At 41.0% G+C, this 72,089-nt stretch overlaps 1 protein-coding gene across 4 annotated transcripts; it reads right to left on the bottom strand.

Annotated features, from left to right (window-relative positions):
- Positions 1–16,897: 16,897 nt before the first annotated feature.
- On the bottom strand, positions 16,898–64,952 carry WDR11 (WD repeat domain 11). Of its 4 annotated transcripts, none has more exons than XM_010997766.3 (29): positions 64,802–64,952; positions 63,713–63,824; positions 58,718–58,871; positions 57,558–57,731; positions 55,314–55,500; positions 52,987–53,152; positions 52,452–52,566; positions 51,440–51,647; positions 51,051–51,154; positions 47,675–47,851; positions 44,987–45,071; positions 39,361–39,467; positions 37,335–37,410; positions 36,508–36,616; positions 34,380–34,504; positions 33,554–33,701; positions 29,463–29,569; positions 28,940–29,054; positions 28,391–28,562; positions 25,846–25,954; positions 24,719–24,781; positions 23,520–23,585; positions 22,589–22,769; positions 21,867–21,962; positions 21,220–21,385; positions 20,620–20,717; positions 20,025–20,170; positions 19,187–19,266; positions 16,898–17,838 (listed from the first exon to the last, which is right to left on the bottom strand). In XM_010997766.3, exons 1-29 carry the CDS (start codon positions 64,885–64,887, stop codon positions 17,681–17,683), a joined length of 3,690 nt encoding a protein of 1,229 aa, XP_010996068.2. In that variant the 5' UTR covers positions 64,888–64,952; the 3' UTR covers positions 16,898–17,680. The 4 variants fall into 4 exon arrangements, with proteins under 4 accessions (XP_010996068.2, XP_064344561.1, XP_010996084.2 ...); XM_064488491.1 differs by having other exon boundaries at positions 51,051–51,151; XM_010997782.3 differs by having other exon boundaries at positions 51,440–51,635.
- Between the last annotated feature and the right edge of the window lie 7,137 nt (positions 64,953–72,089).

Raw genomic sequence — 72,089 nt, 5'->3', positions numbered from 1 at the left:
TTCAGGAGTAGAAGTGGGTGGCTAACTACAGAATGGGGCAAAAATACCCATATTTATCATATTCTCAGTTCCTGTGAACTTATAGGTACACACACACACACACACGTGTGTGTGTGTGTGTACGTAGTGATGGTTACATATCCATCTCAGGGTAAAATGTCAGGCATCCACCCAACTCATCAGACTTTTAGACTCTCTACACACTGATCATGATTCTGAACCCACAAATATATCCCATAATAAACAGTCATGTCAAATATCAAATATTTATTGTGCTTCTTTTGTGTCCAAAGGAAACATCCTTTACTGGCCATTGGTCCCGTTTTTCTTTTCCCTAAATCAAAAATTAGGTGGCACGTCTTCCCACCAACAGAGGAGATTCTCACACCTGGGCCCCCCAGGTGGAGTCCTCCTTAGACAAAACCACTCAGCTAGCCTCTTGTGAGAACATGGCCAGCTCACGAGCCTGTTGTTTTGCTGTAGACCATTGTGTTAGTCAGGTTAGGCTAGGCTCTACTACAATAACTAATTAACTCTAAAACTTCAGTGCCTTAACATAACAAAGGTTTATTCCATGCCCAGTGTGGGTTGGCCGGGGGCTGAGGCATATTCAATGAGTTAGTACCCTACATCGTCACTTAAAGACCCCCATTGTCACTTAATGTAGCTTGTGGCTGTATTCTTTGGAACATACAACCGCCATGGTTACCATGGAAGGGGAAGAGAATATCCCCTTGGATCTCCCAGCCCCACTGTTTTATGCTTTAACCCGGAAGTAACAGGTCACTTCCTCCTCTTATCATCCATTGGCTAGAATGAGTCACATGGGCCACCTATCTGCAAGGGGACTAGGAAACATGGCAGGGACATGGGATATATGGTGAGCAGGAAATGTCTCTGCCGTCCCATTTAAGCATCCATTTGTCTACAATCAGGTAGATTCCGCTACCTATTGAAAAACATTCTGCGTTCTTTCCTTAATCTTCGGTGGGGACAGGTGGGAAATTCTAAGCGCCAATGAATGAGATACGTAAGGACTTCCATGGGCACCTCTGACCTAGCGACGGGACAAATACTACATATTTGATGGCTAAGAAGCAATTAATTAAGTGGTGGCCTGAAGAGAAATGAGCCAATTGTTCTATATGGGTCTGTCTCCAGGCCATGAAGAAACCTGGGGCAGGACCTGTGGTGCCATCCCCCCCTCCACCCACCATGATCCCCTCCAAAAAAAATGCAAGGAAATAGACACACAGATTTTCGGTCTTTGGAAAGAGATGAAATCAAGAGTATGTATCAAGAGAAATGTACATTTTAATTTATACTCCTAGTCTTCCGGTCTAAACACATTTGATTTTACTTAAGAGGTGTTGAAGAGAAAAAGCCAGTTTCTCTTTTTTATGGTTGGCCAATTCCAATTAGTGTCTAAGGACCTCGTGGAAGCAGGGGCGGGCTTATTTTTGCTCTGGAAGGTAAATCAATCACTCGGACATTCACTTTGTCCCTATTACGTGCCTGCTACAATGCTGAACACTTAGATGAAAAGAAAAATGCGTTGAGCTGCATGCCAATGAGACAGGTGTGGTAGTAAAACATGCCACTTTGTAATGTTTAGAAGAACTCGCCTTCAATGTCATCCCTTCAGAAGGTTGCACACTTATTTCTGAGATGTAGCTGAGAAGGGCTGTGGCATCCTCTTTTGGAAATGTCTTCAGGCTCCAGGTAAGGACTCAGATGAAAACATGGTCCTTCTCCTTTTCTGCCATTATTGTTATCCAGCAGAGTTATCTGTCTTTTTACTGGAGTTGGCTTTCAATACTTTTTGTGTATCCTCAGAAATCAAACATATGCTCAACAGAAGAAGAGTCGCAACATGCAGCAAATACCTAGAAAAATGTGCTGTAGCCTCTGAAGACGAACCCCAAAGTAGACTGTAAACCTCTATGATAAATTAGGGTTTCCAAAAACAATCTCTCTAATGATAGTTCTCATCCCATATGCTTTTCAAGAAACTTGACACCCCCCCCCCAGGGGTGGAGTCCCATTCCTCTCCCCAACTCACTTGTAGCCAATAGAATGCATGGAAATGAGGCCGTCTGACTTCAGTGCGAGGAGCCCGAAGCCAGGAAGAACTGGGAGTTGTGAAGCTTGCCTGTGCTTGCCTTTGGCCAAGATGGAGAGTAAAGCCCTCTGCTTCACGGTGGACAAACAGAGAAGCGAAATCTCTAACCAACCCTAGAGGACCCCTAATTTGACAGCATGATACTGAAAAGCATAGCGGAGTAAGCTCTTTGCCTTCTAGGGGGCAGATGTGCAGGCAGTGGTGGGCAAGTTAAGCCACAGCTCTTTGGGGTTTTGAAGACCTGCCTCCCTAACTAGGCTGACAAAGCCTGCCCTGAGGGATCTGAGAGGAAATGCAGAATAAACTTATATACACGGAACTCTGGGAGCACTGGGTCAGCTCTGGGAGGACATAGTCACATTTCCAGGGAGAGAATGTGCTCCCACCCCGACCCCCGCCCCACCTGGGGGAAGACCCGTCCCCACCAGTCACTCCCCGAGTCTGCAGGAGGGGGTCAGACAGAGGAGGTCATGCTGTTTTCAACAGGTTGTTTTCTACCATAAATTAAAATATTTTATCGTGAGGGAAAAGCCAGACACATAAAAAGGAGAAAATACAAATCACACCCATCCCTGCTCTCCCGACTGAAAACTTTTGGTTTTGCTTTTGGTCTTTTAAAATGTACCATATGTACAGCTTTTCCATCCAAAGTCGTCCCCTTCACATTACGTGGTAGCCATTTCCCAACAGACTTAAATCTTAAAAAAGAGGGACAATAATTGTAACATAATACTCCATCATTTGGATGATAACCACTCTGATTACTGGATCTAGAGGCTATCTCTCCAAATTTTTGAGCTACTCCAAACATGGAAAACCTCGTGAGTAAGTCTCTGTGTTCTTATCTGACTGCAGAGCATTTGTAGAAACAGGGAACCAAAACAAAGGGCTATGGCCATTTATAAGGCTCTTGATTAACACTATTATTTGAAGAAAAGTTTCTGTCAGTGAGAACGCCGACCAGCAATGTGCCAGAGTGCCTGTCCCATGGCAACTTAATGGGAAAAATGAATTTTCATTATTGGTTCGATTTACATTTTTTAAATCAATAAATTAGAGTTTTCTACGTGCTTGATGAACATTTGGATTTTTGTTACTTACTCGTGTTCTTGGTCCACATTCATATAGTTATGTTAGCACTTTTCTCCTTGTTTGTTTGGCAATCACCTTTCACATAAAACTAAGATTCTTTGTGATGCTGATCGCTTCAAAGTGTTACTGATGTCTAGAAGTTTTGATGTTTCTGTGGTCCAACCCAATAATCTTTTACTTTTTAACCTACGTGTAAGCTTTTATAAAGTTCTCTCAAGATCTGAAATTCCCGTGTCTTCTGTTTTTATGTTATTCTTGCATATAACTGTTAAGTGCATGTGGAATTTATTTGGGTCTGTGGGGGGAGCTAGGGATTATCTTTAATATCTTCCACATGGTTGGTCCTCACATCATTTATGGACTAACCTCCCTTTCCTTGTGGACCTTTACCACGTACTAATTTTTTATCTCTGTTATCTCTGTGAGGGCCTGTGTTTGAGACGTTCTGTTATACCCGTCCATCTGTTGATGGTTTGATTTGACTACTGAAGTTTTATAGTATCTTTGTCTCTCTTCTTTGCTCTCAAATGGTGTAACATTTTTAATATACTTATTTCTCCAGACTTTCTGGACCGGATCAAGCTACCAACATTTCCGGAGAAGGAGCATTCCAGGCTGCTGCAGGAACACAACTCTTGTTGACTTGAGTGCTCACCACTGTCTTCTCAAGCAAATAGTCTGGTTTACAACTTTCACCCAGGAATCTGCTCTTTTGATGGTTCCCTCCTCATCCTGCCCTTCGCTTTGGAATGGAGAAGCAAACAGAGGCAGGATGAAGACAGAGCTTGGGCCTTGCCGGACCACCTTGGCAGGAGACTAATTCGTGTGGCCACCTTCTACTTGTTAAGCGTGTCATTTATCTATTGTTGCCAGAAAGCAACACCTTGCGTTTAGCTGTGAACCTTGGCAGAGACACCTGCAAATGGAACTAGTAGATGCTCATGAAAGAACACTCAGCAAAGGGCAGGGGCTCTGTTTGTAACTTTATCCCTAAATTACCTTGGGCATGCTGCTGTCACTCTCTGGAACTCGGCCACACCATCTATAAAATTCCGGACCGGACACCCTCCCAGCTCTAAAACAGTGCAACTGGTCTGAGGCAACCCCTTCCAAATCTTGCGATGAAATCCTCCAGGTGCCTTTGTCTTCCTGAAACCAGCATTTGCCAGAACTTTCCAGTAGCTCTAAGACATCTTCAGACATCTTCGTGTTTTTCCTGAGCCTTCTTGCTTTGTGAATGAATGGTCCTTGCTTTGTGAAAGGAATGGTCCTTTCCTTCCTGGAAAGATCCCAGGAAGAAAAGCCTCCCCAAAGTGTGAAGCAGATAAAAAGCAGTAGCTGTACAAGAGAAGAAGAAAGCTGTGGGGGTTTTTTTTTCCCCTTCCTCTCATTAGTTTAACTTCTGACCGATTTAAACATTTGTTACACTTTTCCTGGAAACTTTAAAGTTTAATTTGGAATCCCGTCACGGAGAAAAAATTCTGCTGAGTATATAATGCAAAAATATGGTTGCTAATGAGTGGCACTGATTTAACAGGAAATAAGGAAGAAAAATACAAATTTTGGAAGAAAATAAGCAATTTCACAATATTTCCATTTGCTCCACATCCAACCTCATTGCTTCAGGGGGCAGCTTGGAAATTTTTCTCATGAAGGCACAGTAAATATTCCTGTAGACTGTCCATTTTCTGGCCTGGAAGAAACGGGTAGAGATGACAAATTTCCTAGAACAACTTCTGGGAAACTTGTGTTGATGCTACCTCTGATTTTAAACTCTTCATTCTTTCCTCCAGCAAAAACACACCAAATTGTGCAGTAATGCAGAACAGAGCAAATTCCTGCTTCTTTAATTAAAAAAAAATTTTTTTAAGTGTTTGTGGTTGTTTTGTTTGTATGTGAATGTGGGGGTGGGGGTGGGGGGGAGTGTTTTAGATACCTTTCGAGATAGTTTAGGGGAGATATCACAAATCACCTTCCTCCCCATTAGAAATTCTGATTTTACACCATTAATTGGCATTTTCAAAACAACAAGTGCCCAACTTGAAGCCTACAAATAAAATACTAGCCCAGATGCTCCTTTCACACTCGCATGCATTTAACACTTCATAAGCAGTTCATTAAACTGATAACACTTTAAACAGTAACACTGCCTCTTTCAGACTCCCTCAGCCTGTCATTTCCCAAGGCACCAAATGAACCCTTCCTAAGCTGGGAACCACAGGAATTTACACCCTTGACGTGTGTCTCTTAATTATGGACACCCTGGTCCCTGGCTGACTCAGAGAGGGCCAGGCTCAGGCCTGCACGGCCCGGTGACCACGCACACAGGGACAGGCTGCAGGGACTGTGCTCCAGGACACGGTGCAGGGAAACAGGCCTCAGTCTCCATCCAGCGCAGCCGCAGGAGCAAGGCTGTCTCACCACTTTCCTGCGACACCTCGGTTGGGTTTCAGCGGAGCCTCTTGGCTCTCCCACACACCTTCCTTCTGACCAGAAACCAGTTTTCCAGGAGTGGATCTTCCCATTTAAAAGGATTTTGGTATGAATGTTCACCCGGTTCCTTCTAAGAGTCATAACCCCCACCGCCCAGGTTCTCTCTAGAAGATGGGAGGCCCTGGCACAGTGTGGGCCCCACCTCCCTGGCGCAAACCTCTAGGACCGGGGGTGACTGTGTGATCAGAGAGGCAGCAGGGTGTCTTGGGTCTGGCTACCCGCACACAAGAACCATGGGAAGGTTAGTAGTCCTTGGCTGTTCCCCTTCTGCCAGGCCAGGTGCAGTCGTTCATTCAATTCCACAACAAGCTAGAGCAGATACTGTATGTCTTCTACAGATGAGGACCCAGGGCTTCCCTACCTGAGTCAAAAGATGACGATCATCAGCTGACTCTAGTTACTCCAGTGCAGGGAGCTGTGCTAAGCAGGCCTTTTCCCAGCATCCTCTCCTTCAATACTATCAACTGCCCAGGACTATTATTATCCCCAGTTTGCAAAAGAGAAAAGAGAGGCAGAAAGGCAGGGTGGGTAACTGGAACTCAAGACTTTTGGGATCTCATGGCAGGGCGCTCATAGCACTATGTCATGGCCCCTCTGCGGACACGGGGTGTGCACAGTTAGAGGCTCTCAAAGCCTGGCTCCTGGGGTTTCACCCCGAGGGCCGCAAGAACCCTTTTGCTGTCGCCCCTCCTGCCGGGCCCGAGCCCTACTCGCCCTGGAGAAGATTTCCAGTCCCGCAGAATGATGGGTGACTGATGGGTAACTGATCGGCTGCTGATTAACCTCGTCGGGACTGCAGCGATGCTGGAGGCGACCCGCGAGCGCCCTTCCCAGGCCGGGAGCTCCAGCGGCTGCTGGGAGCCAGGAACCGAACCTCTATTTCCGAGCCTGAAGTCTGGGGCCAGGAGTCTGGAGAAAGCGCACGCGGAGGCTGGACGCACGGAGGCTCCGCGGCCGGGCCCACAGCGCCATCGCGTGGCCAGAATGGACAGGGCCTCTGGGGCCGCCGCTCCGACCCTCTCCAGGACCACAGTTGGGCGGTCATGGTGGATGGGGAAGGACCACCGCATGCTTTTGGAACTTCCTCTGGTCTCCAGCTCTGGGCCTGTGTGGCTGCAACGGCAAAGGTAATGGCCCGGTGTGGGAGTGGGGGAGGGCAGTGATTCCCGTTTGGCGAAGACTCTTTGGTCAGCCCTGAACTCTCAGCGCAGGGAGCAAGGCTTCTCTGCGTGGGGCAGCGGGTTTGTCAAAGAGAAAGGAAAGGAGTACAGGTGGCAAAGGCTCCCAGGAACCTTCTGCTCCTTCGGAGGATACACGGGTCCCTGAACCCGGGCAAGGTCATATTAAGGCTCCTGTGCGTGTTCATTCATTTGTTTTATGGTTCATTCAGGAAGTCAGTTTGCAATAATAAAATGAGCACCTGCTAAGTGCTAGGACACGAGGTGGGTCCTGATGATACAGAAAAGAATAAAAGTGATGGCTTGGAGCACCTTTGCTGGTCAGGTGATGCCACTGGGCTCCTTTTAATTGTGAAATAGTTTCTTCGTTAAGACGTGATGTAACAAGAGCTACAAACCAGTATGTTAACGATCTCTTTTTCAAAATAGTGATGAGGACAAATATTTCAAAACAACTGTTCTGATTGCAGTGTGATACGAAAATAGCTGTGATTTCTGTTGGGAACAGACTCACAGCCACTGCTGATACACTGTGACTTGTTGCCTGTATTCATAATTGAAAAAAAAGTTACATTTCAGTTCGAGGTTAGTGAGATTAATGATGTAAATGCTTCCCTGGGCAAGTTCAGGGGCTGCCTGGATTTTATTCCCAGAATCCTTGGTTAAGAAGCCTGGTAGGTGAGCAGACAGTAAATAAGTAAATAAACAGGGTGAGTCTAGATGGCGCTGAATGCTTGGAAGGAAATCAGCAGGGTAATTCTGACACTAAAATCAGAAGGGAAGGCCTGTGTCAGGTGGGATTAAGGTCTGTGGGTGATGAAACTTTGATGTTATGAAGCCCCATACAGCCACAGGAAATGGCCACCAGGGGCCCCAATTTAGCTTAAAACCTGCAGAGTCTGAAAATCGGACTCAGGTGCAGAACCTGTGTTTACCCTTTGCCCACGGTGCTCCCCCAGTTCCCAAAGCCCAGTCAGGCTCATTGACATCCTGCCTAGGCCCTGAAGGCATTTGATTATGCAACTTTGCTGTTTGGGGCAACCCTGGCAAACAGCAAGGATCTGCTTGGCAGAACTGAACCCCTCAAAGTTTAATCTAAAGAAAAAACTTAGCATCCCTGAGTCCTATTTGGGAACCAGCCTCTTTAAGGTTTGGAGAGCCCTGAACCTTCCAGGTCTCTACTGTCTTTCATTCAAGCTGTGATGCCCCAGGGCCCCCTAAGCGAGTGGGTGTGGGACACCTCTGTTCTCATCCGCGGGTTCCCAGCTCAGAAGCAGACATGGGGGCAGGGTTTCGGGGGGTCGCTGGTGAGCCTAGGGCCGGGTCAGAGGCGGCCTTTGTGGTTGGGAATGAGACCGAGTGGCAAGCTTGCGGGGTGATGTCAGGGCTGGCACCGGCGAGGAACAACTTTGTTGACAAGAAGATTAATTAGACAAATGTCGTGACCATCAGTTATCACCGCCACCCCCCCCCCCCCCAGGTCAGCTCTACTCAAGCCTTTGCTTGAGACTTTTTTTTTTCATCTTTTTAGAAGAAAGCTTAATCTCCTAAGAAGGCAGTCCCAAAACAATTCATGGCGTGCCAGAAAGGGCAAGTACCTACAGGCAGGTTCTGAAGGGAGGGTTCCTGCAAACCGCCAGGCCTCGGGCTGGCCCCGCTGGGGAGCAGCGGGCCTCTGCCTCCTACCTGTACAGACCCGGCCCCAGGAAGCGTGCTGAGCCCTGAATCCGTCCTCAGCACGGAGGACGCCCCGGTCCTGAGCTCTCTTGATCGCTCTTCCTCTCGGCCTTTCATGGGAGAGCGTCCCTGGAGAGGGGCTGGCAGCCAGCCACGCGGGGTCTTCAGAGCCCGGGGCCTTCCGCCACCTACACCTTCCCTCATTTTAAACGGCTTCTTTCTCCCGCCGGCGCCTGCCCCATTGTCCCATTATTGGAAGAGACAATGAATCAGTAAGTCGTTGTGACCTCATTCATCGTTCAGTAACTAGTCATTGAGTCTATTGTATGCCAGCAACACTGGGGATAAAGGGTTGATCTTGATACATCAGGCCCTTGCCTTGTGTGGGGTGGGGTGGGGAGGGGCTTATATTCTAGAAGGAGAGACACAGCAGTGAGTGAAATAAATGCAAAATGTGCCTGTAGTAAAGGCCCAGAAGGAGCCAAGTCAGGGGATGTGGTGGAGAGGGCCTGGAGGCCACAGCCATGTTGGAAAGGGCGCCCCCAGGCGGTGAAATTGCAGCTGGGGCCTGAGGACAGAGGGAAGCTGGGAGGCAGAACTGGCTTTCTCTCCACAGCAGGGGAGACAGGAGGTGCCAAGGAAGGGATGCTTTGTAAATATCTGTTGACTGGATGAATTAAAAAGTTGTGCCGTTCACACTTTAGTGTGAATTAGAATCTTCTGGGGGCCCTGAGCCCCATCTCCAAGCAGCCTGCTCAGTCCTCTCAGGTCTCCCTGTGGTTCTGCAAAGGCCTCGCAGCCAGGCTGTGGGCACGCAAGGCCAGTGTAGCGTCGGCAGGTGGTCCTGGGAGCTTGTCACAGCCCAGGCCCAGCCCAGGGGAGGCCCAGGTCCCAGGCTGGGTGTGGCCAGGGCACCTGACCACACGGAGGCTCCTCGGCCCAGAAGGTGCAGCGGCAGGTGGAGCTGGCCCTCTCATTACAGGGCCTCTGAAAGCCTCCAGGGTTGGGGCAGGGGTGACAGCACTCGATTGCTTTGTCAGCCATCATCCTCTGAAACTCCCTGAGGTCCCACAGGTCCGCAGCAGCCTCCTGGACCCCCATCTATTGCCTCTTGGACAGAACTGCGATCCCGCCTGCAGGGATCAGCTGAAGGGCCACATTCTACTTTGGTAGCAGACGGGAGCTGGGGGTCTGATGGGACGCCCGCCCTGAGCGGCCCCAGGAGCGCAGTGGGATGGCCGGCCCTCTGAGGAGCGGAGCACAGCAGTCAGCACAGAGCACTGGGCCTTCTAGGGCAGGAGGAGCTGGCTTGGCCACCCCGAGGCTGTCCGGGGCCCAGGCAGGAAGGGCCTGCTCTGCCTCCGGAGGCCATGCCCTGTCTTTGGGCGGAGCGCCTGGGGCCTGGTTGTGCCTACCTGGGCCTTACATCCTGTCCTTGCAGAGTTCACCTTCAGTCCACGGAGGCCTGAGTCAGCTCCAGGTCTGCGTGGGCCACTCTCCCGTCGGTCCCTTTTCCTGTGGGTGACAGCGCAGCTGGATGTGTGCGTGGTGGGGACGGGGCATTGACAGAACTTGGCGGGAGGGGACACACCTGTGCCTTCACACACGTGCAACAAGGTCCCTGGTGGCCCCACAAGAGCTGGGGGTGGACCTCAGAGGAGTGGGTCACAGCCCGGCTCCCAGCCCTGCTGTGTTCTGTCAGGCCACGCCAGCGATTTCTAAATTCAAGCCTGGCTTTCCAGGTGGCAGGGAAGTTGTGTTTATCAAGGTAGAAAAATAACACATTTTATCTAACAGCTTGTTGTTTTGATTAGTAACTTTTTAGTAATAGACACATAGTATGAGGCCACTACTTTTGCTCCTGTCCTGGCCTGAAACGTTGGGAAGCTAGGGGACAGTTGGAAAAATTTACCAGAACCAAGGAATCTTCCCTGGTGGTGGGGGGGGGAGGGGTGGAGGGTGATTCAGAGCCCAGAGACTGAGAATTTCCAGGGCTGGCCCTGCCCCCTTTCTGTGTCCTCCCTGACTGGACCTCTACACGGTGGTCCTCCAGCTACAGATGGGGAAGACCAGCCTGAGTTTCACATGCAGATCCCAGGGACTCCCCCAGACCTGACGAGTGGGGTCCAGGGGGAGGGTCTTGGGAACTGTCTTTTGTCTCCACCCCCCCATCGGGTGACTGAAAGGCACTGGGAAATGGGAGCCCTTCGTGGCACCGGATCCGCACTTGGGAAAGGGGATGGAGGTCTCTGTTTCAAGTTCAGCTGGAGAGGTGCAAGCTGGGAATTATCTGCCGTCTCTGAATAGATGTTTGGAGGCCCTGAGGTCAAATACTTGTAGGGAACTCCCCTTTCCAGCTGCACATGGAGGGGCCTCTAAACTCCTGGGGCCCTGCGCGGAAATCACTCGTCGGTCCCATACCCCATTCAGGGACCCCAGAGCTCCGCCTGGCCCGATTCTCTTCCAGGAGGGAGCGAAAGGCCTGTGTCATATACTGACCTGCCACCACCTTGCGACCGTGGGCCTTTTCTTCCCTCTCCAGGCCTCAGTTTCTCCGTGTGCAAAAGGGCTGTAGGTGCGATTTAGAAAGAACTTCCATGTAAGTCATCAAGTCATCCCTCCTAGTCTCAAGAGGGCGCAGATGGACTAGGACGCTTGTTGTTCCTTTGGCTAATGGTTTCTGAAGCACTAGTGACCAGACTGACGTTCAAACAGAAGACAGTTGCGCGCACGCGGTGTTCAGCTGGACGGTTAAGGTGCTGACTCACTCGGTTTCCTGATCTCTGCTGCCCTCTGCTGCCCGGCGTGGGCTAGGACACGCCGATGCCATCAGCAGGCGTGGCATCACAGAACCCCTTTCTTTCTAAGGGGATTTCTTTTTACCTGAAGGGACCTGAGGCTCAGAGTGGGCAGCTCTTTCCTCTGGGCCACACAGCAGGTCTGCAGGGCTGAGTCACAGATGCTCCTGGTGCCCGGACCGGCCGCAGCAGCAGCACCTGGGAACTGGCTAGAAAGGTGGCTTCTGGGGCCTCATCCTAGACCTTCTAAATCAGAAACGGTGGTTGGGGCTCAGTGCTCAGCATTTTAATAAACCCTCCAGGTGACTGTGATGCACACTCTGGGAGAGAACCTTTGCTGTCATTTTGGACATAGAAGTCCAGAGGAAAAGTAGACTTTTTAAAAATCATATTGTGCACCTTTAAAATTAAAATAAGACATGAAAATGCAGAAGTTCGACTACTTGGTTTTTATTTCGTATTTGGGAAGTTCAGCACTGTGAGACGCTGGATTCCCGCAGTACACAAGTGGGCCCAGTTTGAGCTTTTGCAGAGGACAAGACTCCTCCAGGACAGACAAAAAGTCTTCTCTGATCTGGGTGATGGGTGTGCCCCGCCAGTGAGTGACAGAGAGCCTCCGCTGCTGAGCAGGATTTCTGCATTTTGGCGGCAGGGATTTGGACGTTCTGAGACAGTCCTGATTTGAACTCATCCATTCATGCATTTACTCAGTTCACTTATTTAGCAACAGTTTATCCAGCACCAGCTGTGGAGTCTGCAGACCGTGCTGGCTGCTGGGCATTTGCTCCCTCGCCGACGGATGCAATCCAGAGGCAAAGACAGAGAGGAGACCAGAAATTGCACATAAAATGACTTAGCTGAAATTAATGAGCCACAATTGCAATAAGCTCAAGGGTGAGGACATTCTGGGTGCTCTGACGGGCAGGAGGGCACAGCCTAGGGAGAGGGATCATCAAACAGGGTGACAATCATGAAGGAGGTGGTCCCGAGTGCTGTGGAAGAGGGAGGGACTCTTCAAAATGCCCCTTCCCAGGAGGGCTGCAGGGGGAACCCAGAGAAAAGACGTCACAGAGGTCGCAGATTGGTGGGCTGTCTTTTTACCATTAGAATTTAAACATGATTTTATTATGGGACAACTTTTCATTGTGGAAAAAATTTGAAATGTAGATAATATATAGTGAACATCTTATAATTCCGCCATGTAGACATAACCCTTGACAAGTTTGCTGTAGAGCCTCCTGAATTTTGTGTGTCAATGTATGTGACGTTTTACGATACTGGACAGCATATGCTGTATTGTTTGGTGATTCACTTTTTAAACGAACGCCGTACATGGCATCCTTTCTCTCTGCCCTCTCCTCTGTTCATTTGCGGACGTCACCCTGCTAGTACCTGGCTGAGCCAGATGCGTCCAGTGCTTATTTTATTCTGATACCCCTCAGGTTGTCCCCCGCCCCCAAGTCCACCCTGAACCTGTCAGATCACCGGGAGGAGCTTTCTTATTAAAAATACGGTAACGCATGCACCCCAATGTTCGCAGCAGCACTATTTACAACAGCCAAGACACGGAAACAGCCTAAATGTCCATCGACTGCTGAGCAGTTTGCAGAGGCAAAAAGCAAGACCCAAGCTTGGCTGAGTTACTGTGTTGGCCAGAGTGCGGCTCCAGCAGGCCCTCTGAAATGAGCGATGGCACTTCCAAGAGCACAGACTTAGTTCAGATTCTTAACATCACTGAACTCATGTTGGAGTCTTGCTAGAATACTAGCCTCTAGGACAGCTTTCTAGCTGCTTAACGGGACAATGTCTTCTTCTCCTTGGCCTATTCTTGGCAAATATTAGTAACTTTAAGACAAGCAAGGGCTTGTCGTTTAATTAAATTCCCGATAGATGTGCCCTCCAGGCCACAGGGAAGTAAACTTAATCCACAGAACTAAATGTTGCTGTTAGACAGGTGGTTCATAAGAGAACGATCTGTGTCATTTCCCCCCAAATCTGCCTTAAGAAATCTTGTTTCTTGGGCCTTCCTGCTTCCCTCACTCCCTGCCAATTTCCTCAACTGAGCTTTCCCTCTTGATCGCATTGCAGACTTAGTCATCCTTCACTTCTGATTCCTGTTCTACTTCCTGGTTCACCCACATGGGACCATAGGAAGCCTGAGTCATCAGCTGCTGTGATTCCCCGGACCCAGGATCCCCCCTCCACGTGGGATGTGCATGAACGTCTGTCCCCTCTGAGCTCACATCCCCAACAGTAATGCCTACCACGGGCTTAGGACAGAATGGTTCTTCATCTTCCACGTTGCTGAAGCATTAAGGCTCTACATGGTAGAATGCCAAAATACCGGAATAAAGTCAGGGTCTTATTACACCAGGGTGCATTAGGAGGTCCGTGGAATGAAATTAAGATTCGCTTAAAAACGCTGATAATGAAACAGCCCTCGGATTTAAGCTTTTCTATCGCCTACTGATGCCTTTTTATCTCAGAATTGTCAGGAGTAAGACCAAGGCCAGCCTGGGCGACACGAGTGGTACGTGGTCTCCTGGGCCCACCGCCAGGGGGTCTGGGCCCATCAAGGAGCCGCACGGGATGGAGCCTGTAACACCTTCCTGAAAAGAGGGGGGTTCTAGTGCACCTCATGTGAGAAAAGTCACCAAGGGCCTCGCTGATCTGCACCCAGAAAGGCAGCTGGACATCTGAAAAATGTCATCAAGAGTTGGCTTTATAGGCCCAGGGTAGGAGGGGTCAACCTTTTCCTATAAAGGGCCGGGCGGTAAATCGTTTAGGCTTTTTAGGACATACAGTCTGCTGCAAACGCTCAACTCTGCTGAATGGAGGCAGCCACAATGAATGAGTGCACATCACTGTTTCGGTAAAACTCTGCTTACAAAACAGGCAGCCACACCATCAGGTCCGCAGGCTCCAGCCTGCAGCCCTGAACCTGGAGGAACAGGCAGAGGGCAGCGGCCCCGCCCTGCGCAGCCCTCCTCCCACCGCCTCCACATCGGCCCACCTTACTTTGGTTTCATAAAGGCCGTAACTGCAAAGAGAAAACTGATCCAAGCTACACCTCTAAGGCCATGACTGAGGAATGTCTTTTGATCTGATCTTAAATTCACAACTATCTGTTCAGTCCTTCTGAAGCAGTGCACCACGGGGTTCTTAGCAGCCTTCTTGCCTGACTGCATTTGGCTTTGCTAAAAATCAGTATGGAAGACGGAAAAGCTGAAATCAACCCAAATCACCTATGGAACCTGGAACGCCTTTCCTTCTCTTGTACTCAGGCAGCTACTTTTTACCTTGACTGAGTCGCATTTCTCAACGTCCCCTGGAAAACATAAGGAGGGTTGGTGGTGTTTATTTGGCCTTTTTAGGCACAAGAGGCAAATGCTGAAGCAAAATGCCTGAAACTGCCTGAAGGGACCCAGCTGAGAGCCGCAGTCACTGAAAATCCGAGTGGGAGACAAGTGAGGCTTCCGTGGCTGTTGTGCGTGGCGCCAGCAAGGCTGACGGTGCAAACACAGGGAAGGCGCCTTTAAAGGCAGGAAAGGCAGCAGGACAAGCTGCTTCTACAAGGTCCCTCGGGCTGGCCCCCCTAACTGGACTCCAGGAGGTCTCAGGAGAACTGCATTCTTAAAGCCCAGCAGCTTCGGTTTCTTTCCTTTAAAACATCAGCACCTTCAAGTATCACCAAGATTCCTCCCCTTTTAACTGAGAGACTTCTTTCCTTCACAAGCGGTTTTGAGTCAAATCAATCACAAGCAGGATCCCAAAGAAACAGCGCCCCAGAGGCTAGCAGGACGTTCTCACCTGTCTGTCACTTCTGCCTCGCAGAGTTCTTTTACTGTGGCAGTTACAAGTTTGCGCCTTAACGTTTACTTCGATCACGAACTGCTGCCGAGGAGAATGGAGTCCTGCGGGCAATCACGAGCTCAGGACGCACTGGAACCCAACACTGTCCTCACGCAAGATGAACTCTCCCGGCGATAAGGAGCCGAGAGAGGGCCTGTTTTCATACCGAGGTCTATTCTGCAGAGAATTTCTGATTAGGTGCATCTGGGAGGGACGGGAGGCTTGTACTGATGCTGCTCTGATATCTTTTTCAGAAGAACAAAATGTCCTGCTCCTACTTTCAAAGCGATGGAAATAACCTAAAGCTATAAAGTAAGCCAGTGGGGAGGTCCAGAGCACAGAGGGCTCCTTGGCAGAACAATGAGCAACAGAGCCAGAAAAGGTAACAGTGAGTGACGGGAAGTCACTCTGCTGAGGCCAGCCAGAGGAAGGGTCTCACCCTGGGCCTCCCTCCCCCAGAAGGCCCCGCTCCCAGACCAGGTCTCCTCCCCTCCACCCAGGCGCCAAGGGAAGGGCCAAGGCCCCGCTGACAAGCACACCTGTGGGAACTGGCACAGGGAGGCGCCCACTGTCCCCGAAGTCACTGTCACTCTCCCAATTCCCACTGCTTGTGTCACCCAGGGAAGCCTCCCTTGCTAATGCACTGGTAACAATGTGCTTAAAGGTCTTCCGTGAAAAGACAAGCTGAGGTTCAGAAAGACTGTGACAGTGATTCTCCTTTGTCAGCTCTTGAACTTGAATGCTAACCAGAGGGAAGTGGAGCAGTTTTAGCTTTGAGCCCAAGGTCACGGAGAGAGGGACGTCTGGTTCTGTTTGGACCGGGACTTTCAGTTGCCTCCTGACAGACACAGACATGGGATCCGTCTTGTCGTGAAGAGTGGCGACTGCCGTCCTAACCAGCTGGTCTGTGACAAATGCCAGGCTCCCGGCCTCGTCTGCTCGGCAGCTCCTGGCCCTCTTGCCCATTCCCACAGTCAGGCAGTGGCTCACTGCCTATTTGTTGGCCTCAAATCCAAAGCCATTTAATTTTCAAATGCTCTGCTCTGGAATTTCTTCTTTTTCCTCTCTGCTTACCAAGACCACCATTCTTTTCTCCTTTAGCTAGTTGATGGCTGAATAAATAAAATCTATTTTGACAATCATTTAACTAATAAACACTATAAGGAGAGCTGGGTTTGCCCATGGCCTTTAAAAATTCTGATGTAACCTGCCTAGGCAAAGAAAGGGCAAGTAAAGCGAGCCAGTTACAGGACCAACGAACGGGTTTCTTCTAGGACATCGAGCCAAAGCACTGGCCGGGGAACAAGCATTCCTGGGACAGGCCCTTCCTCTCCGTGGATCTTGGTTCCTTGTCCGAGGCGGCAGACTGGTTGAGATCTAAGGGTAGAGACTGCGATCCTGTATAAAAATCATCCCTCCTCGTGGGTGGGAGGGTCCACCCTGGACGTCCAGGAGGAGAAGGGGAGGAAGGCCATTTCCCGTCCTCACCTCCGGAGCACAGGCTAAGCCCCACCCGTCAGGAACTCAGAGGCAGGCCTGCCCGGGAGCAGGGGTTCCGTCCTGCTCTGGGTCGGCACCCACCCCTCCCACCGTCCCCACAGCCGGTTTCTCCGGATTCAGCAGAGCGGCCTGGGCGCTGGAGGGTGGGCAGCTCCACTGACTCCTGGCCTGAGAGAACACAAAGGCCTGGCTCGAGTTTTTTATTTATCATTTCTGTAAGTTATACACATTTAAATTCTTAGCAATAATTTATAACAGCCATGTCTCATACAGTTCAGTCACTGGAAGAACACAAGGACAGAAAATGAAAGCACAGACTTCAAAACGGAGGTTGCTGTACTGCATCACACAAGGAGTTAGAATCCAGAACCCCAAAGACCCCACACACTGTACAAAACATAAAGCTTAAAATTTCTCTATCAGCATATGAGCCTGAAGGTACAAAACTGAGTAACTGCCTGCACCAGGAAATCACCAGTTCTGTTCTCAAGGTAAGAAAACAAGGAATGCTGTGTCATTTTTACCGTTTAAATGTTTCTGCTCTGTTTGTATCTGGAATGACTGTATCAAACACAAGCGCAGCACATATTTCAGAATAGGCCTCACAAACCGCTTTTACTGTGGATTTAAATCTAGTCAATGAGAAAAGTAATTCAGCTGCTTGAATTTTTAAGTAAAAAAAATTAAAAGCATTTCCAGGGACTCTTAAAGCTCTATCTCCAAAAGTATAAAATGTCACCCACTTTCAAAATCTGAAGCTCTGCCGTCCTTCTCTGAGATACACACAGGACCTAGAACCTGCTCCTGATGGCCCAAGTGTCCAAGCATTGCGTGTCCAAGTGCTGAAACAGCTCCCAAGGACCCGGGAAGGGACGGCATCCTCACGAGTCCGGACGGTGTGTCCACAGCCAGACCAGAGCCCCGGTCCGCAGGCTCTCGAGGTCAGGTTCCCTGGACACATTAACCTGTCACTCTTCAGTCACTTCCTGCCTGGGGGACTCCAGCTCCTTCAACAAATCTCTGCCAGCAGCTCTAGCTTTAGAAGCAAAAAGAATGGCTCCCTGTTTAAAGCCAAGGTTCTTCAAACTTCGGGCATAATCTGCATATATCACAGAGATGAGTTTCTGTAAACCACTGTTAAGGAAAAGAAGGCATCCACCAGGCTCCCACGGGCAGGAAAGGAGGGCCAGCCCTGCCGGGCTGCCCAGGAGGGACCGAGGGTGTCCTTGGGAAGGCAGCATGGGAGAAGCACAGACACGTCTCCCCAGGGTGGGACGGTTCCTAGCTGGGGGGAGGGCAGTTCCTAGCTGGGGGGGGGGGGGCAGTTCCTAGCTGGGGAGAGGGCAGTTCCTAGCTGGGAGGGGGAGCAGTTCCTAGCTGGGGGGAAGGCAGTTCCTAGCTGGGGGGTGGGCAGTTCCTAGCTGGGGGGGGCAGTTCCTAGCTGGGGGAGGCGATGCTTCCAAACGTAACACCACTGCACTTGCACCAGCTGAGCCCAAAGCTGCTCCTTTTCGTAGAAGAGCAGCTGACATCCTGCCAGATCCTCCAGGACCTAAATACAATTAACGACTGGAGAAAGACGACAAGAGAAATTTATGTGCATAACACCCCCGTGCCATTTGAAAGTCTGAGAGCTTGGTGGTTTGGGGACAGACACAGCTTCAGTGAGAGGTTCTATTTACAGAGCCTGCTCCGAGGCAAAAGCCCCAGGCATCTGGGTGCTGGGATTTCAGACGGCCCTGTTCCATTGTTCTCATGTCCAAAATGGCTCCTTCAAACTACAGTCAACTTCGCCAGTGCCTAGACACATGATACTGAGTTCAGTTTAATTTTCTGTAAAAAATATACAGAAAATAAAAAATCTGACATGCAGAAATGAGGCCACAATGTGATAATTTAAGAAAAAGTGCAATGAGAACAACAAGGCCTCTGCAAACACAAGGAACTGGGAGCTGTATTCTCAAGCCCACTATTTTCAAAGAAAAACACGTGACTCAAGTGACGTGTAGAAGCTCCTGGTCACAGGTGGGCCACAGCAACACGTCTGCACGACACGCGTCTCCAGAGCGCGGCTGTGTCTCGCTCCATGTTGGCTTGTCACTATGGGTAACAGCACGTCTTTTTACTTCATTCCCGGGGTGTATTTATTCCAGTAGAAGATCCAGTTTAGGGAGGTTTTGGAGGCTGCTATCTTCTTTTTAAGCTCAAACAGAACATTACAAAACGTGGGCTCCCTCCCGTTTACAGTCGGCCCCGACGCTCTGCCCATCTCAGAGCTGATGCAGCCGGTGCAACAACCTTGTTTCTGATCCTTTCCCTCTCACCGCTCCCTCTTTCCTGGCTCGGGTGAGTCAGAGTATGGATCTTTCTCGATGTAACAGTTTCCTCCCAGGCAGCACCACCGAGCGAGGAACTCAAACACCCACCCACGGCACACGCCCCCTGCTCAGCACGCACAACCCAGCAAAGGATATCTGTGTCCTCACTGACTTCAATCGCACCATACTTGATGCAAGCTTCCACGAACAGGGCTGCTCTGTCGAAGTACCTCATGCTGCTCAACAGAACCAAATACAAGTCAGGCGTTGTGATTCACAGCATCTGAATGCAGACCCAGCCCGGGGCGATGTCCTACATGAAGACTGGTACACGTGCTCCCCGGAACCCTGAGTGCTACATCAGTCACACCGCACCTTTCTCAGCCCTGGCTTGTAGGGGGAAGGTGGGAGAAGTCTCACTTCCCTAACCCCTCGCTCTTTTTAATGAACACTTAAAAAAATGTGAAATGCACAGAAATCTAGAGCTAGGACGACGATCCATGTACCCATTGTCCAGAGTTAACACGTGTTCTTCAGCCATATTTGCCTCAACCTGCGTCCCTAAGTGTTAAATAAATAAAATGTCCCATGAGAAGTGATGAGTATTAAACTTCAAGATCCTCAGAGGGGACACCTCCAACTCGCCCCCTTCCTTCACCCTCCCCACCGTTCTCCCCTTTGTCTCAGCTGTCCTACGCACAGCTGAACTGTCGCCAGTTGTCTGAAGACTTTTAATATTCTTTTTGAACAGGTACCTGCTAGATTTGACTAGTCTATTGGCAGGAAAGTAACACAGCCCCTAGAAGAAACGAAGAGTGAATAAACGCAGACTGTCCTATCCCCTTTAGGTCTCCTTTTAAATAAACCTAAAAGGAGTGCTTCTCCTTTCACTCCAGCCATCCGTCGAGTCCTGCCATCTACCCGGCGGAGCCTCAGGACAGCACGAGGCGACAAGTCACGGGTGATCCTGCCCAGCCGGGGACACTGGGTGTACCTGTGAAGCGTCTCGGCCACGCTGGAAAAGCAGCCCAGGGAGAGGAGGACCAGGAGGGCCTTTGACTTCTGGTTCACTTGTGGAGAGCAAAGGTGGTCAACCCACCGCTTTAAAACATCAGCGCACTCCTCAGAATTTAAACGGACCTGAGAAAGATGCCCACGTTAAAAACAAAGACATCCTGCACTATATAAGGAAAAACATAATTCAGCTGAAATGGGATCTGTTCCTAGGAAACCAACGCTAGGCTCTGCTTCATTCCACACCCCCTTGCCGATGCTGCTGCCACCACAACCAGCAGTGAGGGGGACCCGCACCTCTGGGATCTATGGGCCGGCATCACCGCTGGGCTGTAGTCTGGGCTCCCACTCCAACAGGGAGAGGAGGCAGCTGTTTTCATGTAATTGCTACCAATGCAAACTCTGTTTTGCAATAAGAAATAAATTTATACTCAAAGAGGAGGAGGATGAAATCTGCAAGAAAATCTCTGCAAAGCAGCTCTGTAGCCAAAAATTGCTTCTAAATCCTAAAAGTCCTAAGTTCCAGACTGAACTTTCTACCCTAAATGTTCATGGCACCTACTAGAATCACCTACTTTTGCAAGCCACGCTGCCCGGTTCCACTCGCCATACGTTTGCAGGTAGCGGCAGGCGTCCGCGGCTTTGTCGATCAGGCAGAGCAACTGAACACCCTCTGGAAGACAAGACAGCAGCCCCTCAAGTGACACTGAGCTGTCTCTCTGACAGGTCACTAAAGAGTAAAATCACCACTTGACTTCATCTTGTCCTGTACATTTTATACCTACTGGAGACATTCCCGAATTAAATTTAAAATAAAATCTTAAAAGTTTTACAACGTTCCACTCAAGTAACCAGGTTGGAAGCACAAATACAGCCCAGAAAACAAGCAAGTAAAGCATGCCTCATTCACTAGTTTTCATCGTTTCCGTGTGCCCAGGGTTGTCCAACTGGTGCCCACTGCCTTGGCAATTATTAACAGAGTCCCTTTTACTCTTAAAAAGCTGTTCTGCTTTAGATGATTAAATTATGTGGTCATCTTATAAACTGCTAGCAATACCCTTCTATTCTTCTCCAGTGTATACAAAAGAGAAAGAACTATCCCTAATAATAAAATGACCAGGAATGGGCCCGAGTTTCCAGAGTGCTGACAAATATCCCCACAGAGCATGCCTTACCTGCCAGTTTCCCATTGGCAATCATGTTAGTTGCCACCAGCTTAATGGTGCTCTGGGAGGGGCCCGACGAGGTGACAGTTGTGACCAAACAGGCTTTCAGTGAATCACAATAATAATGCTGGTTATCTGCACTTGTTTCCAGTAGTAACTGCACAGCTCTGTCTGTCTAATAAGAGAAACAGTGTTTCTAATTATGAAACCATTTTCCCCCAACATAACCTTTTAAAATTCACAATTTACAGCTTAAAGATCATTTTCACTTTCAAAAATTTGTTCGTGAACACTTTGCTTACATACACACAAGTTGAACAAAAGCACAGCACTGCTTCTCTGAGACGAATGTGAAACCACAGTCTGGTTCGCACAGGTGCTTATGTAAGCTTTGCACCAGTCAATTCCAAGACACAAAACAAAACGAAACAAAACAAGTTAGGCCTCATGTGACGTTACAGAAGCCAAAATTACAAGCTGGTTAACCATACATTTTTGCTTTCTCAGAATGTTTGTTGGTCTTATTTTGAGAGAAAGCACAAATTTACACTTACACTTCCAGGGAGATGCTATAGTGTGCGCTCGATATGTCATGCCGTGAAACGGTAATCAGCTAGCAACTCCACAAAAACATGATGTTATGAAAACTGACATACTTGACCCAAGAGAAGTAGCTGGTCTGTACATTTCCTTGTATGATCGTAAGTTGACCGTTTTACTTCCTGGAGGTTAACCCTTTCCAGCTGAAATTTCTAGAGTAGAAAAAAAGAAAATTGAGCCTGGATTTTAAGACTTCTGAATTATTTAAATTTTACTACACTTAAAGTGATTTTAATGAAAGTTACTTTGACTTCTGAGGTTACTAGGGAATCAACTTTATAGCAGTCCAACAATTTAATATGAATTTGAGAAGAAAAGATGTTGTAATTATTATAACCTGTGTGCAAGTCTGCCTGTTTACAGAAACAGGTACTTCAGTAGAGCTGGAAGAAAAGTCCCAGTGTGTAATTTAGTCCTCTACAGGTCAGAAAAACATGCAACTACCTTTATATACAAAGAACAGCAAATTCAAACCAAGTATATGAAGTATTTGTTATTCACAGAAAATTAATAAAATTAAAGATTAAAATGAACCCTCTAAGTTAAAAATTTTAAGACCAAAAGAATTAAAGGACTGTTAATAGTAAAATTTTAATGTCTATTAAAAAATTCAGTAAGCGTTTATAAGCTTTCAAGTCCTGAGTCAGGCCCTTTTTATGTGAATGTGCCATGGGGCTCACTTCTATTATGTGGAACTTTACTTAGTTTGAAAGGTTCCCAAGTTTAAGATACTTACAAAGACGTAACTTTAAAGGTTTTAATATATGAAACACAATACCTGAAAATAGGCGTTTTCACAGAGTATGTCATAACATATATCTAGTGGGTTGTTTGCTCTGTCCTCCCGAGGGGCAGCTTCTTCAGCAGCTGGTGTCCTCACGGCCTTTTCCTGGGACAAGCTGTGCAGGTAGTGGGCAGCGACGGTCCAGAAGTGCAGCTCTGATTCATCACCGTAAAGCCTGACAAGGAGGAAACCAAAATGCCCACTGAACTCACACCGCAGACCTGGGCCGGGTGGGGGCCTCTCACAGTAGCTTGAAGTCCTGGGAGCGCAGTGCTGGCACGTGAGCGACCACGTGCTGGGCGGGGTGAGAGAGGGGAAGCGGCAAGTTCTCCAGCCTGTCACTGGGTCTCAGACAATACAGGGCCCGGAGTGCAGGGGGCGCCTTCAGACCCAAACCTCTCTGTTCTGCGTGAAGAGCGACACCAGGGTTTGGAAGCCTAGGCCATGATTTACCTGGTCTGCCGTTAGCATTCCTTTCAACGCAGACCGTAGCATCACATTGAGGAAGAAGTTTCTCTGGGATAACTGACTAGATAAGGTGTGGAAATGATACGCTATTTATTCTCTGGGGAGTGGAGGGAAATTCCTTTTTAATAAGGGATAACTCTACTGTACAGAGCGAATGTATAGGTTATTACTTCTAAAAATACATTTAAGGACACGCACTTTGTAGCTAACATTTTAAAAAGCTGTCTGTAGGAGGGAGTCTTTTCAATAGAGAAGGCCTAGATCTCATATTTAAAAAGTATTTTCCCCCCATTTGTAGTACTACTTTCAAAATTAACTGTAAACCGAATATAAAGGATGAACTGATATATTTTCTAAAATCTAAGAGTCTGGTCTTAACAACCTTAATAAGAAGGAGAGTTAACCTGAAATTCTCCATCCCTTACACAGGATACTTACACACAGAACTCAGTGTTACCTGGAAACAAGCAGGCATCTCTGCAAGAGAGTGAATTCCGGATCGAGCAGGAGTTTCTTTATGTCACTGCAGAGAGGAATCCAGACAAAGGTAAGACAAAATTTTTGAACCCAACAATAAAGGAGATAAATCAATACTCTTAAAATGGAAAATTCTACTCAAAGGGTATGTTTAGAGCTTATGAAAGAAGTCACTGTGCCATGACCCTAACACTGCAAACGCTTACAGGGCCTAGAGGGTGTCCAGGCTTGGAGAAGTAGTGCCCACCAACCCCCACAGCTCGAGGCTCTAACTCTCATTCACCTTCTAGAAGCGGTTCAACTCACGTTTTTGAAAATATGAACAGCTGCCTAACTACAGGAACAAGAATGTCATTGTCGATAAAAATGATTTTATATCTTCAGAAACAGTATATACTTTAAAGAAGATGCAGTCAGAATTTATTTTTGGAAGTATTAAAAAAATGAAATATATAAGGAAGAAAGGCTAGTGTTTTCACAAATTGGTATTTCTAAAATGCCAATACAGAATATTTATAAATCAGGAAGAAGGGGAGCTAGTCCTTAAAATCTATTCTTTTCCATTTAAATGTAAATGCTAACCTTTGGAGAGAGAAAACAATAAAGTAATTATTCTGAATTTGACATCAATAAACTATTCTATTATCATTAACTTATTAAACATTAAAATATCTGTGGCAGATTCTCCATTGCAAAAATATGTTACATTTCACCAAGAATACCTTGTGGACCCACATTTTTCTACTTCCTTTCCAATATTATTCCCAGTATGTATTTTTAAATGCTCTTGGCTCCAGGAAGCATGTTTATTTCTTAGCCAGAACTGTGCACACAGAGCACCTGACATAGAGAACTCACTTTAGAAGAGGGAAGCTGACACAGGAGACTCGCCCTGTGCACACCCCCTGACACGAGGCTCCGCCGGGGACGCGTGGTGGAGGCAGGCTGAGCCACACAGATGCTCACACCGCAGCCTCTACTCTGGCCCCAACGTATAGAGACTGACTTCTACAAAACAAAGATTCTCAAGGGAAACAAGCCTCTGTGAATGGAATGGTCTCTCTGTGAGCCACTAATATTTTCTAAAACAAAGCTTATGTTTCTTTAAAAAAGCCTAAATCATTATATTTTTCTTTTTCATAGTCTCATCTTCTAGTAAAACATAGCTGAAGTGCTTACTTAGATAATGAGTTCAACTGCTCCTGAAGAAGAGTCTTTATTTCTTCATTTTCTGGATAATCACTGTACCAAGAAAAGATTTTAAATGAGTTCATTTTTCTCTTCATTTATAACCATTTACTTCTTTACCAGAAAAAAAAAAAAAAAGCTGTGTTAACATAGAAATAACTTCTTTGCAGTCCTTGGTTAAAAACCTGGTTGTACACCAAAATAGCAACAGTCTCCTCAGGAACCTACCGGTCATCTTAATGCTTTTATCTTAGTTAGTCAAAACCAAGAAATGAGTGAAGAAAGTCTCCTTGGCTTTCAAGAAACCAGAAAATTTATCAGTGAGCTCACAAAACTATTAGGTTTAGATTCATGTTAATAAGGAACTTAGCAATGACTAAAGGAATTTGCTCATTCTGCTCTGCAAAATGGACGTTCATTTCTCTAAGAAGATACCTCTTGGAGAATGGACACCTCATCACATTATTCTGTGTTTTTAATTCCCCTAACCCAGGCCTACCTACACACTCCGCATGGCATAAGCTCTGTTAACACTTGTGGTGGTTTAACTGATAACTAGTAATAACAGTTTCTGTGAATTTTTTTTTGCAACAAGGCAGCTGTAAAACATAAAATACCTCTGAAGTAGGCCCCTTCATGCTGTTTTTAAAAAGAATTAACCTTGGCCCAAAATCCTCCTGGCCTCAACTGGCTCTCTTCCCACATGTTTGGCTGTAAGACAACCACACAGCCACCGAGAGCAGCGTGCTACACACAGCTGCCCGCAGCCCCACACTTCCCCAAAGTCCCCGCCAGGTGAAAACCAGTGGCAGATTAGGGATCGTTCAGTGTGTCTGCCATCACTGCCTCAGTGTGGTTTTAAGGTTCCAATCCCTCTGAGCCCTAGAGTGCAGGCCACTGCTGATGTTCATGGGTGTCCTTCAGTCTAAAATCAATTATGGGGGAGGGTATAGCTCAAGTGATAGAGTGCGTGCTTAGCATACACAAGTCCTGGGTTCAACCCCTAGTACCTCCTCTAAAAATAAATAAGTAAACCTAATTACCTACACACTCCCCTACCAAATAAAAATAAAATAAAATAAATTAAGAAAGGAAAACAAAAATGCAAAAACACTTACACTTGAGAAATATCCAAAGAATACTGTCCATTCCAAGGCTGGTGGAGTAAGAATGCCTTCAAGGCGAGAGAGGCCCTTGGAACAAGGAGATACGGGCACCACACAGGCTCTAGACAGAAACAGATTTTTGTTTTAACTAATAAAATGTTACACAACTATAAAGCTTCAGCTATGGACAGTTTACAGAGAAGTCAGCAGAGAATACTGTATAAATCTGATGGCAGCTGAGAGAATATATTCAGTGTAACCACAACCTAGGACACATGGGCTAAGAGCTGGGGAGAAAGTTAGACTGAAGTCTCTGACACCACGGTGACTCTGTTTAAAGTGCATGGTAACAGCATCACACTAGAGGTTATTAAACAAGTCTCAAACTCTTGGATTCATTTTAGATGCTGCTGAAAAGAATATTAAGTTTGTCTTATGACATTTTATGCCCCTGATAATAAGCGTTCTCCAACTTAAAAAGAGGAATTTCAATTTTCTACATCTGTCTGACCTCCCGCTTTACCAATGGGGCAGGGTGGGGGTCAGGGGAGCTGTCAGACAAATGTAAATCAGGAAGAAGAGTAAGGTATTCTAAGAAAACAAACAGATTTGAATCAATGTATTATGATTTTTCTCCACTTGTCATCAAGGAGAACTGAAGAAAATATATTAAATATTAATTGTATCAATGCCTATGACCTAAAATGATTTTGTTTTTATCCCACATCAGTAAGTCCAAAACACATTTCTAATTCCTCAAAATAGAAATATATTATGTCAAACATATTTTCCCAAGATCAAATCAGCACATATCGGGCAGCAAACACACAGACATCCTTTTCCTAACTCCATATTTCCACTGTCACCAGTTTTTATTCTTTGACATTTATTGAGTGTTGTTCTGAGTTTAAAGTTCAATTTGTGGAATACATGCACAATTTTATTGACTTTTCCCCATTACCATTTTAAAAATTTTCCCTTTGTGGCTGAGGCTGTACCACTAGAGATTGGACAGGAATGATTTTTTTTTTTAAATATTAGGAAAACTTTAAAAGAAAAATGTAATCTAAAACATGGCTGCAAGTCACATGTTCAAGTACAGTATTAAGTATGGGTTAATGATGGGCTCCAATTCTGTAGTCGGTTTAATTTAAAAACAAGCTACCTTGGCTTTGGAGATTTTTAGACTCAAAATTTAAATTAAAGGTCAAAGAAAAGCTTCTCAAACATTAGATTATATCTGCATACTTCTTTACCTAGAACTATTAACTAAGAAAAATCATCTCTGAAGTTCCCTCAACTTCCTTAATAACTCTAGGTTTAAAATTAATATCTCTACTTTCCTAGGAGGGGGTCCTGCTACTTCCGCAGCACTGGCAGGTGTCTCTGGGACAGACAGGGGAATGCTCATGGGATTGCTCAGTTTCTGGCATCACCAGATGGCAATCACAGTTACAGAGTAAGAAGTGGTGGTACCCAAATACAGCGGCAGGGGTGCGGCAGTGACAAAAACAAAAGCACACCTAACATAAGCGAAAGGCAGCCGAGGCAACATTATAGCAACTTGGCAGGGCCCAAGCATGAACATCACAGGAAGGGGCAGGTTTTCAAAACGCTACTGTCTCTGGATAAGGCAGATTGACTCTGAAAAGGCACAAAACTCCCCAGAGCTGACAGTTTCTATGATGAAACTCAGGAAATCACCAAACAAGTCTCCTAGGAAACTTTTTATAGATCAGACAGCCTAGAGTATACACCAAAGGAATGCTTGGAGAATACTTAATGCAGGAAGTTTTTTGGGGTTTTTGTTTGTTTGTTTAGTTTCCTGCTTTGCTCCAGTTAGGATCAAAATATAATTAGGATCAAAATATCTGTCTCCATCTAAAAGTATCTTCCCAGGATGAACACTGCATTTCATCAGACAAAAGCTGATTTTCAAATTGATTGATGGGTACACTCAAAATCTTCTCATTCTTTTTTAAAAGTCACATTGGGGTTATTTATACTGAAATATTTTTCATTCTAGTAAAAAATCTCAAAACAATCATACAAAAAAGATGAGGCAGTGCAGTCATATCATTTTGTTTAGACTGGCCCTCTAACAAGTCATAAGATAGGCATCAAAATTCATGACACTCAGGATACTTTCCAAAGTGATTTTCCCATGATATACAGCTGTGAAAGACGTGAGGTTCATTATTAAAAAGTCAGCAGCACCTTATTACTAGATTCATGTCCTCTGAAGAGTTCTCCTAAAGTCTGGGGAAGTCATTTTTATAAATGCAAACATCTTTGATCTTTTAACAGAGCACTCAGAAAAGGGTCAAAGAAGGAGTGCTTAGTAAACCAGAGTTGGGAAATGACTGACGTCTGCAGTTACAAAGAGTTTAGCATCTCAGCAGTAAAAACATTCAAGCTTTAAGTTAATATGTTTTCTTAAACTCAGATTCCTAGAAAGCAAGACTGAAATGAGATAGAAGCAGCCCCCTCCCCCGGAAGAGAAGGGCTGGTATAAAATAAACAGGTTTCAAAGCATGCTTTCCTTACAACTGCATACCGGTCAGCTCCTGCTCATCCATTCTAAAACACGTAGACTTCATGGACATCTCCAGGACTCTGATACACCCGTCATCTGATGCCAGGATCACTTTATCTGACGTACACCAGTCCACATCCAATATCCGAAACGTTACATTTCTTCCACTTCTTAAACTGCTCACCATCTGAACCTTCAAGAGTGAATTTGATTGTCACTTTCAGAAAGAAAAGATGCTTATCATTCTGGATTCAACGATCAAGAAAAGACAGTGCCTGTAGCAAAGGCCCAGTTCCCATTTAAAGCTGAACGTCTTTGGCAATCTATTTTCCACATGCAGACTGCATCTTAAAAGTCCCAACAATAGTGATAATATTAAAAATCTGCTGAGCTGTCACTTTCAGAACAGAAATACCGTAAAAGAAAAATTTAAAAGGAAGACAACTGTTTTAAGAAGTCTGACAAGCCCATTACATGGTTTTCATTTCTAAGTCAGAAGGAAGGAAAAAATACATAGCTCCCATGAGCACCGGCTTCATGTGTGGAGCACCCACGTGCAGCTGGGCCTACCTCTTTAGTGTCCCAGACTTCAGCTCCATCATTGTACATCGCTATTAATTTTTGGTTTCCTTTACCAGGGGCAAAACGAATCTTCCTCACCCAGCTTCGGTGTGTAGGTATTCCTCTGCAGACAAACAAGAAGCAAAAACCAAAACACCACTAGGATGCAGAGTAACATCTCATCACTGAGAGATATGTCCAATGTTTCTTTCTATTTCTGTTTTTGACAAGGTCTAGTGATGTGACGGGAGAGTCACTTTGCTTTCTGGGACGGGGGTCTGTCCCTTAACAGCAGCTGGAATAATGTCCCAGTACTCCTGCGTGGACCACCTAAGGATCTTCTATGAATGGTTTAGAGTTTAGCTCAAGGCCCTTCCTCCCAGGTTCAGTGACAAGAGACCCAAGGGTCCAAGCTATACATGATCACATTTGGTGAGCCTGCTTACTACCAAGCCACAAGCCTCCAATGGAACCACATCGAGGGTTTTTGTTTTTTTTTTTAACCAAACAAGATTGCATTCTTGACTCATACCTGGATACTCTCCCTTTCAAATCCCAGAAATTTAAATTTCCATCCATATCTCCAAGAACCAATGTATCACCTTTCCAAGCGATGCAGGTAATACTACCCATGCTCCCCTAGAAAACAACAGCAACACAGACACATCAGTTCCACCAACTTATCAGCATCATAACAGAGAAATATTTTTACTTAATAACTCTGATGAAATAATAAAGATATTTTAATAAAACACAATTATAAATGGTTTTGCTTTAGTTTGAACATCAAACACTAAAGAAGTTTAGACACTAAAAGAGCTACCAAGCATTTCGATTTCAACTAAGAATAGGAGATTTCAATTTGATAGACATTAAGTTATCTGAACTAGATTTATAGAGAAGGGATGTCTTCTGAGGAAGAAATACTTTAGAGAAAAGAAAATTAAAAGAAGAAAAAAAGAGAAGAAAAGGACACCTTTTCAAGACAGCACTTGTCTCCAAGCTATCTGTCACTGCAAAAGGATAAATAAATCTATTCCAGGGGAAACTCAAAGCTGTTTTATAATTAATTGTTCAGCAATTTTTCTATTGAAAAAGAAGATCCATCACTATGTGGTATACTTGAAACTAACATAATATTGTACATCAACTATATTTCAATTAAAAAAGAAAGAAAGAAAAAGAGGATCCAGCTTCACTGATACCTTCTGGAATAATGAAGCTGGAGAGATTCCATATACTGAATGCATCTGCATAATGTGAATTCACAGAAAGCTCTGCAGAGAAGTTATATATGGAAACACAAATATAAGAAAGAAACACTATTGTAATAAATCAAAGCGCGGGGAGGAGACTGCAGCTCTAACACGTGCGTGGAGGTAGTGTGACAGAGCGCCCAGGCGCCTGGGTTCTGGGGCCGACTGCCTGGGCTTGAATCTGAGCTTTATTGTTCAGTTTGCTGTGTGATTTGGAGCATGTCCGCGTAATCTTCCTGTGTCTAGGATCTGTCATCAATAAAGTAGGGTGAGCTCATAAAACTTGAGGAGTTCCTATTAGCATTAATAAATTTATACAGGTAAAGGCCTTAGGAAAATGCCTGCCACACAGTAAACAGTCAATGCATGCTAGCTGTTAAATAATGTTATTGCTCAATTACTTGTCTACTTATTCTCTATTTATATTAAAAGAAATCTTGCTTCTGCACTTGTAGAACAATATAAAAATTCACATGTTTAGTTCTCATGGTAGCAACAGTAAGAAGTAGGGAAGCTCCAAGGGTTACCAAATTGGCTATTAATAGACTTGCACACACACCAAGTACTGTGTAAGTCCTAGTGGCAGTCAAGAAATAAAAGAAAAAGCTGGATTAAAAAAATGAGCATTTTAATGAATTCAGTTAATAAAAAACTTAGAAAGCTATGTTAAATAAACAGAATTCTGTATTAGTATAAAGCAACACTCCAAGATCTTACTTCTAGTCTCCTGACCATATTAACAGAATTTTAAGAATTTGCCTTTATATTTCCTTTTTCAGTCTTGGAGACTTTTTTACATTTTATAATCTTACTTTCTAACTTCTAAAAATTAGAATATTAAAGTTTAAATCAGCCTAGAGAAATCAGCGTTACCAGCTTAGAATTACAAGTGATGTATTAATACAACTATACAATTAAACAATCCAGAACTTTCTACCTAAACTTTGTTGACAGGATACAAGCCACCTGGAGATACCAAGGTGCTTTCATTGGATGTGACACAAACTCGCTTTGTGGCTCTCCAAATAATCCCAAGAGAACCAATGTAAGATTTAAAATTCAAAAGAGTACTATTAGTTGCCACTGATATGTTGCCTACATGTAAAATACGATGTTCAAAAGAGAAGAAGTAAGGTTGACGGCAAAGCAGAGATACTCATGCCCTCCCACGGCTCCAGTTTTCTGCATAAAGGCAGTCAACTATAGGCTTTGCATGAAAACACAATTTAAAACATGGCAGCTTTGCCTTCTTTCCACCATCTTTATATACTTGTACAGCTCTGGGGCCAAAATTCGGAGGGAAAGTTTCAACTCAAAACAAATGTTTAATACTTTACCTTTGGGAGGAGGGTAAGGTAAATACTGGATTAAAATAAAGAAATAAAACCTCTGCCTAGATTCTACATATTAGTCACTTAAAAATATTTTGATTACTGAAAATACAAATAATGAACAAAAACGACTTTCTTGTCTACTAAGTATACAACAGATGCTTAATTTCTCTTCCCTAATAATAATCTGCTCTAAAGTATGTACTAATTTCACTGGAGGCTGGATCCTTATTAGGCTGGACATCCCTGAGGAAGCTGCTTCCAGCTGTGGACTAAAAGGATCAGGCAGGCAGAATAGAGACTTGCTACATCCTGACTTCAGAGCTCCACACAAAGAGGCAGAATCTTAAAAGCTATGTGGCAAAATTATCATCCTGAAAGAAGCACTTACAAAAAAGGAAAATTCATGTCTAATGTTTCAAAGTTTTAAACTTTTTTAAGGTGGGAGGAGACACAGAATCCCCAAAATTATTGGATTATTTCTATTCTAATCTCAAATGTGAAGTGATTAGAAAACAAAGAGACTAAGCTGCTTGCAAGTGGCCCTAGTGGAGCTCAGATGGGGGTGTTCTCTGGGGTTCTAAAGGAGGAGCCACGAAAGCAAACTGATTCTCTAAAGGACAGCTCTTTACAACCGCAGCTCTTACGTCCACACTCTTTTTTTAACAGTTTTTTTCTCTACACACTTAGGTTACTTTTCCTACTATAACTACTAAACGTCAATCTTTCACATTTGCGTTATTTTCGTCCTTTCAAACAAGTGAAAAATTTTGGCAATATTAGAGAGCTCAAAATAAACATTGCTAAGTCTCAGATATGACTTGTTCTATATAACAGTAAAAACAAAATTATAGCTTGAAAAGCACTTTCGCATGTTAGTTTCTATCATTAGTAATGAAGGCTGTTTGGATGCCCTCAATTCTTCTGAAGTTGTTAATCAGGAGGATGTGGTAGCCAGCCCCTAAGAGGCTCCCACTGATTCTGCCTTTGGTATTCATGTCCCTTGGTAGTCACCTCTCCCAATGAACAAGGCCGACCTGTGAACCGACAGCATACTGCAGAAGTGGGACTTCTGAAAACTAGGTCCTAAAAGACACTGCAGCTTTCTTTGTACTCTCTTTGATCACTCGCTCTGGAGAAAGCTAGCAGCCGTCTCTGAGGACACTCAGGCAGCCCTACGGAGAGGTTCACATGAGAAGAACTGAGGCCTCTCGTCACAGCCAGCATTCATTTTAATGCCGTGTGAGTGTGCCATCTTGGAAGTGGATCCTTCCACCCTGGCCAACATCCTCACTGCAACCTCACAAGACTCTGAGCCACCTGTAAAATATAGGGGTTGGCATTCGACTAAAACATTTCATTTTTAGATGGCAATTTTAAATAAATAAATATACATTTTTAAATTTCATGCCTCCACTTAACAATTAGAATACTATTAATTAACAAGAACATTTTCTTAATCCATCCATTAAAAACAACTTGTGGATACACACTGACAAAAATTATTAGCTACAAAACCTTAGAGAACTCCATAAGGTCATAGGAGAATATATATGTAATTGAATATTAATAATATCTTTACACCTATAACCTGAATGCTATTATCCAAAAATAATACCAGATTTTAAGTCGAATCCTTCAGGGTAATTCCTGAAATGGAAAGAGGAGAGACACTGGAGACAGACAGGCATACCTGGGTTTAAAACACTGTTCTGCCAAGTCACTGGGCTGGGCAACCTGGGACAAGTTACTCATTATCCCTCAGTTTTGTCACAGGTAAAATGGAAATAATTTCTCATGGATTATGATGGGGATAAAAAAACAGTAGCACAAAGTATTTAACTAAAACAGTTATAATGTTATCCCCAGCAATATGTAGCAAGTTTAATCAATGATACTACCTCCTCAGTAAAGTTTATTCACATTAAACTTTTCTGAAATAGCTTTCCAACCTAACTATGGTTTCACTGGAGGTGGAACCAGTAAGATCTTTAGTAAGAAATCTTAATGAAGATTTAATCATGGGTTGGACTCACATCTGGTGGAATCCGAGCACTATCTTTCACTGAGTTTCCTTCCACAGTGAGATGGTAAACTTGGCCATCGGTATCAGTAAACACAAAATGCTCCCGGGCAGAGATGTTCTGACTGAGTTCTGATTTACTTTCTGCCTCTTGCAACAAGCTTTGGGATAGAGAAAAATAAGATAAAGATATTTCTTTTCCCTAGAGTGACATAATTAATTAACTTCCCCAAAATACAGATACATTAACAGGAGGTCAAAACCATTAAAAAAAAAAAAAAAAGCTGAAACTAATCTTTGCCCAGCAAAAACAGGTAACAGGGAGACACAAATGACTCCTAATACCACAAGAGAATGCTTACCCCATTCAGAAGAACGGAGTGATCTAGACTCCACACAAGACAAAAAGCCTCTTGGCTGTTTCTGATGCAGAAAGCACCTCAGCAGAACAGAGGCCTTACCGAGACCCATCATGCTCCCCGATGGTTTTTATTTGTAAATTTCATGGGAACGGGATGGTACATAAATTAGAATTCCTAATACATTTTCTTTGGTGAACATAAGTGACGATATGATCCATCTGGATATTCACACTACATTCACTTGAACTTCGGAAGGGCACTGAGAATGACCATGTTAATTAATGGGTGCTGCTGTGTGGGTACCACTGCTCACTGCACCAAGCAATGCAATAACAGGACAAAGGCTTCAGTAACATGGGTATGTACTGAAATACCAAAGTATGTTCAAAAGCAGACTAGAGGTGCTTTGGGATGACACTTATTAAATTCCCAACCATGACGTGGATATTACAAGTGACAGAGGCGGAAGCAGTGCACCTGATCACGGATGACTCCACAACACTCAGCTCCGTATCCGAGACCACGGTCTGGCGGGCCATGGCCTCTCGGGTAGCCAGCTGCTTCTTTCTCAGGCTCTTCAAGTTGTGAGACGGTGACCACTCCTGTGAAGCAGAGACAGACACACCTACACGTGTTCAGTTTCTCTGTAAAGAATCCTTTCAGAAGAGCCGGGCCTACTCGCCACTGCCCAGCATCATTTTTTATCACTACACACAAATTCACAATCTGTTCTCTGGTTTTACCTTTTTTTAGAAAGGCTGACTGAATGCATTTTTATTAGAGCTTATGTTAGAAGATTTTTATAATCTACCTCTATCTCCTTCTATCTCTAATCTTCAATTAGAGCTTAAGGTAAAAGAGTTTAATGGTAAACTCCAAAAGGTTTAAACTTTTGTTGCTTTCATTTTTAACAAAATGAAAATAATACATTTACTTTCAGGATCTCCTGCTCCTTACCGCCACCCCCTCCCCATCAGGTGCACAGGGTGAGATGACCATGCTTCTCCAATCATGGCCCACCGGCATCTATAAGTTCACTCCAAACCTCTCTTTTTATTTATTTATTCCTGCTTATTCTAATGCATTTTATCTAATATCCTCTCATATGTATATATTCTTAACAGACAAATATTTTACATGCATGTATTTGTGGTTGACATAAACAGTACTACGCTATATATATCTCATCCTGTTTCTAACTCTTTTTACTCAGCACGATGTATTTTAAGTCCCACCCCTGTTCTTTCTGCTTGTTATGCAACACTCCATGGGTGCACCCACCAATTTTTAATCTGTTTTCCCAGCAAAGAACACCCGGAATGACTCCATACTCTTATCATGACAAATCACACTGCAGTCAATATCCTCACAGAAGTTCCTGTATGACCAGAAGCTGACCACTGGGGCACAGAGGATGTCCGTGTTTGTCTAAGTGCTGCCAGTTTACTCCGCAGAATGGCTTGACTGGTCTACATTCCTACCAGCAGTGCATAAGAATTCCTATAGCCCATATCACATCCACAAGGGAAGCTATCCAGCTTTCCAATTTTTGTTAGTCTAAAAGTATATCATGGTTATTTTACTTTGCACATCTCAAAACTGATGAGTTTGAGTATTTCTGCATATGTCTGTTGGCCTTTTAAGTTTCTCTGCTGGTCATCAATTGCTCACATGCTTTGTTCATCTTTCCCTTGGGGTTCCCAATGCTTCACTGCAGGAGTTCCCACAATAGTAACCCCTTAGAAGGATTAGTTAGTCCTTTGTCCATTTAGACACTAGAATATCTCTTCTTTTAACTTGTCTCCTGTGTTTAACTTTGACACTGGCATTTGTCACCGACTAGAAAGTATCAGTCCTGATGTAATCAAATTCATTAATATTTTTTTTTTTTTTTTTTGCCTTTTGGCTCGAGCTTCTGATATCCTCTTCTGCTCCCAGAATACAAAAATAACCTTCTATATATTTGATCATATTAATTTTATAGCTTTGCTTTTTTTATATACTTAGGTTGTTAATCCTGTGGAGCCCACTTCTGAATATGGTATCATGTAAAGGTCCAGTATCTTTCTCCATAAAGTGAGACAGTTGCCCTAATACTGTCTACTAAACAGTGTCTCCCTCCCCTTGGATTTGTGTGCTACTTTACTGTATATTAAGTTCCCAAACATTCATGGGTCTGTTAATGAACTCTTTTGTATACTGATCCATTTCCTTTTCTTGGGCCAATGACATTGCTTTTATTGCTATCGTTTTATAATATGTACCGTATGGGGTAGGATGGGTCCCACCCCCACGTATACCTCTTACGTTACCCCTCTTTCTCCAAGGTTGACTTAGCCACTATGAACTTTCTTTTTTCATAAATATTTTAGAATACATTAATGTTCCTCAAAATATCCAAATTTTCAATTGGAATAATGTAATACGAGTTTAACCTAGCTAAGAAAATAAAAGTTATCTCCATTTATTTAGATCATCTTCTCTGAACACACATTTTTGACAAGAAAATACACAGCAGAAAAGATTTCAATTCAAGCTAAAGAAGAATATTCACCATATATATACATACCTAAATAAACTGTTTAGTACTTAAATTGTAACTTACCAAAGCAGTTATTGCAGGGAAGTTTTTGGACATTTCTCTAAGAATGGTACAAGTCCTAACGTCCCATAACTCCAGGGGCTTATCTTTGAATACAACTGCCAAATACTGCCTAAAATAAACACAATTACAAAATAAGCCCCTTTTTGCAAAATTTTCACCATAAGTAGTGCAAATAAAGTTCAGTAAATAGGAAAACTCAGATGACACATTCTAAAAGAAAATTTAAGCTAAAATTTATATGGAAATGCAAAGATCCTAGAAAAGCTAAAGCAATTTTAAAACTATTTCAGAGTTCTTACACCTTCTTTCTTCATTCTTTTGATTAGTTTTCATTCAGTCTCTGTTGTTAATAATCTTGCTTTATACATACTTTCCCTTGGAACAAAAAACTCAGAACCTTACTGGAATTAGGTCTAAATTATAAATAAGGAAAATGAATTCTTTCACTTAATAAACCCACAATGAGGTGGAAGGTGAAATAAGAACTTCATCAGATAACACAGTTTCTTAGTGACTGACAGGCATTCATATTAATATAGCAATAGTGGAACAAAATGGGGTTACTGGTTTTTCATTACCAACTGAATGAAATGTTAAGACTCAGACAAAAGTCACCGCGTCTTTTTAGAAGTGGAGAATTAAAAGCAACAGCAACTTAATTTTGTGATCAAAATATTTTCTGTGATACGGTGGCATAGCCACCATTTGCTATCACTGAGAAATTCCACATGCATACTTGCATATTCTCACTTTCTTAAAAATTAAAAAAAAAATCCTTGAGATTCCTTTGTGATAACACCATAGATTTTGTTTAGGCAGACACTTACTTCAAATAAGATACTTTGATCATTTCGATGGGCGATTCATCATTACCTCGTTCACCACGAAAAGCAATGCTCCTACCTTTAATTGCAAATATTAAAGAAAATATAAAAACAGCACATGAAACATGTAAGAAACCAAAAGTTATACCAATGCAATTTGATCAGTGCTACCCTCTACTCTCCTGTTCGCTCTTCCATTTGCTTCTAAGCTGTTTCTAATAATCTAAATTCAAAAATATTCTCAGAAGTATTACAAGTTAAAGACCAGTAATATATAATGGTATATAAATAGCATATTCATTTTTTTATAGAATTTTCTGAAGTCCTTCTGTGGTTTCTTTCAAATCATTTAATTTTAGAAATTTAGAATAGAGTTTTAATGCATCAAAGGTAAAGTAATTGTCTACTGTAAAAAATACTGGTACATTCAAAGTAATATACACATTCCCATGTTTACAAATACTAACTAGAGGGGAAAACACTCTTTGAACAGGTATTTAAGATTTTTTTGTCCCATGTGCGAAATACTCAACACAATATTTTGATATGTTCCTATCAAAAGATCTCTAAGTGAAATTGGGCAATGTTAAGAATTACTTAACAGCCAGAGAAGCTAAATGGTTTTCTGTAACTGAAAAAATGCAAGTTCTACCTTATATTTGAACAAATATATTTTAATATCTTTTCCTAGATATTTATTTACATTAAACAAAAGAGAGAACATACTCAATTCAAAGATAACTGAATGCCTCCATGCCTCCCTGCTCTTCCATGCCATCAGAAGTTATCTCACTATGATTGTTCACCAAACACTCCACATCCTTTCCTGACTCTGCTAGTCTGCTGCCCTCAATAGAGGAGAAGGCTGTAAAAGTCTATAATCTATGAACTCAAATGTGCCACTAAAGAAATCAGTAACTATTGCTTAGAAATCTGTTCCTCAAAAATGCATCTGTGAAAGATAGATTTTAAGTTATCTAACAGTCCTGAACGTAAGCTGATTAGAAAAAGTGAACAGGCATTTTTTTTAGTAAATGAAACTACAGAACAGCACTTCACTCCTAGGCTACCATGTAACTAGGGTGACCAGTGCCAGTTTGTTGGCAAATCAGGAATCTGAGGATAGGAGTCACCAGGTAGGTCACTGCCAATTAGACTACAGCAACACTGGACTAAAGGTGAGGCTAATTCTTTGAGGTTTAGTAATATACTCTGATAAGTAAGAACAAACTATAAGTTGGAAATATAAGTTGAGAATATAAGGAAGCAACCATATACATGATTTATTATATACACTTAAAACTTATTTGTTAAGATTATCTACATATATTCATATTGCTAAACTATTTTAAAGAAACTTCCCACAATTTTTTTTTTAAAAAATATCTATTTGAAATCACTCCACGTGCTACATATAAAATATGAAACCTTTACCTTAATGTATTTTCAAGTTCTTATTTTGAAACTTACTGGGTTGTAGATTTTTAACAATTATAAACAAGTTACTATACTGGAATGTTTCCTATTGTAAAGTCTTTCAACTTCTAATTTAAGTTTCCCTATTTAGTCAGCCAGGGGTTATTTGAGCATTTAAAAACAATCCCTATTTATACGTTTTTTAAGGGTTTCTTGCAAAGGCCAAATTTTTTTTTTTAAAAGAATCTAATAAAATCTAACTACAAAGATTTATTTTAAAACTGTACTTCTGGTTACCTACAACAACATACTTGAATGTAGAACTGAAACCATATTCATGAGTCCTTCCATTCAGGCTAATTGCAGTCCGTTTTCCCATGCACTTGTGTTAACACAATTTGCATATAAACAATAACAAGTCTTTTCTAGGGCAATTATTATAGAACAACAAAAAAATGAATACACAAGCACAGAATATATAAAAATGAATATGTAAACAAGAAAAAAGTCCAAGGTGAAAGAAAGTACTTTGGAACATGTTTTATAAATAGCAACCCCTTTGATCAATATGACACACCATTTTAAATATTTTAATAAGTCTAAATACACAAACCTGTTGGAAGATCAACGAGCTGAAGTTCGTTTCTCACTAATCCCATGTTGTTTGGTGTTGAGGTAGCAAAAGAAAGAAAACCAGTCAAACTCGTCCATTCAATACCCCTGTAATGAGAAATTAAACAAAGATTCATCTAATACTCTTTTTTTGTTTGAAAAATTTATTTGAAAAATCCAGTTTTTCCTATGGTCTAAATTTTATTATGCAAGTTAATTAAGGAATAATATTAATATGACATTTATTTGAGACTATATTATCATACATTTCCAACAAATATAAAATCATTTCTAATTAACACTTTATCTCCAAATCTAATAAAAAGATAGTTTAGTTATCAGGATTTATAGCAGTATTAAAATAACTATTAAAATCTGGCAAAGGGGAGAATCACATCATGGCAGCTGCCAACAATTCTATTGTTTAAAAACAAGCAGTATAGAAATATTCTGAGCAGACTGCTTAATGCTGAGTGCACTTATGAATTTTAACAAATTTCATCAAAATTCCTAGTTGGTTAGGTACTGAGCAAACAATACAAACTGAGCTGGCAGATTTGGAAGCAGATGAAAATTCCAAATAGTATGTCAATTAGAAAAAAAGCACAAAAGAAAAATCAGACATGTTTGACAAGACAACAATCTATCAACCTAATGCCTTGGGAGTCCCCTTTATTTGGGACTGACAGTAGGTGGGTCCATTTTTTTTCCCACTAACACAACTGGCTTCACCATCAATGGAATGGAGAGTAGGGAATCCAGGACAAGTGAATGCATCAGAGTCACAAAAAGAATAAGTGAGAAACACTATTACCCTGCATTGCTTAAAAGGTAATAGAGATCATCGGAAGGCAAGTCTAAACCTCTGTTCTATGTGCAGCTGCTCATCAGCATTTATGGGACAACCATTTTTAACTGTCTACAGCTGTTTTCATGACACAATGGCAGGGCTGAGTAAGTGTGACCAAAAGTTTATGGCCTGCAAAGCTTAAAATATTTGCCATTTGTCCTCTACAAAATATGTTTGCTGACCACTGATCTAGTTTTTCCACTTCTACCCCAATTTGAATGCTATTGCTAGATTTAGCATTAATACTGCTCTAAACAGGTCCCTCACTTGCCCAAGAAAAGGAGCAACAGCTTCATGCATCGTATCTGAACTCTTCCTTGTGACTTTCAAAGCCATCTGGCCTTTTACCTTATACCACCTAATCAAACTTACTTCTTAATCATCTGAACCTTGTCTGCTATTTTAACTAGCATAACCTTCCTCATTGACCCCTGTGTATCCACCTACTCCTCTTTTCTCAGAGGAGCAAAGATAATCCCAAGAGAACTGAAAATAATATTTGCAACAGCAGGGAATTGCTGTAGTTATCAAGGTTTATAATGCTTTAGATGTAAAGTTGTGTTGAAATACTCAGATGAAGCTGCTAAAAACTGAGTACTGTTGAGAACTCCCATGACTGGAATGACTCTCTCCTTTCCTCTTCAAATACTATCAATTTCAAGTCCCGGCTTCAGCACTTACTAGCTCTGTGCTCACTCTGCATCTCAGTTTCCTCATCTGTCGTGCAGGAGTAATAACACTGAAAGCACAAAGGCCTGACACAGAGGAAGTCGGTAATGTATTCGTAACTACCATCAGTTGTCATTCTTATTTCAAGATCTAACACAAGCGTTATCTTCTTCATGAGGCCTCCCCATTTACTAAACTCAAACCAAACCTATCATGACTACAATGTAAGCTGATTAATTACTCACTGGAAAAGTCCCTTTGTCTCTTGTCTCTCTCTCTTCCCCCTAACATGTAGTACTCATTAAGTTTTCTACTTAGAACAAAAGGAGAGAAGATTCATTTTGGATTTATTCTGTTCTCTGCACAAGTCTGGTAGTTTCCATCAGATCTGTATGCACATAGAAACCTTAAGAAATACTCTCCAAGTCTTGCTGCTGGCAATCTGAACTACTTATGCTCCAGTATAGTAACACCATTATCTCTGGACAGTAAGCATCTCAGTCCTCTCATTTTTCATTTATCATTTTAAAAAATACATCTGTGAAGTACCCCATATACGCTAGTGACTGTGCTAGGCACTGGGAATATAGCTGTGAGTGAGATGGCTACGACTGCTGACCTTCAGGAGCAGAAAAGAGACATTATGTAAGTGCACCCTGTATTATCTATTACAAGAGAGCAGTATTCAGTTCAACAGGAGCTTCTAAGCGTCACTCAGAACCTGGTCTCATGGGCTAGGCAGGGCTTCCTGCAGAACGATTAAAGCTGAGACCCAAAGGGTAAACAGGGTTTTGCCTGAAAGTCTGAACAGCTGAAAAGTGTGACTGGCGGAGAAACACTGCACTAAACTGTACTCTCTTAGAAGGGAGGCACCACACCATGTCTCCCCAGGAACGTGACAGGCACCCAGCAGATTCTGTTAGATTAAATGAATGATGTCCAAAAGAAACCGCCTCCTCCTCCACGTTTCTAAATGCTGTGCACATTCAGAGAAGTGCTTTCCCCACCATTTACAGGATACCCCGGTGTTCAGGATAACAGAACATGGGTGGTGGCTTATTTATAATCTAGCACCATGAGTATGCTGCCTGTGAGCAGATTCAGCAGCAGCTTGTATATGACTCCTACTGATCAACTGAAGAAAATAAAAATCCACTTCAAAGTGGATTAGATAAGGAGGGGATTATTTCTCAAAAGAATGAAAACTACTGTCAAACACAGCTGAACACCACACTGCTCCCAGGATCAGAAAACTGTTGTCTAGGTTTAACTACACACTGAGCTCTATAAAAAAGAACTCTTAAGAATAGTAGCTCATTTTCTGACCAATCTAAGTTTGTTTTATAGGACTTCTCACTACCGACCGAACAACTGTAACCTTAGAATCTATCAGCAGGTATTTGGGTTTTGATTCTCAGAGATTCTCAAGTTGGGCCTGTTCATCTCCACTGGGGATGCTACAGAGGCCACTTCTCAACACTGGGTGGCCGTGAAACTCTATAGTTATATGAAACTAACTTCTGCAAATTTACAGACAGACAAAATAGAGATCATTTTACCTTCCACAAATCACTCAATGTACTCAACCCAATACTGAATCAATCAATGTTCTGATATCCATATAAACCACTGTTATAATAATTTTTGACACTGAAAAGAGTATTGGGCTATATTATTGCAATTTTAGGCCACTGAACAATGACAACAACTAATAATGTAAGAACTCTAATCATCTAAGAAAACCTACATGTACAATTCCATTGCCTACTAGATTGGATTGTAAGACTCCAAAGTTTTGTCTGTTTACAGGCATACAGAAGATGCTCAATACATACTTCACATTTGTAAAGCATACTGTTTAAAACATCATAGTTTTAAAAAACCACACAGATGCAACCATCTGCAGTTAGGCAGTCCCTGGACACATGTATGCATAAGATTCAAGTACTTAAGATTAAGTGGTTTTCAAGAACACATTTAGCACAAAGTAGAAAGCAACTTCCTAAAAGCTGTCCTTTAATCTGCATATGTATATTTAGAATGTGCTGGGCTTACTGCTAATAAGTTCACCAATTTTTATAACACATCTGTGAAATTTTCATAATGGGTTTTAACTGTAATACTATAATTGCATTAATTGAAACACAAAGACAGCAGGATTTTAGCATCCTCTTGGGCACCATCTCTGGTTATAAAATGTGAACTATCTTCAAAATGGCAATTAAGAGGGAAAATTTGTACTTAAAAAATGGAGCATATTTGTGTGATTGTTCACAATACCAGACAGAGTAGCATAGCCCTTGGAGTTACTTGGTATCCCGAGTAACACTTGATGAACAATTTTGGTGTCATTCTATAACAAACATCATCATAACATGTGTAAGTCATGTACTTAGTGACGTCTATGACTTGAACAACCCAGAATAACAATCTTACTTATAGCAAAGAGCTCACCGATTAACTAGCTAATGTGTCTTTACTAAAGATTGCATATTGTGGTGATTATTTCACAACATATACAAATATTGAATTAATACATTTTACATCGGAAACTATTATATCTCACTCATACCTCAATCAATCAATAAAATACAATGCTTGGGAAAAAATGAAAATGTGCTTAATTTTTCAGAAGCATGTGTCAAACTCTTGGCATTAATCCTGGCTCAGTCAATATTTTTATCTTATTGCCAAAATATTTCCTACTAATCTATGTGACTGTTTTAGCTGGAGATCTAGCACATGTACTCTAAGTATAAGAGCTCTAGATTGAACTCCATGTACCTTTCACAGATTACGATACTCGGTTTTTTCTTCTGTAAATTAGGAATAATAACAGTGCCTACTGCCTAGAGCTGTAGGAAGGATTCAATGAAACAATGCATGCAAAGTACTAATACTTAACATAATCCTTAGAACAAGTACTGATTGAATGGTGAGTTTTGATTGACTGGTGTTTGCCATAGAAGGAAACAATACACACAAAAACCAAGGATGAAAGGAAATGTCAAGAGAAGAAATGTAGACAGGAAAGCAGAAGAGAGAAGGTATCAGTGGCAGCAGGGACTTCTAGAAGGAGAAAAAGAAGATGAACAGCAGCCTAGAAGGATCCAAACAGATACCCGTGTGACTGCTCCCTAAAAGCCTAACGCTTCTGAAGACACAGTACTCCACGGAGATGTATTTAGGGAGATACTGGAGGCACACAGCACAAGGTGGCGATAAACAGGCACCCAGGCTATACCAAAAAAAACATGCGCTTGAAAAAATAAGGCAAAGTAAACTTTCCAGAAACTTCTATCACAGTCAGAAGTTGTGATACTTCAAGGCTTAATCCTTCCCTGTTCAGAAAATGCATTTACTCAGAATAATGTGTTCAGTAAGGGTTCACTAAGAACTTTAATGTATACATGAGACCTATAATTGTATAATGTAGAGAGGCAAGAAAATGGCCTTTCTTATACATTTGTTAAAAGATCATCAAAAAATAGCAGACAATTAATAAATTTACATTATACATATGTAACTTTACAATCCATCATTGCCAGGGCAAAGAAACGAAAGCAGCCACTGGATCAGCAAAAGAACACCATGCGGCAGGTATGTGTGCGCTTTAAAGCAGAGAAAAAGAGGCAGTGTTCTGTCCTGTTAGCCTTCCCTCAGATACCTCTGCATACACGGCACTCAAAACAGTCACATGTCAGAAGGAAAGAATACATGAGATTAAGTAACAATTAAAATGACGTTATCCACATTTTTCATGAGCAGTCCTACTGAGAGACCTTTACAGAAATGGAAAACAAACTACATAAACCTGAACAAGGGAACAGAGTGATTTCCAGTGAGAAAATAGCCTACACCTTAGGGGAAATAAATAAGATGCAGGAATAAAAGGAATAAAATTACTCCACTGCATAATGTCCTCTATAGAGTAAACAATTAGTACTCACCCCTGATAACACAGCCATTAGTTGAACATGAATATTCATTGTTCGAAGTTTTTAGTCAAATAATCACCACTACAGAGTATTCGGTGCAGAAAAGTCCACAAGAACTTTTTTCGGTATGACATATGTTTATGATGTCAACATCTCAGTGACATACTCACCTGACTTCACACGAGTGGATGCTTAACTCCTTGTGCAGCAGGCCACTGGTGAGATGGTACACCAGGACAGAGCCATTACCTGTACCTATTAAAATGATGTAATGCATTTCAGAAAAAATTAATTCTAATTCCAAATGTTAAAAATAAAAAATAAAATGATGTAACAGAGGAGAATTAATCTAGTGGAAGTTCCAGATCTAATAAAAGTCTTTTCTCGAGATTTTAATCATTCTGTAACATTTATTTTTTATGAAAGGGACTCAAGCTATGTGTGAAGAAAGAGTAAATTTCTCTGTTTTCCCTCTTTTCACAAATGAGCCTAATTTTAGGTACTCTGAAATCTTACCTAAGTCCAGGGATAGACTTTCACAGAAAGACTTCAAAACTTAACTCAATACACACAAAATTTGAAGATGCATTTTCTTACACTTTTTTTACACATGAGAGTTTATACTTACTGAGATTTTGAGCTGGTCCTCAAAAAAGCAAGCTGCAGAACTCATTAACCTGATTATTGCGGTTTTCTTTACATACATACATTTTTTTGTCCTCTCTTTAATTTTAAATAAATCATAAGGAGCTGGTTAAGTACAGTGGTAAACTGTGAATTTTGCAGTTAAAGAAGTCTTGAGTTCAAGCCCTGGCTCTGCCCTATATTCCTGCAAATTACTTGTCCACACTAGATCTATGTTTGTATCCCTTTTAACATAGGAATGATGGAAGATCTGTTTGTTGGACATTGAATAAGAAACATATGTAAAACACTTAGTACTGCACCCAGAACGAAGTAGTACATGATTATTAGTATTTCTGTTTTCACTATAATTATGATTTGCAGTTATTATTCTGCCTAAAGCTTTTCACGGTATCAGGTAATGTGCCTAAAATTTAATTAGAAGAGATACAGCCTCTTGAGAAAGTAATACTCTCCTGAGAAATTGATTTTTAGCCCTTAACATGTTTTTGTAAGTTAAGCAAGAAAAGTGAATAATTTAAGTGGTTGCACAATCACTCTCACTGTACATGACTTAAAAAGAATTAATGAATTCATAGAAAACAGTAGAACATAGAAATAGTACAACAACAATAATAATAATAAAAGTAAAACTGGTAGGCAAATTCCAATTTTAGCTAACTTGCTGAATTAAAGCTGCAGAACATTTTTGCAAAACTATTCTAGAAAAACACAGTATTATATTTGTTTACATTTATCACCTATTTCACAATATTTTCTAGTACTGAAAAAATATCTACAGAATTACTAAAACTTTTCAATTAGCAGATTCAAAATAATCGTATGATTTCTACATTCTGCACATTTTAATTATGTTGAACCTATGATCTAACACTCAAAGGGCCCCAGAAGAAGTAATTTCAGTTGAACTCTGCTTCACTTCCCTAATGACTCTGCAAAACTTTAAGCACTTATATTTTTTGCTTTTATTTTGTTGCTATACTAAATTCAATCAATGACTTGATATTCACTATATACCAGTACAACACAGCTTATTCTACAATGGAAATCTCAGAGCCTGGCTTAGCTCTTATTATTTGGCTATCCCAGGAAGTAATTTTCTCCAAGAAATTAGTAAAATCCTAATTGACAAGTTGGGTATACTGACATTGTACAGAGATGTACACACTACATACACTGACAAATCCCAAGTGAAATCTCAGCAAGAGGTTTAACATGAATCGGTTTCTAGAGCAAAAATTAAATATCTATCTGCATTTATATAAATCTGGACACCTGTACACATAGGCCATTGAACCTTAAAATTCAAATCACTTTCGAAAGATAATAACAGAAAACATGGGAAAATAAGAGTAGTGTCAAATAGTAACACTCAAATGAGCCATTAGTGCTCACAAGTCAGCCATTAAGTTGAGACACACTGGCCACAAGATAAACGTGGTCAGGTTTTCATTTTAGGAAAAAAGATCATAAGTCACATGTTTACAGATCTTTTGGGAGAAAGCCAGAAGCCAATCAATAGCATCTTAAGAAAAATATTGACAATTTCAAACAAATATACTATTTTTCAAAATTTTAGAGAAATGTATTTTAACTTTATACACTTAATAGCAAATTAAAATTTGGGTATCTTCGTAAAGGAAATCAGGTTAATCAGGTGAAACTACTGTGACAAGAAGAAACCCAGAACAACTTTTTTTTATCTATAGCATAAAAATATGCACTTTCTATCCAAAAGGCAAATCTTAGTTTATAAAGACCCTTTAAACAATATTTAACATAAAATTCTTAGCAAATGAAGAAAGTGCTGTTATTAAACTACTAATTATGGCTGTATTATTAGTTAACAAAAACCCGAAACAAAATAACATGCACAGAAAGAGCTCTGAGGTGGTCCAAGAAAAGACAAGCAGTCCGGTTTCAGCATCTCCCGGGGACTATCCTCCTGACATTTCAGAAACAGGCCCATGGTGTCAGGGTCTCTGTCATCTGGCGTCAGGTGAATGAGTCATCATTGTGATTAAAAAAGATGAGTAAAACAGAAAAAAAAAGTATTTCAAGATGAGTATTTACACAATTTCATTTTGCCTCTTCCTCCTCTTAAAGCAGTCTCAAGGAGAATAAAGGATTTTCTAGTAACCAAGAAACTTAAATGTCTTAAAAATGTAAAACAGACATTAAGAATCAAAAAAAAGAACAGGTCCAATACTCACCAACAGCAAGCAATGGCTGATACATCTTGATGTTTTTTGTGGTCAACGGTGGGCACATACGGATAGCAAACTGTGGTGAGGGCAGTCCTGACAGCAGTCCTGTGAGCAGGAATTTGAGGTGCACTTCCTGCAGAATGGAGCCTTTGGGATGTTCTTCTCCAGCAATTGCGCTTTGCCCTGATTTTCAATAAAAAGTACAAATATATTAATTATAATGTACGCTGATCTGAAAAATCTAAAGGAACTTTGCAGTGGAAATATTCTTCCGGTCTAGAAGGTGTGATGCAGCCCTCGAGGGGCTGTAGCTGTACAATGGGTCCTATTTGGCTACAGGACTTACACTGCATCACCTAACATCTCAAAGGATAGATTACTCCAAGGTATTGCCATCCAGAATTCAGGGACCTTTGTCTTCTAGAACCACTTTTTCAGCCAAAGTTCCTGATATTAGGGCACCAAAGGCAAATCAAGAGGACTAGGGTTAGAGAACGGTTTCCATGGTGTGAGATATTACAGCACGTTCCTGTCTTACTGCCTTTCTGAAGGGTCACTTTTCAATGCGACATACTTTGTAAAGTGCACAAAAAACTGGTAATCACAAACAGCAGGTTCAAAGAACTTATTTACATTTCTAATATGAAATCTTCAATTAAAGTGTCAATGTAATTACAACACTTAAGCTTTATAATATATACTTTTTTATAAATAAGTAAAATAAATACAAAAACATACAATAAATAATATATGATTTATAAACCATCACTGTCCGTAGCTAAATGGCATTATTTTTAGACACAGCACCCATAAAGTTATCAAACCTCAAACTAAAAAGATGATTCGAATACAAACCATTCTAACAAAATGTGAACACAAAGAGTGCAACAAAATCAAAACCATTCACTAATAAGGGTGTATAAATTTTATTCCTTTAAACCAGTACTGAACTCTGTCTGGGATAAAGCTGTCAAAAGTGAGTGTGTATATGCACATATGCACACATACACACACACACACACACATATGCACATATGTTGTGAAAGGGAAACATGTAAACAATTACCAGGAGTGGGTGACAGGATTTTGACTAAACCTTTTAAAGCTGTAAAGTTGTTTTAGTAATAATGTTATTTTAAAATCTGTAAGATACACGGAAAAAAGTAGCCATCAATCTAATCTAAATGAAACCACCCCTTAGGATTAGCCGTACAACTGATAATCAATCTTAAGGGTCTAACAAAAGACAGGGTCTAAAGGAATGGGAAGTTCACCACAGAGGCACCATGTTTACCAGCCCTTGGTAGCTTGGAGCTGACTTCAGGGAACTGCCGTATTTTAAATAAAGTATCTTCCATGTGAGGTGATTCACAAAGTAGGGCAGATTATGCCTTAATAAGCAGCAGCCTTTACCCAATGAATATAAATCAGGCCTCTGTATTTAACTGAATTGCTTTCAATTATCACTAAGTACACAGTGAATTTCAAATTAAAAGTTTAATTAAAAGTTTTAATTAAAGTGTTTTCAAGCAACAAAGATTTATTTATTTAATACTTTTAAATCAACAACATTGTCAAGAACTGCTGTATAATCTGTATCCTTTTGTCTCTTAAAAAATGTAATTTATATCACTTAGATAACTAAACAGCATAAAATTTCAACCTCCTACAGGCTTAATATTACTGATTATTTCTATGCACGTGTATTTATAATTCTTTTCACTTTAATATTTTATATTAAGTGCAGACAAGGCCAATTAACTCAGAAAATTGTGTTACTGATAAAATAAATTTTGCAAAACAATTATGTGTCTAAACATCCTCACATGGATTTATGTCTGGAAAGTGAAAAGAAAGACTTTTAAGTATAAAAGTTATTTTAGTGTCACTGAGCACAAGGATTCTACATCTGGCAGGAACTATGGGAAAACCAGGGCCTGGAGAGGTCAGGTCTGCTTCAGATCACAGTGAAGCAGACAGGACTAGAGGCCATGGCAAGGAGCAGACTCCAGACCGGGATGACTCGCTTCACATTATGGCTCTTCCACATACTGGCTGTGTAGTTTGGGGCAAGTTTTTTAATCTCTCTGGGTCTCAGTTCCCACATAAATAAAATGGTAATAATAATAATAGTAATAATGGCAGCTACCTTGCAGAGTTGTTGACAATTTAGCACAGTACTTAACATAGTATTAAGCACCCAGTAAGTGTCATCTTGGATTAAGGGGATTAATGAGGTAATGCTCCTTCTAGTATATCATCTATCTAGCATTTAAGCAGAAAAATCTAGTAAATAATATCCATTTTCAATTACATTATGGAAGAACAAATATTGATAAAGAAAATCCTATATAAACCACTAGCCACAATTTCAAAAAAATTAGACGTCGGCATTGCTCAGCATATTTACAATTTCTAGTTGTGTAATATTTGAAACAACCAATCCTCCTTCTTCCTTGCATATGTGTTGGCCCTATAATAATTAAATAACTTTGAAGCAACATTTTATCTGCAAATAAATATTTGTTGAAAGTAAGAATTCCCAACATGAAAATGAGAAAATGTATATCAAAAAGTTAAAAGCGGGGGGAGGGTATAGCTCCGTGGTAGAATGCATGCTTAGCACGCACGAGGTCCTGGGTTGAAGCCTCAGTACTGCCATTTAAAAAACAAGTAAATATACCTATTTACCTCCCCCCAGCAAAAAAAAAAAACCTAAAAAAACCTCTAAAAAGTTAAAATGATTTTTTTTCTAACACTGCCCAGTTACTTTATTCCTTCAACAAATATTCCACATCTAGAATGTGCAAGGCCCTGTGCGGAGCACTGGGGATGCAAAGTGGAATCAAGCACTAGCCCACCCTTGGTGGAGCATATAATCTACTGGAGGAAACAGACAAGTAAACTAACAAGTACAATCAGCTGACAACTATTAGGAGCCACCTAAATCAGGCTGGGAGAGGAAAGAAAGCAACACCTGAGCCCAATTTTAAATCAGGAGTACCAGAAAGGGGGAGAGAGGAAGCGTGTGTTCAACTCCGCGCTGAGGGACCAGTGAGCACGGAGGCCCTGAGGAGGTACCGCACGGCCCAGCCAGGGCTACAGGCAGCATCTGGATGCCTCACACCATCTCTTTCATTTGGATCAGAGTCTCTCATGAAAGAACACTTTCTAACTCCAATACTACAAGGCTAGTCTATCCTGCTTCAGGTACAGTTATGCTTAAATATTTTATACCCCTCTGATTTATTTAGGAAAGAACAAGTCTACATTTTAGTCTGAAGTATTAACTTTGACTTTGTAACAGCTGTAGTCTGACTCTATTAATTTTGCCCTTCAAAAACTATACCTAACATGAAAAAGGGAAAAAAATGCAGCTTACCAATCATATTATCTAAGGAGAGGTCTGGGAGTTTATTTTGTAGCACTCCTACAGGAATTCCACAGAAAGACACTGGTGAATATAAAGGTGACACGCCCGAACTACTGCAAAGACATGATAATTAGATGGTTCTTACATATTTAAAACCTGCATCACATGTTACAACTCAAACAAACTGATTTCAAATCATGGTATTCTATCTGTTTTTACAGTATCCATGAATCTAACCCATAGTCAGCTTTACATAACTCCCTAATAATCTGAAGTCTTAATTATCACTTAATTTCCTTTTTACAGAGAAAAAAAGGCCCTGCTATTTTTATATGAGTCTGGTAATCTAAAAAACAGGAGGGAACAAAACAAAAAAGAAATCGTATTGATTCATTTACCTGTTCCGTGAATTTCGATTACAAACAGCAGACTTCAGTTCCCATATCATGACCCTGCCATCGCTCACTACGAGGGCAGCTGCATTCTCATTGACAGGACAGCACACCATACTGAAGGGACGGACGGTTTTTGTCACTCTGATTGCATCGCACTGGCTTCGCAAATCATAGGTAAGCTCCTGGACAGGATCTGGATCTGAAGAAAGTACTGTTTTCTTTTAAATATTAGAAAGCAACCATATCAATATGATTACTACTTACTTTAAACAAAACCTCAGTCAAAAAGGATACCATTCCTTCAGGAAGAAAAGGCTTGTCAGAAATGGCTTCCCTCTTCACAATTACTAACTTCAGAATATAAAGATACTTCACTCAGTGACTGTCTACACCAAGGTTAACTTCCAAACTAACACTTATAATCAAAACAACTTAATATTTTTAAAACAAAGAAAATTCTTTGAAAAAAAGGATCAGCCCATCATAATTTACAGTGGTCTACAAAAAGCCTGAAAATAACCGTTCTTTACAGAAGATGTGAAAGTCACTGTCACCGTCATATAGTATACTGTTCCACAAAAACATTATTTCTGTTCTCCAGGATGAGACTGAAACTGACAACTGAATGCCCTAGAGACCTATGAACCTATGTCACTTTACCACGGAGATCTCTAAAGCACAGGGGTCAAGAAGGTGTAATAAAGGTATACACAAGGTTGGACTTGTGCTAAAGAAACAGTCACAGAAGATAACATCTACTTGGCTCATGGATACAATCAAGAAGAGACTACAAAATATTACTATCTTTGCTGCATGTAGGAGGTACACTGTCATAACACCAAGAGATTAATCTTGGCCTTGGGCTTCTTTATGCCTCATGTTATAACCATACTCTACTTTCTTAAGGCAAGGATTATCATTAACTCCATGCTTTGGCTAGTATTTGCCACATGAAATTTTATAAAATAATTCTGAAGAAAAATTCAATTAACATTGCTGTGAGATACAAACTCACCTGGTTCCTCATTTGAAGTGTTGAAAATACTACTGTAAGATCTTCGAACACGTAAGGTTATACAACCATTTTCATGTAGGCAAAATAAACCATCACGCTGAAAGCAGGGTATTACCTTCAAATAGATGATGTATTTGTTTTTAAAACCAATGAATTACAAAAGTATATACCGTGAGACTCATAAACTCAAATTCAGAGAATATGAGCAAAAAACAAAACACAAAAATACACATATAATCCCCTAGCTTTAAAATTTAGTAACCTTTTAAAAAAATCCATCTATAATCCTAAAAAATTTGTCTTTATCCATGTAACTTAAATAGTTCAAAATGTAGCTCCAGATCAGTCAGAAGAATTTCCAGGGTTAAATCAAACCAATCAAAAGTGCAGAAAAATAAGGAATGTAAAATAACATTGTTAATCTTTAAATAAATATAAAAGAGAAACTGAAACTAAGGAATTTTGCAAGGTTATGGTTTTTCTCTGTATAATTCATCATCAACTGCTGGTGATATAATTTGTAAATTGTAGATACCTGCAGAAACGGAACTCCTGTTCGTTCTATTGCAATCACACCCACTGTTTGATTCACCTCAAGGTCAAGGATTAAAATCTCTCGAGGATAGAGCAGCAACATGTGATTCCTTTTGGAAGGCAGGTATGCCAACTGAAGGCAATCGTTGAGAGTTATGAATTCAGCACTGAAAAAAATAAACATTTACTTTAGGCATCAAGAGATGAGCTAGACTTTATTCATATCAGAAAAAGCTAATAAAGGACTGAATTTTATACTTTCCACATAATAACTATCAATGAGAATATACAACTGTTTCCAAAAATGACCAACATGGGCTAGCATCTAAAACTTAGATCTCCCCTTTGTGCCAAAATCCAAATTATGACAATCATATTGAATAGGATGGACAGACACATGTGTCTACATTCTTGAAAATTTAAAGTAAAGTAGTTAGAGTCTATGATACGGGATGGTAAGTGACAATGCTATAAGGCATTCATAAGATAGTTTTTCTTTTATTTTGTAACTGGAAGTACTAGACAGACTGCTGAAATGAAGCCTCAGGATTAAAACAAAGCATTTAGGGTAATTAAGACTAGGCAACTGTATCAGGAGTCATTTCATATTTGGGGCTTGGGCAAGTCACTTCCTCTACTCTGCCTTCATTCACTTTCAAGCTGTCTTAAATCTTTTTTGAAACAAAGTCGAGAATTTTATTCACCACAGCATTTTCTTCTACGTAAATAAAAGAGATAAAACAATATGATTGTAAAGACTGTTAGAGTCTCAAAAATCTTCTTAGAAATTTGTGATTGTTGTGTATATTTAAACACAACCTTACATTTATTTTATAATAAATTTATATTAAATATATTTCAATAGGAATAGGTATATAATTATGTACCATTTTCTTTTTACATAATACTCTTATTAAAAGGTTTTGAAATTTAAAATAAAGTTAGAGGACTAGAGAGACAGATGTGGATTGCATTAAAATCCTGGCTCTGAATTTCCTAGTTGGGTGACCTGAAGTAACATATTTAAAACAATGTGAGACTCAGTTTCTCATTCATAATATGGGCACAGTACTACTGCCCAGGACTGTAGTAAGATTATATGTAATAGTGTATGTGAAAGCACTCAGAGCGGATCTATTCAAAGGGATAAATAATGCATTTCCCCAATATCAAGATGAACACATGATTCACATGAGAGAAAATATAAAATATATACATCATAACTTATAAAACTATGCAGACTACAAAATAATTATGATGCAGAATCAATGAAAAGTAAATAAAAAGTTCTCAAGATATTTAAGGAGTAATCTTAAATTATTTTGGCACAGGGTGGGGGATAAATTGGTGAACCTAACCAGCCTATGGTTTAATATATAAAAAATGATATTGACATATAAATTCAGAATGTATCTGTAGAGCAATTTGCATATTAACATATATTTTGCAGGTAATTACCCATGAAGTCTAGATAGAATAATCTTAGAATATTAAAAATAAAGGCTTTTTTTAAGTGAATGGCAAAAAACTGCCAAAGCAATAAAAATATAAGAACAATCATAGTACTAGGAAAAATAAATCTATTTTTAATACATAAAATTAGTTCCTTAAAATAAAATTTTATTCAGTCGCAATTTCTGAAATAAACAATAATAGCTAGCATTTACCAAAGGAACGATTACTAAGTTATCATACACTATGTCAAGTACTTAAGTTATTTTATCTATTAATCCTTACAACAACCCTTGTAATCCTTTAAAACACTATTTCAGAGATTGGGAGACTAAAATTTGAGCAAGATTAAAGCACATTCTGAGTCACATAGCTACAGCTTCCCCTCAAATCCTGGCCCTTAACCAGCATGGGAAACATCTTTATATGCGTAAGAAAAATACCTGTATTTTACTGGCTAATGAGATCACACAGCATTTAAGTCAAGAAAACGTATTTAAAATAAAAATCCAGCTTTTGTCCCCCAATTTTTAATGTATTCAGTGACCACAATTTTAGAATCTTTATCTCATTTTCAGAAGTAAAAAATCAAAAAGTCAAAATTTTTCATCTATAAAAATCAATGGGGGTATTTATCACATTACTGGAAACAAAGGAATCATCTTAAATGCTGAATCTCTTCTTAGGGGAAGAAACTAAAAATCATTTTTCTCTTATAAATTCAAAATTAGAAACAAGAAAGGGTGACATAAGAAGGAAAATCAATCTTCACACATCTCCAGAAATGAGGCTTTCATGAATAGACGATTAAATAGATAAATACTGAGTAAAATAAACGAATGCTGCTGTTAGTTTTATTTCACACTTGCAACTTACCTAGGTTTCTCTTGAGTGATTAAGATTTTCACCTTATTAAGAGCCTTCTTGGCCCCTGTGGCTGCAGCCAGCTTGCTGTGAGCTGGGCTGGAGTGTGGGCTGGATATGTAAACTTTTTTCCCGGGGCCTGAGGGAGGCTTGGACGGAGAGAAATCTGAGATGAACACAATGCCCTCGCTGGTGAGCACTGTGTAGAGAGAAGCAAAACTCTGATTAAACTTTAATCAAGCTTAGCGTAGAGTTTTAACCCAGTATAATTTTGAGAGCAGAGTAATGATCATTTTAATAATATAGAACTGGCAGTGTTATGCAGTCATAACATAACAGGGATGTTCTCCAAGTTAAAGTGAAACAGGTGGTCCATTACAATTCCTCGGAGGCCTCCAAGCTCAGCATTCCAAATTAATGTTTTATATTAAAAAGATACCAGAAGGTTACTGGCAGAAAGAACAAATGTTTGTTCTTCCAATAAATTCAGTGCACGGACTTTCATTAAAAATCTTTCCTCATTATATGCCACAACTTCAAAATCCAAAGGCTTTAAGAATATAAAATTCACAGAAGAAAAAAAAATCCCAGATATAAGAGGCTCTGAACACCACACTTGGCAAGTTCAAATATTTGACTTGATGATACTGATTTTTTATCATTATCATGAGCTACTCAGTCAAAATGGATTTCCTTTTTCCTCTTGAGTATCAAATTGAACCGCAGGATTTGTAAAGAGTGCTCTTTTTCTCTTTATATCTAAGTAAAGGTAAAGTGCCAACAGTGGTTTACTAAGTACAGGAAACAGAAATATTCAAGGAGGCAGCACCACATTTAGCACTACAAATTACGCTTTTTTATGACTGGAAAAATAATCCCCCTCAAAACTGGGACTGACAAATGCTAACACATATCTGATCATAAAAAATCTTATCTACCCTGGCTCCTGGCAATTAACAAGGCTGCTTTAAACACAGAGAACAAAGTATTCAAGAACTATGACAACCCCAGAACATTCAATGAGCAAATCAAAGATGTTAGGTTAACTGATGCTTTGAAACATGCAGTGCTTTCATCAACCAAATTATAGAGATGCAGTAAGTTAGCCTGAAGCCTTGTCTCCTTTTCAGGTTACAGAAGTCATCCTTCAAGTTCCTAGTCCTCATACTTCTGTGATGTCCTCACCCCCTGACTCTGCCACAAAGCCAACTGCAATTATTTATACAGCTGTGTTTCCCACTGTAATTTCCACTTGTCTGCCCTTCTCTCTCTCCATCAACGCACACATACACACACGCCTCAATAAATGTTGGTGGGTACAAGTTAGAATTCTTGAGTCATTCAAATCCAGGGGAAACATTCTTTACCATAGTTAATTCCCTTACCTCTTTCAAATTTTGATCAAATATCAAAATGACCACTTCATCTAATACAGCAACCTGCCTGCTCCCATCCCCTTCATCTTATTTTACTTTTTTATACCACTTATAACCTCTTAATATGTTGTAATTTATTAATTCATTATGTACATAGTTTACCACCTGACTCCCACTCTCTGGAACGCAAATTTTATGAAGGCAGGAATTCTTATGTGGGTTCACTGTACTCCAGGTTCCCAGAACACACCTGACTAGTAATAGCTCAAGAAATATCTGTTGGATAACTGAATGACAGTATTTTTTAAATAATTTAGTCACAAAAATATCTGTCTAAAATCTAACTTTTAGATCAGTAGCTCAAACATCAAAAGCACACTGACAAAAAGAGCCTCTGCAAGAAAAAAAAACCCTTGGGCTGAGTCTGTTCCTGACATGCATCTGTTTAGGGCACTCAAATTGCACGGCATGGGTTAGAACAATTTTTTTTTTAAAGGAAGAAATAAATTTGGCCACAGACAATGAAACCCTTGACACAGGTTCTTTCGATGTTTCTAGAAGAAAATTTAATTAAGTCTGAGTTAGAATAACACAGCAACTCTCTCTGTGACTAATCTGATTCTATGCACAAGTTCCACACAATGAAGGTCTAGCTTGACAATTTAAATTTCTAACCATCAGCATACCTGCAAATGCTGTGGGTTATGATTTAGTATCTGTAGTAGGAGCTGAAGATATATGGACAAGCTGTGCTTCTCCACTGTGCTCAGTCATTTTAACAGCACAGCTGTACAATGGGAGTGTGTGCGTGTCCCACGTACACAGCATTAACCACATTACAAATACCTCAATTCATTTTCCCCAAGAAACCAGTACTCACAAGTTAAATGTGAGGGATCGAAAGGGTCAAAAGAGAAAGAAAGAATGTTATCTGCATAGCTCTTCTTCCAGAGTTTGGTGCCAGTATCTGCATTCCAGAGCACAATGTAATTTGGCGGGTGGATGGCAAGCAGTAAATCTCGGGAAGCATCTTGATTCCATAACCACTGAACATCTGTAAAGACCAGAAAAACAAAGGCAACATTCAGAAATCGCCCACTTCAAAACACTAGGCCAATGTGTCCTTGATATCTAATTGTTTTTGTGTGGGTGTGCTTTTTGGCTTTTTTTTTTTTTACATAATCCTTAAAATCTTAACTCCACCCTGCTCATCAATGTTGCATATATGTGTACACGTATTAAGAGGAAAAGATAATTTTATATAAAGATTAGCTGTCTGGACATTAGAATCTCAAGGTCAAAATTTCCAAGTAATCTGAAATAGTACTTCAAAGAAAAAAAAAAGGCAAGTTGCACTATTCATTAATTAAAACTTTATGTCAAAGATTGTCCTAGCCAAGATCAATGTCAGACTCTCTGAATGTTTTTGTGGAATTAGAGACTTTGTAGAATTGCCTGTCTGTTCACAACAAACAGGACGAAGATCTAGTTCAATAGTGTAGTAAGTACTCAATAAATGGTTTTTAAATAGTCATTTAAAAGATTCACTCAGTCAAGAGAACCACTCAGTCAAGGCCTAAAGTCTAAAGAGTCCAAGGAATACTGTGTTGATCACAGGTCAGTAACTCAGGCAGGCAAACAAACGATCTATACGGAAATGCGAACACAACTGTGATTATCTCTATTAATGGAAAGTAAGTACTGAGGGTTAATTCAAAATAGCAGTTTGGCCAAGTTTACTTACATGCGGCTTAGATTTCTAAGACTGTTTACAGCAGCTTAATTTTTCTCATCATGCTCAACTGAGGGCAATGTTGAAATTAAAGCGTTTTACCAAAGAACAAATCAACCAAGATTTGAGGCAATAAGCCCAGAAGCGTGCTGATAAGGAACAGAAAGCCAGATCTGGATCAGCAGAACAGGCTAAACACAATCAAGAGATGGCTGACAAGGGATGAAATTAAATGAAAGGGGGGAACGAGCCAAACGACTCTAACAGCAAGTGTACTAGCACAGACACTGAGCAGACAGACTCCTCACCCTGAATGGGCTTTGCGTGCTCCTGGATCTCACACTGAGCCACTCCTGCTGCCACATCCCAAATGATGATCTTTCCATTGACATCAGCAGAAGCTAAGCGCAAGGAATATGGCGAGCCAATGTTATGGTGATAATTTTCCCTGGCCCATTTAACCTAGTATCAAGAAGAAATCAAATCAAGTAAATACCTGCACTGGATGAATCTAAACATAATTTTCATAAAACATACAAAAATAGGAAACTAGCTTCCAACTTGAAAGTCAGGCATTTTTATTATTTATACTTTTTAAGAGTTGTAATTAAAATATTTTTGAAAACATCATAATGTTCCTTTAGAATATGAAAAATGAGGCACAGCTTTAATACTGCAGGAAGTTCAGATAAAACTCCAGAATACCATTTTCTAAAATGGTATGATCATTGAGGTACCACTTGATCATAGTAATGACCATAAAATCTAATTCTGACACAACATCTTAAATCCTAAACTGCTAAGCAGAACTTTTTCTGCGTCCTATTGTTCTAATTTAAAGGAGACAACTTAGAGCTACAAAAACCTTACAAACGGAAAAACAGGAGAAAACACAAGCAAACAAAAACTCTGGCTGTCCCTCTTTCATAAAATTGGAAATAAATATTAATAGTTTTTTTTCTCTAAAAAACAAATCTATGCATTATGTTTCTAGCAATATCATTAAGAATAGTTTTAAAAAAAAAAATAATAAACACAAGAATCCCAGCATGAATCAGGTTAATTCCTCAGCATCAATCGCTGACACAGTAAGGGATAAAACACAGTCCTCACCCTGAGCCAAGGCCTCCCCTGGCCACTTTCCTGGCCACCACTTCTCTTCTCCTCGAGCTCAGCATCCTACTTGCTTACTTCAAAGCATCTTCCACACAACACTTTGTAATCACTTTATTTATTTTGTTTTGACCCACCACCAACCAATGAACTGTAAGCTCCACAGGGCAGGATCACATGGTCCTTGTTCACATTTCTACTCCTAGACCTTAACACAGTGCTGCACACAGCTGGTGCTCAACAAGTATGTGTTTAGTAAATGAACTGAAGCCACAGACTCTTCAAACAGATACATATGTAAACATATGTACACACACACAAGTATATATAAGTAAACACACTCAAAAAAAGTGCTATGTTAGGGAAGCATTTCCAACAGTGTTCATGAAAAAGATGGAAACAAAAAGTTTTCCAAACTTCAGTCTTAATAAGCCTTAAGTTTAAAAGATTCACTCAGTCAAGAATTTTTTTAATGAAATGTGTCTATGCATATGCGTATGTATATATGTTTGTGTGTGTATATATATTTACTTTACATATGTGAGAATATATGCATACTGTCGCTCCCCATTATTTGCAGACTCTGTATTTGTGAATTTGTCTACTCACTAAAATTTATTTGTGATTTTATTTGAAAAATCAGTGTTTGCAGTGCTTCTGCAGTCATTCATGGACACGTGCAGAGTGGTGAAAAATCTGAGTCCCTCAACATACAAGTGCATTCCAGATGTGGGTGAGCGAGGCGATCTTGTTTTCAGTTCTCATCATTTTTCAAGGTATTTAGTCAGTACCACACTTTTCTGCATTTTTGTGCTTCTTGCTGATGACTTCACTGTTTACAGTGGTCCCCAAGCACAGGGCTGAAGTGCTGCCTAGTGTTCCTAAGTGCAAGAAGTTGTGATGTGTCCTTCAGAAAAAAACATGTGAAGTGAGCTCTGTTCAGACATGAGTTACAGTGCTGTCAGCCATGAGTTCAATGACGATGAATCAGTAATGCATATTAAACAAGATGTCTGTTAACAGAAACACATATAAAACAAGATTATGTACCAATCAGTTGATGAAAATATTGTGACTAGAGGCTCACACGAACATAACCATGTATTTCCCCGAGGGGCAGTCAATGTTGAAGTATTCGCTAATCAGTGTTTGCAACAACTTTACAGAATAAAACTACCACAGGTAAGAATTACTGTTGTGTGTGTGTGTGTGTGTGTGTGTGTGTGTGTGTATTTATACATATGTATATGAACACAGTACTTGAATTCTCTTTTTGTAAACCTCAAGCACTGTATATATTAAAAAAAAATCACCTAAACACAGCATAATCAAACTGCTGAAAATCACAGGTAAGGAGACAATCTCGAAGGCAGCCAGATGAGAAAAGATACACTATATACAGAGAAACAAAGGCAAAAATTTCTCATCAAAAGTTACCCAACCTGGAGGATAGCTGAGTGATATCTTTAAAGTACTACAAGGAGAAAAAAACTGGTGAAATACTTTCTCAGACAAATAAAAGCTGAGAGAATCACCCAATATCAGACACGGGCCTTAAAGACTTAAAGGAAATTCTTCAGGCAAAAGGAATATTACACCGGACTGAAACACAGATCTACACAAAGACATGCAAATGCCAAAAATGCCAAAAAGACAAAATGAAGGGGAGAGAAAATGTATTTCCCCCCCCAAAATCCCTACAACCTAACATCAGATTTGACGGTGAAAGACTGAAAGCTTTCCTCCCAGGCTCAGGAACAAGGCAAGAACACCCTCCCTCCACTCCTATTCTCTGTAGTAAAGGGCCCAGTCAGTGCAACAGGACAAGAAAAAGAAAGAAAAGACATACACATTTTCAGTGAAAAACTCAAACTGTCACTATCTGCAGACACCATGATTGTCTATGTAACAAAAAGTCACCCAAATTACTAAATCTGATGAGTTTAGCAAGATCACAAGATATATTTCGTTATTAAAAAAAAAACTGTATTTTTCCCTACTTCAAATTATATATAAAAATTAATTCAAATGGATCTGGAACCTATATGTAAGGGCTAAAACGGGACCGTTCTTAGAAGAAAACAAAAATGTAAACCTCCTTGACACTGGGAAAAGCAATGGTTCTTGGATACAGCAACAAAAGAAAAAATAAGTTTTACTACATCAAAATTTAAAACTTTTGTGTTTCATAGAACACTATCAAAAAAGTGAAAGATAACTCAGAATGAAAGAAAATATTTGTCAACCATGCATCTGATAAGGGACTTATATAGAATACACAAAGAACTCTCACAACTCAATAATTTAAAAAAAATAATTTTAAAATGGGCAAAGAAATGAACAGACATCTCTCAAAGAAGATCTACAAATGGCCAATGAAAAGATGCTATGCATCATTAACCATCAGGGAAATGCAAACCAAAACCACAGTGAGAACCACTTCATACCCACTATGATGGCTGCAATCAAAAGGACATGTAATAACAAGCATTGTTGAGGATGAGGAGAAACTGGAATCCTCATACATTGCTACAGGAATGTAAAATGGTGCAGCCTCTTTGGAAAACGGTCTGGCAGTTTCTCAAAAAGTTAAACACAGAGTACTGTCTGAGTCAGCAATTCTATTCCCAGGCATACACCCAAGAGAAATGAAAATATAGGTTCACACAAACTGTGCATAAATGTTCATAGCAGCATTATTTGTAATACCTAAAATGCTGGAAATACCAAAATGTCAATAAATGTTGTATTTCATACAATGGAATATTATTCAGCAATAAAAAGGAACAGAGGACTGACATATGCTACAACATGGATGAATCAAGAAAACATGCTAGGTGAAAGAGACCAGGCACAAAAGGCCACATATTGTATCATCTCATTTATATGAAATTTCCAGAATAGACAAATCTACAGGACAGAAAGTAGATCAGTGGTTGCCTAGGGATGAAAGGCATGGGGAAAAGGGGTTGGGGGGGGTTGCAGGGTTTTTTGGGGGTGTTATGAAACTCATTGTGGTGATGCTACACAACTCTGAATAAACTAAAAACCATAGAATTGTATGCTTTAAATGGTTGAATTTTATGGTATGAATATCTCAATAAAGCTGTTAACAACAACAAAAAAGACCCCAAATCTCTAGCTCTAATCATAACCTCTCCTAAAATTTCGGATCAGTATAATTCAGTTGCCCCAGGCGTCTCACACTCTGCATGTTGAAACGTAAATTCACTGACTTCATACACACTCACCTTATCAAAGAAACACTGTCATCCGAGAAACTCGAGTCATTCTATTCTGACTCTTCCTTAAAATTGTTGATTATAAAGGTTTCAAGTTGACCTCTCAAACAGCTCCTAAATATGACTCCTTCATGCCTCTGCTTTATTCAGGCCTTTAGAATTTCCTGCCAAAATCACTGCAAAAGTCTCCTAAATGATCCCACTGCCTTGTCTTGCCTTTTTCCAACAGATCCTCCACTACTGTCAGAGTGAGTTTTTCTAAAATGCAAATACGATCATATCAATCTCCTACTTAAAAATCTAAATTTCTGCATAACCTGATAAAGCTTTCAGGGAAGGTGAATTTCTCGGGCGGCCCTCTCATCACTCCTACGCATGTATCTCATCTTTTAGGCATCCTCACACCCTGCTTCCCTTTGTGTATATTCTCCCTTTTTCCTGCAGTGCTCCTCCCTGAATTTTTCACTTAGCCAACTACTATTTACCAGTCCCTAACATGAAAAGACGTCCGTGACCCTCCTCCAGTCCCTACAATTAGGTGATCTGTAGCTCCTCTGTCTTCCCAACGCACACTTCGCAAGTCTCACTTTTAACACACTGTGTTTGTGTGTTTTCTTTCTTTCTCACTAGAAAATGAATTGCTTGAGGACTTTCATCTCTATACCCTTGGCACATGTCAGGTGCTCAATATTAATGAATGAATGAGTAGTCCAATATGTGGTAAGATTAGTGTTTTCCATCAGTTTTAAAACGACCTAAGAACTAGCGTTTAACAGCTCATCCTGACGTGACATTAAGTGATATACATGGAAATACTAGTCTGCCCCAAATAAATTATCATATTTAGAACCTATTCAACATTTGTCCATATGACTTAATGAGATTCTAGTGATACCTAAAACTTTAGAATAGACAATATGTAACAAGTCAAAGTGGGGTCTGACTTACCTTGACAACATCAGCTTTATGTTTTTCTAAAACTTGAAGAGTTTGAGCAGTACTGGAATCAATCACTACCACAAGCGAATGACATCCATAAGCAATTAAACCTTGCCAGCCCCTAACAAAACAGTGTTAAAATTTAAGTTAAAAAGCAAAGCAAAACAACTTCTCTCTCACCAAGAGCCACCCTAAATAAGTGATAAATCTGATACGCACCAACATTTAGTACAATTATTATCTAAGACCAAAGGCCAGTAATTTACATTGTACCATTTATACAAAAGGTCTAGCTAAGCTTAAAAAAAGCTTTTTGAAATCCATTTTTCTTTTGGAGATACATATATAAATGTATATATACTGAAAGATATGCATGTCGAGCCGTGAAGATGTATAAAGCAACTCGGGTCGACTATTTGCCTTTGTGAGCATACGCCGCCTTGTCTCACTCAACTTGGAATACTTAGCAACCACAAAGTGCCTGGGATCATGAGCCAGAGTATTTGTGATTAGCCCCGGTCCTTCCAACCAGGCAAAAAGACACACACTGAACAAGAGGTTTCAGTTCTCTTGCCAACATTCCCAGCAGACAAAGCTACAGAATTTTGCTTCTTACCTATTATTAACTTTCAGAGCTGCAGTGTCATTTTATAGTGAAAGGAGAAAGGTGAAATGAAGGGTCAGTGAGAGCACAGGCGCCTGGCATAGGGTCTGGCACATTGGTGAATGCAGATGAAAGAGGAAACATAATGGGGAAGAGAACGTAGTCAGAGGAACTGGCGACGGGTAGAAGCCCCGAGACTGGAGGAGAGGTGAAGAAAAGGGAATGGGATGGTGGGGAAGGAGGTGCGGGGAAAAGAGAAGCAGAGATGGGAGAACGAAGGTAAATATAATCACACAGGGCAAGTTCCCACATCGCATTTACTACTTTCACAGCAACAACAAAAATTCAGCATTAAAATGAACATCTCTAAATGTGAAGGCGGCACTCAGTCTCGGCGAGGCCAACCTAAGCAGTGGGTGAAACCTCTTGTTCTTTCCCCTTCCCCTCACAAACTCCTGGCCGAGCCTGGCGGCCTCAAAGCCCGGCGCCCTCACCAGTCCACCGCCGCCTTGTTGTGGGCGTTGAGGGCCCCAGTGAGGGTGCGCGCCGACACCTTAAAATTCACCATATAGGGAAACATCGCCGCGGCTAAACCCGGCCCTCGGCTGCGACCCGCAACCAGGAAGCGGCCGCCGCTGCGCTTCCGTTCCAAACAGTCCGAGTGGCTCCGCGGGCGCCGCACTTTGGTTCCGCCGTGTCAGAGGTTCCACTGCCCCCGGATTCCTCCATCGTCACATTCCGAACACGCCTGTGTTCCGCCTGAGTCAGGGTTCCGCTACGGTGCTGGTTCTGAAGCTCTGCGTAGGACCGGGCTGTGCCTTGAAGGAGGTGGTTCTGCCTCCAGTTACGCATGTCCTCTTCAGATTGGGACTGCTTGGACCTCTGTGCCACTGCTGGAAAAGGAGAAAAGCAAAGGCTAAAAATTCCAACTAGCCTTTCTGCCTTGGATCAGTTAACTTAGGGCAAATCCCAATGGCAGGCACTGTTGTAGGCGTCGGGGGTGTTGTGATGAAGAAGGCACAAAGTCTCCGTCCTCGTGGAGCTTATAGAATAAATGAATGAACGGGATTAATTGGATGAATGGAGACAACGAATGAGATGACTAGCCAGAATATTAAAATTTTTTAAATTTGGAGAAAATTCCATTTCTGGTCTTGGAAAGACTTTTTTAAAGTAGTATTACACCTGAGGCCAAGTGCCGCTTTACCTGTTTGCTTGTTGGACTAGCTTTCATTTTTCAATATCTCCTCTGCTGCTCTCCTTCAAGGCAGACTCAATCCCTCCCTCCTCTGTGCTCCACACTTTGTTAATCCTTTACTATAGCACTTGACGCAATGATTTCTTTACAACAATGATTTTTGCATACGTCTGTTTCTCCCCCAAAACACTATTAGTTCCTTGATCAACGAAAAGGACACAATAATGGTCATTTTGTCATCACAGGTCTTTGTGCTCACCTTATCACTCCTATAAAACAGCTTTCTCAAAGATTACCTCCAATAGCCTTTTACTTGTTAAAGTTAGTGAACACGTTTTGGCTTTTAGTTGTTCTCTGGCATCTACACACTGTGGCTGTTTCCCTCCCCTTCCCTTGCTCTCTTACCTTCCCTGCCCCTCACCATTCCCTACTGATGATGCTTTTGGGGCTACAAGAGATGCCCATAACCAGAGATCTAAATGTATCACTCTCTCCCTTACTAAAAATTATTGATGCCTTTTGTGACAGAGGTTGCTAATTGGTTCCCCAAATTCATTCTCTCCTTCTTTCATGGAAACATAACCACAATTTGTTTCTGGACACATTGTCACTCCATTGAATGAATAAGTGTATCACAGCTTCCCTTACAACGAGGTCAGGCCACAATGCTAAATTCTGGCCAATGAGGTGTAAATGGAAGTGTTGTGTAGTGACCTCTGAGAAATCACTCTTCTCTGCTGTTTTTCTGTGCTATTTCAATATTTATACCCTATGTTATTGTTATCTGCAGATATGTTTGTCTAGCAGGGGAGATAAACACATTTATAGGCAACTGTGATATTGGGGAATAAATACACTCAGATTTACAACAAAATTCCTCCCATTCTGCAGGTAGCAGTGTGAATTTTGAACCCCTTGGCTGAATAAATATATCCAATCAAGTCAAAGAATTAAGTGGTTTAATTGCCAAACTCAAATAGACAGTAGTGGCCTGGTTGTGACCTGATTTTGGCAAGGAGCAGGAATATAATTCTGGTACTAAAACATTGTGTGTAAGGACAGGGTACATGCCTAGGAATAATGAAATTATTAGTCAAAGGGAAAATTTATGAATTTTTTGAAATTTAATTTGCATATTTTACTATTTGTGTAGCTTTTATTTGTATTTTTGTTTTAATTTATTTCACTTGAGGAGGCAGATAATTGGCAACTTCAGGCACATTATTAGTCCTGCTCAATTCCTGACCTTCACACTTGTCCAAATGTCTCTTGGCACCAAGTGCATCTATGTGCACAGGTCAGTGGATCCATGCACTGTATGTGATCCTTTAAATGTTTTTTAAAATGCACTTCTGTTACCAATACGGGGTATCATTTGTTGGGGATTTAACCATATGCTAGGCAGTGAGCTAAGGACTTTCCATGTGAGCTAAGCCTTTTCCATTCTTTAATCTTCACACTGGATTTCCTTCATCTGGTCCTAGGGGTCATGGAAGGTTAGCATCAGTAATAGAAGGGCATTTGTTGTGACTTTGGGCAGATTACTTGCATTCATTAAGCTCCTTTTCTCCCTCTATTATTTAGAGGGAGGGAAGTAACTATCCTTGGATGATTGAAAGCATTGCATTAGATAATATATTAAAAGAGCCTAACCCGGCACTTAAGCACCTTATAATTTACTGACAGAGCTGGGACATAAATCTAGGCCTTTTGTTTTTAATGACAGCACTGGCCCCTCTACGTTATATCACCTTGAATCTGAAGAAAGATCTTCCCTCTCTAAGGTGCATCCTGCAAGAGAAGTAATGAGGATTTGGGTAAAAGTGGAGTTGAGCTTGCTATGTCACCAGGTTAACAAAACCACAGCAACCAGCTTTAAAACCTGAGCTTTAAAGGATCATGACAGTGAACACATCAGGTAGGGTGTGGGAAATTGCAGTCCTAGATGGACCGTGATGACCTTGGAGGGGATAACTCAGTGCTTTTTAAAGGCCAGGCTGTCCTCACACATAGCCAAGGACACAGGCTGCTGGAGCCGCCAGACAGGCCCCAACCTGTGCTCTATTGGCCATGCTGCACTCGCATCATGCTTCTGTGAGCAGATGCTGCTTGGAGCTCGCATCCCATGGCCTCAGGGGTCAGCTTTTAAAGGAGAGGGGCTGCAGCTTGTGTATCTTTCAGGATAACAATGCCTCTTGTCTCTTCCAGGCCTGGCTCCCATGAGCCTTCCTTCTCAGGCTCTGTGTTCACTCAAACTCTTCTCCTGACAACTGCTCACTCAGCCTCCCGCTAACTCTAGCGTCAATACTTACCAAGACATTTACTGCATTTGTTAGGTTAATTTCCTTATAACATTGGTAATTTAAATTGGTCAGTTCTGTCTTATTTAAACAAAAACATCTGAATTCCAAACCAACCCTGTTTTGCTGGTGGTGAGTATCACCAATCCCATGTTCTGGATGAAGGAACTCAACCTCAGAAATGAGAAGTGACTTAACCTGAGATCATTCTTCTGGCCAGTGACAGAGGTGAACTTCCATGCTGCTGGTTTTCTCAGTCCCAAGCCAGGGCTCTGTCCAGGGTACAGAGCTGCTCTCATGTGAGATTTAGGAGTGGTCGTGAAATTGTCACAGGGGGTGAAATGGGGACCAGGAGTGCACATTTTGTGCAGTCAGTACAGTTTAAAGGAACGGTTTCTACATGGGAGGCACAATCAGCAGCTGAGTGAGGGATGGGCTGAATGCGAGGCGGTCCTGGATTGACAGTCTAGACTTGGCATCCACTTATCTTTCCTTCGGTTTTTCCTTCAACACCTTCCACCCAATCCTTACTTCCTTGTGAATGATCATCAGTTCAATTTATTATCTGGCTGCTCTCATTACTGATCTCTTTTTATGTCTCTACAAGTTATGGGTAATTATTACAGTACTGTAGATCAGTCACCGCACTTTATGACCTGGTAATTGAGGTTTATTGGACTAAAGGATGTTTCTGAGAAAAGCAGTTCTGATGAAATGGATTTCTCACGAGAAAGTCGTGTGAGGAATGTGCTTCTCTTCCTTGTGTTGCTGGAAACAGAGAGGGCTTTGTGGTTGGACAGACAGGCAGACAGGAGTCCTGCTCTGTCACAGCCAACTCCTAGCCCTGTGACTTTGGGCAAGTTTGCATGTAAGGTTCTCCTGTGTGATAGTTGTCCTGGGTATGAAGATCAAGGAGCCAGATCAGCACCCATTCTGGCTCTTTCTTTCCAGTTCATCCACGTAATGGACCTGCCTGCAAATCTCATTCCTGGGGCTACCTACATTGTGTCAGTGTGAGTTTATCCAGTTATTGGCTGTTTTTAAAGGAAAAAAAAAACTAGAGGACTTCCTTATTTGATTTCTTCATCAGAATTTTATTAGTCCAAATAACCAATGTCTTAATATTGTGCTCATGGAATAGCATCTCATAAATTAGATTAACCTAACAAGGTTGTATCTGGTGTGCAATCATGATTTCATGGGAAGAATTGATTCTATTGATTTCTCATTCTTAACGAGCTTAGACTTCAGTAGAAATAGATTGTGAGACACTGTAACAGGCTTAAGGATTTTACAACGTTGTCAATTTTTCACAGAATCCTCCAACTGTTGCAGTTAAAAACAAATGCCAATTTGCTAGTGTTATTTTTGATCTCTGAGTGTCATACTAGTGTTTGTACTCAGGGTAGATGACTGACTTGTGATTCAAAGTCTGCCCTATGTGTGTGAGCAGACTGAATCAAAGCCTTGTGTGTGGACAGACTGAATCACGAGGCTTAGAAGCCAGCATAAGACAAGGGAGGGACCTATACTGAAAGTGTTTATTCAGGAGCATCTGGTTTTAAGCTTTTGAAGTGTGAAGAACAATATCACAAATTTTTTAAAGAGAAAAATGTATTCATAAGCTTTATTTGCTATTGTAATTATTTTTATATTTACGCATTTTCTCCCAGTCCTCGTCCAAATGAAGATGTTTTATACAGTTGCATAATTCACATAAACTTTGTTAATCTTTTTCTTTGAAACTTCTATATCATAATTGTACTTATAATACTTATATAGTCATCATAATTAGCATTTGAACAATTTCACAATATTTCATAGAGTGGATATACAATAACTTATTTAGTTTTTCCATGATTGCCTGATATTTAATGTATTTCCACTTCTTAATATGAAGATAAAGCTACAGTAAATATCTCCATACTTATGATTGGCTTTAATTCTACATCACTTCCTTAAAATAATTCACAGGAGTAAGTATAAGCGTCTTTTTTTTTTTTGTCTATTAAAAATTGTCTAAATTAAAAAATAAATAAGTGCTTATTGTAGAAAGTATGGAAGTTTAGAAAAGTATAAATATAAAAAATTAATTATATAATCACTGGCAAGATTGTTTTTTTAAGTAACTAAATATTTCTTCCTTAAAAAACATAAATATATGTTATTTTTAATAAATTGAGGTCATACTATAAGAAATTACTTTTACTCTCCTCTTTCCTACTCAATGATCAGATGTAATCATTTGCAAATATTTTCCTAATTTATTATGCCCTTTTTTGTGAATTTTTTGAAATACAGAAATTTAACATTTTTGATGGAATAAAATGTACTGCCCAGTGTATGCCCTTTTCATACAGTGAAAGCATGTCTTCCCTTGCTTGACTGTCAGACTATGATTTGACAACACAATGTTCTGTATTTGTCATAGCACGTCTGTCTCTAGACCAGGTGTCAGTCCCAGAAGCTAAAGAAAAGGAACCCTTTCTGAAGTCCCCAGGTGATTCCAAATTGAGCTGGGCCAGGTGCCAGGCCTGGGAGGTGTCATCCCTCCTTCCTGCTCATCTTCCTCCTCTCACTGGCCTATTCTGGTTCCCATGGAGATGTTGGTTGCAGCAGGAACTGTCTCCCAGACTCTACATTCACTATCTATATGGCCTCTGGGGAGCCGGGATTCCAGCCTCACCTTGCCTTTCCTGGTCCCTTGTGTGTCACTGAGCTCAACACCTGGGAGCCTGATCCAGATGGCTGGAGACACCGCCAGACCCACGCATCTGCCTCAAGACAGACCTAGCAGGTGGTCACCAAACAAGCAGACTACTGAGAATTCGGCTCCTACCTTTGAAGGATGCTCTTTCTGAGGGTGAGGTTAATGCCCCAGGGTTTCCAGCCAAATTAATTAGGAAAATCAGACCTGACTTTGTTAGGTGCCAAGCTTCTCACATCTATCTCATTTGCATGAAGGGTTTCAACAGAAAGTAGAGAAGGAAAAGTCATTAATCTTCCTCATGGCAGAATGTAGTGGATATAAAAGTTAATTCTCTGTAGAATATGAGCTTAAGTTTCACTTAAGATATTTTAAGGGGAAAAATGACTAGGATCCTCGCATAATTATAGAAAGGGGCATTTTGTAAAACTCGATGAGCTGAATAACAGTGCTACTGATTGAGAAGCAGTACACTAAATGGAAATTTGTATTTCGGAGGATATATTTCTTTATACTCTCAAATACAAAAAAAAAAAAATACAAATGTATAGAAAATGTTCTTTCCTACCACAACTTGCCATGCGGTAAAATGGCAGTGATATTAAAATGTTCTTATTCTGAGTCTTGCCTTTCCTAGCCAAGTGCTCTCTGGGACTCTGGAAGCAGAGGATGTGAGTTACTGCTGAAGGCCGGAACAGAAAGGGCCAGTGGAGCAGCCATTACCAAAGACATTTATGGTGTCTATGATTGAGGAATCCATTGGTTCTCTGCTTTACTTAGCCCATAATCACAGTCTTTATATGGTAATACATTCACATCAGGACTACACTAGTATTGCAGAATTTGCATTAGGACTCATTAATCTACACCAGGAGGTGGGAGGTGCCTTAATATGGACTTAAGTGATTCAAGGAATCGATGATAACACAACATCAATTTTTAAACTGTGGAGAAATTGTCCAGCCCTGAACAGTGCCTATTCCTCTAAAACAGAGTGTGCCAAGCACAGTAAAAATTTCCTTTTTGCTCTGAAAACTCCACAGGGGTTCCTAATGGCCCCCTGGATCAAATCTATCCTCCTGGAAAACCAGGCTCTCCCCTGACTACGGCCCTTCCCTTCCTGCCCCTACTCATCCATCCTCATTCAATGTCACACATGTTCACAGAGCACCTGTTAGAGATGGTGCTGCAGGCCTGACTGGAGTCCATCTGTCCATCCTTGGATTACTGGGGATACAGCAGTGAAGTAGGCAGACCACAAGGCAGGCTTCGTGGACCTCACCATCACCCAGGATAATGCCTCTTTTCTCCCACTGCTGGGCCTTTGTTTATGCCACGTCCTCTACCTGGAATTCCCTTTTGTCTTTCTTTGACTGGCTCTTCCTCCTCCTTTCAAACTCAGATCCGCTGTCCTCTTCTCTGCCAGGTCTTCCTAGAATCTCCAGCTTCAAGGCTAAATACCATAGCTTCTACACAGTCATATTTTTTTCTTTTAAAGTGTATTTTCTGTGTTCTTCTGATTCTATAAATAGCATATGTTCTTGAATGAAATACTGCTAAATAATGTATCACTGAAG

The sequence above is a fragment of the Camelus dromedarius genome, chromosome 8, assembly GCF_036321535.1.
Source record: "Camelus dromedarius isolate mCamDro1 chromosome 8, mCamDro1.pat, whole genome shotgun sequence".
NCBI lineage: Eukaryota > Metazoa > Chordata > Mammalia > Artiodactyla > Camelidae > Camelus > Camelus dromedarius.
The sequence above is the reverse complement of the archived record's forward strand: the minus strand, read 5'-3'. Positions and strand labels throughout refer to the sequence as shown.

What these genes read in the sequence shown, in the direction of transcription:
- WDR11 (XM_010997766.3), bottom strand. Translation starts at nt 64,887, where the DNA reads ATGTTTCCCTATATGGTGAATTTTAAGGTGTCGGCGCGCACCCTCACT. An exon ending in GTGCTCGGATTCCACCAGAT is followed by an intron (nt 29,570 to 33,553) that starts GTGAGTCCAACC and finishes GTTGTTTTCTAG; the next exon opens with GGGAGCATGGGTAGTATTAC. An exon ending in AAGTCTGGGACACTAAAGAG is followed by an intron (nt 28,563 to 28,939) that starts GTAGGCCCAGCT and finishes TCACTCTTGAAG; the next exon opens with GTTCAGATGGTGAGCAGTTT.